The sequence below is a fragment of the Lactuca serriola genome, chromosome 5 (assembly GCF_051521515.1).
Source record: "Lactuca serriola cultivar US96UC23 chromosome 5, Lser_US96UC23_V15, whole genome shotgun sequence".
Taxonomy (NCBI): domain Eukaryota; kingdom Viridiplantae; phylum Streptophyta; class Magnoliopsida; order Asterales; family Asteraceae; genus Lactuca; species Lactuca serriola.
In genome coordinates, this window is record NC_136412.1 from 318,668,113 (window position 1) to 318,729,060 (window position 60,948).

The following is a 60,948-nucleotide window of genomic DNA, read 5'->3' on the forward strand; positions in this document are numbered from 1 at the left end:
TTTTATGTTGTAATGGGTCTGATGCATTTAGTTAAACTGACAAAATCAGAGTTTACAAAAAAAAAACGTCAACGAAAAGATGAAGAGGAATGCAGGGTAATACTAGAAACCACAACGAGGATAAAAAAAACAAACATCAATTAACCTTTGATTCTTTCTTAATCAAACATCAATTTTAATTTTACAAGAAAATTACAATATCTGAATCACCAAAAAAACCCTAGAGAAAACTTACATCGATCTTGATAACTTTTTGGACTAACAGGTGAATAAGAGTCTACTGCGAAGGTTGGGGTGTTTTGGTCTCTTGCAGTAGAATTACATCGATCGCCATTGGTCTCGGGGGTGTTTAGATTTGTTGAGAGCAGAATGACTTTCGATTTCCATCAGTTTTAGATCTCCGGTGAAGGATGGCGGAGCCACTGCAATCGCTATATGTGTCTGTGGGGTGTTTTTGGGAGCGGGAGAAGAAGAAGAAGAACGTATAAATAGCGGGAATCCTAAGCCAACCCTTTCAACTTCTAACGGTTAAATATTATAAAGTCTTTCCAAAATTATGATTAAGATTTCGCTTATAATGAAAGCAACGTATTAAATCTTAATACTACATACTTATTAATATGTTTAATTCTTATTTTGTTGAGAAGAACTTAAATGAAATAAAATGTTTATTTATAAATGGTTTTTGGTTGTTGTCATAGCTATTCCAGCATTTTATTTTATTTTGTTGGGGGCATTTTTTGAGTTTTTTCAAAAATATAAAAGGTTTTAAAGTAAAATTAAAAATAATTGAAGTATTTATACGTAAATTTGGCATTTGATCTAAACCCATTAGGTTAAAATATTTTATTGGATACAAATGAGTATTAAAATGTTAACTGTATACAAATATATATTTTGTTATTAAGTGAATAATTATTGAATTGTTTGATATTTTGTTTAGACAAATAGTAATTGATTGATGAGTTTCAAACTTCCAATGATGAACTATGGGCTAAATTAAATAAAAATAAAAATAAAATAATTTATTATATTTGTTATTTATATTATATAATATATTAATTTTTATTAACCTTATGAATAATATGCTTTAAGTGTTTCCAAACGTTTTCATTTTTGGTCTCTATCTTTTGTTAAATTGGTATCCCACCAAAATGTTTTACATTTTGGCAATTTTAGTCCTTGCACAAAGGTTTTTTATTTTGAAATATTTAGTCCCTACAAAAAATGTTTTACATTTTTATAGATTTAGTCCTCGTAACAAAGGTTTTACATTTTGACAGATTTAGTCCCTACAATTTACTCCATGAAAAGGTTTTACATTTAGGGCAGACTGAGTCCCTACAAATATTTAGTTTACAGAAAAAGGTTCATTTATCCTAGCTCTTAGGAACAGTAACTTTTTGATGTGCAACATTCCAAAATCACGATAAAAGTTTTAATTTTTAATTAAAGACAAATCATTGTTTTCAGTCAGACCAAGTAATAAAAAACCAAGATCAAGTACAATTGTTCTAAAATCAATGTATCAAAACATCTCTAAAACATATCACCAAAGGATGTGTACGATCACATATTTGCTTTCCGCATGATCATCTGAAGTGCCTAAAACATAAAACTTAAACTGTAAGTCAAAGCTTAGTGAGTTCCCCCAAAGTACCACCACACAAACATATAACAACATGCATACCGGGTCCACAACCATCGGGCTGGATTACCTCTGAGCCCACAACATGAGTCTAACTTGCCTTTCTGACCCACAACTCATGTCTGGATAGCTCTCGAGCCCACATCATAATTCTGGCTTGCCTTTCTGGCCCTCAGCTTATGTCTTGCTTACTCCAGAGCCCACAACATAAGTTTGCTTTGCTTTTCTGTCCTACAACTTATGTTTGGATTGCTCCCAGGTTTGTTGGCTTCCGCACATAGTAGTATTGCCTCAACCCAACCACATTATGTCGACATATAAAACAGATAAACATATAGCCAACAAACAAATATTCATACAGATCTAACAGATCACTACAACATAACAACATTATATACATCACAGTATGAAAAGATAGTAGAAAAGAACGATGCTCCAAAAGTCAACTCTACAAGTCACTTATATAACAAAAAGTGACCTAACTCAAACTACAAATCAATATTTAAGGGTTCTTCATTCCAGGTGAGTTTTCCCTCATTGTACTTGTGGGTCGAAGGCACCAGTGTCGACCTACTAGATTATGTATCATGGTATAGTGGATTGATGTTATGTTGAGTATGTGTTAGGCTGGTGGATCTGTATGATTACATATGTTCACTGAGTATGTGTTAGACTAGTAAATCTATATGATTACCAATATTCATTGAGTATATGTTAGGCTGGTAGATCTATATGATTATTTGTTTATTTGTTGTATGTTTCTCTGTTGCATATGTCGACATAGTGCGGTTGATTGAGGCAATAATGCTTAGTGCGGAGGCCAACAAACTCAAGAGCAAGCCAAACATAAGTTGTGGGCCGGAGAGGCGAGCCAGACTTATGTTGTGGACTCAGGAGCAACCCAAACATGAGTTGTAGGCTCAAGGGTAATCCAACCCGATGTTTGTGAACTCAAGGGTATTCCAGTCTGATAATTGATTAGACCCAACATGCATGATTGTATATGTTTTGTTGTATGTCAAGAAGTGAAGGACATTCATAACATCCAAGAAGTACGCGGCTTTTCCCGACACCTTTCCGGAAGGACAACCGAGACTACCAACACAGCGTCAAGTCAAATTCAGAATCGACTTAGTTCTAGTAGCCAAATCACCTTATTGTCTAGCTCCAACCGAGGTGCAAGAACATCCTAGCGAGCTTAACAAACTCCTCAGAAAGGGATTCTTTAGGACAAATTTCTCACTTAGAAGAACATCGGACTTATCTGTAAACAAGAAAGAGCATTCCAATGCTAAATTAAGCCTGATACATCGCACCAATATTATCCCTCCCAAAAGGAATAGAATATTTCGTGATGTAATGTGATGCATCTAACCAAGGGCTTGGTTGTGTTATTATGCAAGAGGAAAGATCACTACCTATACCTCAAGACAGTTTAAGACCCAAGAATTTGACTGTTCAACACATGACCTTGATTCAGGAGCAGCGTTGATTGCTCTGAAGATCTGGAGACACTACTTGTAGGGTACAAGGTGTAATACTCTCACCGAACACAGAAACACACAACACACATTCGACAAGAAAAGGATATCATACCAGTGAAGTCAAACGAAAGAAGCAAAGTCGTATCCCATTAGTGAAAGATTCACTGGAATGCCATGCGAAGATGAATGTTTTCTTAAGAACACGAGTAGCAAATAAAACTCCTGTCCATAGCACGATTGTTAATACTACTTAAAACTTGAATTTCGGGACGAAATTCCCTCTAACAGGGGGATGATGTGAGAACCCGACATTTTGAGACAATAAAGGGGTAACGCCAGTCAAATTTAAGCCAAAATTTAACTTTCCTAAAATCGTATTTGGGTTAAATAAAGTGGTAGGAATCGTATCAAGGTTTTCGTACATATAAAGAACACTAAAACCCGAGTTATAACGAAGAAGTTATGACCAATCTAAGATTCACGGCAAAAGCCGGCAACGCTGATAGACGTAAAACGCAAAGTTTCGATACAATAATTTTAGCCTTAGGTATCTAAACGAAAGTTGTAGATTACATTAAACCGTGGTCATGCATAAAAAGAACGCCCAAATCTGACATCGTATGAGGAAGTTATGATTTTTCGAAGTTTCTAACCTAGCAGTAGACAACTAAAAACTCGAAATAGAGATCGAGAGATCTTTAGCCGACACAACCTAAATGAAAGTTGGAGAGCCCGACAATAGGAGTATAACAATAAAAAGTTTGACGAAAACGGACGCCGGATAAAGAAGTTATGGGTTTTTAACGAAGTTATCGTGTCCCGACCTATTAATTAAAATATAATTAAAAATAAAGTCAAAATTAGCCGACGGAGCCTAAATGAAAGTTGTAGAGTATTTTCTCACCTTCGCGTGGATATAAAGAACGTCAAAAACGTAGCTTGTATGCGAAAGTTACGCATTTTAGAAGTTCTTGGCACGCACTTCAAAGCCTTATCCGAAGGAGTACGCCCTGCGTACCCTCGTACCCCCCGTGTACTCGGATACTAGGCTCCAAATCAGCCACATCGACCAGACACTTCGCCCGAGGATGCGGTAAGCAGTGACGCAAACGAACGCCCCGCGTACCTTCGGAGTACGCCTCGCGTACGAGGAACGCCCCACGTAAGTCCGAAGTACGCCCTGCGTACCGAGGACCTCCAGCTCCTATAAATAGATTGCGAGGGTGCCGGTTGTTGATACAAAAATCCCTCTTTTCTCTCACATTTTCGCCTCGTTTTTCATTCCGACAACATCCCGACTTCCCGGTTTCATATTCAAGCCCCGACGAAAGTCCGGAGCCCCGAGATTCCCGAGAATCTCGTTACTTTCCGGTCGAGGTGCCGCCCGGGAAAATCTCGTTTTCTTAAAATCACGCACTTTCTTCGGTGAGTTCATACCCCTATAATCTACATTTTTAAATGTGTTATCAATATTGTTTTATATACACTTTTAGGGGGGGGGGGGGGGGGGGGGGGGAATACAAGTAAACACACGATTATTATCGTGTGTAACTCAAAGTTTCACTAAATACTCATTTTTTATCAAGTAAAACATATGTGATTCATAACCATTATATGGAATCCTTCGTACGGAAAACATAACACGATATCACCTTATCTGTTGAAATTAAATAGGTTGTTATACGTATACGAATCAAACAGTTTATTTATACCTTGAGTACATGTGTTCATTTATGTCACCACAAAAAGTTACACATTACATAACAAGTGAGCATCACGCTAGGGTTTACTATACAAATGAAACGAACTTTTGGAAAAACTATAATAGTTTACGACAAACATTTTTACATGTTAAAAACTCTTTATCAAACTGTCTTACATACTTTATGTTTCCTTTCAAACACCGTTAGAATCGAATTTCAAACAAAGGTCTTCTTATACTTAAAATTGTTCTTATCAAACAAACTACTTTCAAACCGTTTTATAAACTGACATCAAGTCATCACTTTTTATTAATTTAACTTCTCTAAGGTTATATAAAACTTCTTTTATATTTTATTTGTCAAATGCACGCCTATACATGTGTGGTTATATATATATATATATATATATATATATATATATATATCATGTATACAGATATAGACATAAAAGTTTTCTATTCAGTTGGTTCAGTGCCTTTGGGTAGCAAAGGCATATTTCGATTTTACACACACATTACCAGCAACTATAATAGGTATAGTTAAGATATACTAATTACCATTCCAAGTACCAGGAATCATACAAGAATCAGTCTATTCATGAGTCTATACAAATACATTACATACTATGCGAAGAGATACAATTATATACAATTAAAAGGCATACAATCTTGAGGCATACAATTACAAAAGCATACAACTTCAAGACATACCCTTTCAAGGAATACAATTTCATGAGATAGTATACTAGATATTCATAAAATTTTATATACTACAAGTACCATAACAAGAAGGTATTTTCATGTAAAAACAAATGGACATTTTCATACGTAAATATGTTTTATACTAGGTTGTGAGACGCTTCACGTACTTTCGAGTATGCATTATTAAGTCTTGTATTATATACCAGAATCCCTTGTAGGGGGAGCGTGATACTTGTGTATAGATCTATACGGGATTGACAATCCCGCATCTAAACTGTTAGCTACAGTTAGGTCGGCAGGTCTGGGGTGACAAATGTCATAACATTCCAACGCCTGAAGAACGTTGTTACAGGCCGTCAGTGTCAATAGCATGGTTATAAAACTCACATGGAGTATTAAAAACACGTTGATTTACGGAGTTATTATATACCTTAGCAATTATAACTGTACACAATTCTACTGTTTTAGACATGAAAAACATCATGGTAGTACATTTTTGGGACTTTTAAACTACCACCCACTTATAAACAAATATTGGATTTCTGAAGCAAACATTCAAAACAGTCGCGTCTTGGTAGAAGGCTACATTTTATACTAGTAGAAAATATGGGATTTTCTAGAGTTTTCAAACGTTTACAGATATTTACAAACATGTTCATTGGTACAAACTTTCCTTCAAAAACATTTACAGGTCTTTCATTTCAGCTTTACAAATCAAAGTCACATAAATACTTATGAATTCACCAGCATTATTGCTGATACTCGCTTTCAAAATAACTTGTATTCCCAGGATACGGTTAGATAGGTACGACTACCAGGTTCTGTGAAGACGGAGCGATCAAGACTCGTCTTTTATTCTTGAATATTCATTTTTGTAGAATTGTACTATGAAAGAACTCAAATGTAATTTAAAATTATACTATTAATGCAATGGATGATGTTGTTGCTTGTTTACTACTTTGCATTGTTGTGATACATTACATGACGTCCTCCGCCCCAGAACGTTTCCGCCGTTCTCGGTTTTGGGGTGTGACAGATTGGTATCATAGCATTGTTTATAGTGAATTGAGTATATCAACCCATAAAAGATATACAAACTATAAATACAATAGGGATTAAAATACTCTGATAAAGAGTCTATACTTTTAAATAATAAAATATTTAAGTAATTATACATGTCTGCATTCATACTAAAATCAGTGTCACTAAGACAAAACAAAAGTATTATGATTGTTGGGCAGCACAAGTAGACTTAGAGACATATAGTCAAAACTGGGATGATATAGCCTGATCAACTATATTTTCCAAGGGTTGACTAGCATGTGCCTAAGTGTAGTTATGAGTTGCAACAAGTCTAAAAACTTACCCACAATACCATAATGGGAACAATAGAACGAAAACCTAAAATACTATAGGAGTATTTTGTGTATTCTATAAACTACTTATGTGTTAGATTCTTATACCCCAAATTATCGCTTATATAACATAGCTGGACCCCATACCCACGACAACTCGTACTTCCTGAACAAAGGAAATGCTGGATGGTTCAGAGAAGAACCAGAGAATGATCATCCAATCCCTTTTGAATGATCACCATACTGAAGACCTTTCGGATGATGATAACTCTGAACTCGAGAATGAGAACCTACCCCCAGTGGCTCCCAATTCAAATCCTAACCCTCGTCCAGCTCTTCACGGCTCGACACTTCCTTGCGTAGAATGCTTGGAAACATGGAGCGAAGAGCAAGATTCAACCTATGTCGTCTAAAGGAGACCGAAACTGCTACAACTTAAGCGAAGGAAGCTCAGCAGACAAAGTTCTACCAATCCTGATCCGTAGAGTTGCTTGAAACGAAATTCAGGGTAGGAAGACTCTCCAATATACCGAAGAGGTTAAATGCCAATACAAGAATGCACATCATCTACACCAATAATCCTGAAAACACTCGTGAGAGATCTGAGAGAAACCATGAGACCCTGCTGCAAGCACTAGCTAAAACACGAGCCAAAGTCATAGAGAAACGAGTGCGCCTGAGAGTGTACGAAAGACACCTTCTTAATAATGGAACGTTAATTGGCTAAACTGAGAGTTCACCAGAAGGATGACCTCCGCCAGAAAGAAAGGCTTTATTTCCCTACCTTGTTTAAAGGAACTATTTTTCTGTCTATGCCCGATGCAGCATTTTCTATGAAACTACCTTGTACTGTAAGTACTGTTAGTTAGGCCTTTATGCGGCCAAAACCATTTTACTCTGGATATGATGTAAGACTTTCTTCAAAGTCAAATTTTTCCTAAACTTATTACATCGTAAAGCATCGATGATATTGACAGTCGGCTAATTTCCGTGTCACCTTTAGTTCAAAAACCCTCATCATACCTTCGTTAATATGCTTTAGTCAAGTCATTGGACTATAGTAATTTAACTCCGGAAGCATTTCCATGTCCCTTCTAGTGGTTGGATCATGTTATCCACCAACCAACGATACCTCAGCTCGAACGACAAACGTCTTAAAAGACCATTCTACAAACATACTTCTACACTATACTATGATTGCATCATAGGGATGTAGATCAAACCATCATGAACATACTTCCAATCCGTACTAGGACTGCATCATAGGGATATAGGTCAAACTTGCGAGAACATACTTTTACTCTTTACTTAAAGCAATCGAAGTACATCTAGAGTCAACCAGAATCGCTCACAAAAATCCTTATCTTTCGTGTTATAGAATCATGTTGTCATCCGGAAATGATCAGCCGAGCAACGAAAACCCTATCCTCCATATTGATGCCGCTTCATTACAAGCTGCAGTAGCAGCTGCGGTGACAACTTTCCTTAGACACATCAACTCAGGCAACACAAGCAAGACCGACAAAGAAGTCGAGAGTTCCGATGGTAATACCAAACCGGGAAAGCAACAAATGGAAACAGTCATAAAACCGCAAAGCCGTAAGACCGAAAGGAAGAGGCGATATCGTCAAGCCCTAAAGGAGCGCAAGAGATCCCAAAGACTTGCCATGCCACAGCAACAAATGGCAACTCCTGCAGAACGCTTTAGAAAGCAGTTTCCAAGGTGGTGTAATGAGGAAGGCACTCGTGTCCACCTAACTCTGGCTAAGCACCTCACTCCTGCCACCAAGGCTAGTACTAGCCAGTCATGCCACCAATGCGGGGAGATAGGGCACCTCAAGAAGGATTGTCCTATAACAAAGAACTCTGGCGCAGACGGTAGGATTCTCAGGATCACAGCTGCAGGAGAACCTACTACGAACCCACATTAATGTAATTTAGGCGTTTCATTGTAACAGACTTATAAACCATCCAAAACTAGCACAATCAGAGTCTTATCCTTTGCGGGATCCCGTCGGTATAGGGATCTCGTACTGTGTATACTTGCCTTTTATAGTATACCTTATTCACGGCAATAGACTTGTAGTAGTCTAAGGTACTGAAACTCTGTTGATGGTTACACGGTTGTGTTTTGTCTGAAAACGTTTTATATTCAAATCTAATGTCTTTAAGTTTCTTTATGATTCCAACATTATCTTACGACTTGATTCAATTTGATCCTCACAAAAACAGCTTCATACGTACATCCCTTTCTTTGAAATCGCCTTTTCAGCGAAGTCGTCATTCCAGAACACCGAAGTACCCATGTATAGAATACCTCATAGTTCTTTTCTTTTCCAAAGAAATCCCTGAAGTACCACTGGTACAGTACGTCAAGTTCAAATCCAAAGGTCCATACGGTTGATCTTCGCTGATGAACGTATACATAGGGGTGATATATAATCAAGGTTCTACAGGTTTGGAATTGACAATTCCACTTTAACTTCTTTTTCCTCGATGGGATGAGAGCTTAAAAGAAGAATCATTTGTTCGACTACCTTCTCAACCTTAATTATATACGACTCGTATACCCGAGACTGTGATAGATGAACCAGGTATGAGTTCTACTATGAACTTCAGGATGAAGACTACCCAAGACTATGAGTGATCGTGCATCAGCGAGAATAAACTCAGAAATACCTACCCTTTTCCCTAATTCATGAGTAGTCATACTTTCTTTAGTATCTTCACAACAGCTACATCGAGCCAACATCAGGTGCTTTGATAAAGCAGTTCGTCCTAACCTCCCTAAACAACGAAGCTCTAGTTATTTATAGCCACGAACCAAGTACAAACCCTCTCATCATTTCCTGTATGAAAGCTCAAAAATGCTTATGAAAGGAATATCATGTATTCGTTGCGCACATCGCTGAGACGTGCCAAGAAGTGAAGGACATTCAGAACATCCAAGAAGTATGCGACTTTTCCCGACACCTTTCCGGAAGGACAACCGAGACTACCAACACAACGTCAAGTCAAATTCAGAATCGACTTAGTTCTAGTATCCAAATCACCTTATTGTCTAGCTCCAACTGAGGTGCAAGAACATCCTAGCGAGCTTAACAAACTCCTCAGAAAGGGATTCTTTAGGAAAAATTTCTCACTTAGAAGAACATCGGACTTATCGGTAAACAAGAAAGAGCATTCCAATGCTAAATTAAGCCTGATACATCGCACCAATATTATCCCTCCTAAAAAGGAATAGAATATTTCGTGATGTAATGTGATGCACCTAACCAAGGGCTTGGTTGTGTTATTATGCAAGAGGAAAGATCACTACCTATACCTCAAGACAGTTTAAGACCCAAGAATTTGACTGTTCAACACATGACCTTGATTCAGGAGCAGCGTTGATTGCTCTGAAGATCTGGAGACACTACTTGTAGGGTACAAGGTGTAATACTCTCACCGAACACGAAAACACACAACACACATTCGACAAGAAAAGGATATCATACCAGTGAAGTCAAACGAAAGAAGCAAAGTCGTATCCCATTAGTGAAAGATTCACTGGAATGCCAGGCGAAGACGAATGTTTGCTTAAGAACACGAGTAGCAAATAAAACTCCTGTCCGTAGCACGATTGTTAATACTACTTAAAACTCGAATTTCGGGACGAAATTCCCTCTAACAGGGGGATGATGTGACAACCTGACATTTTGAGACAATAAAGGGGTAACGCTAGTCAAATTTAAGCCAAAATTTAACTTTCCTAAAATCGTATTTGGGTTAAATAAAGTGGTAGGAATCGTATCAAGGTTTTCGTACATATAAAGAACACTAAAACCCGAGTTATAACGAAGAAGTTATGACCAATCTAAGATTCATGGCAAAAGCCGGCAACGCTGATAGACGTAGTATGAAAAGTTTCGATACAATAATTTTAGCCTTAGGTATCTAAACGAAAGTCGTAGATTACGTTAAACCATGGTCATGCATAAAAAGAACGCCCAAATCTGACTTCGTAAGAGGAAGTTATCATTTTTCGAAGTTTCTAACATAGCAGTAGACAACTAAAAACTCGAAATAGAGATCGAGCGATCTTTAGCCGAAACAACCTAAATGAAAGTTGGAGAGCCCAACAATAGGAGTATAACAATAAAAGTCTGACGAAAACGGACGCCGGATAAAGAAGTTATGGGTTTTTAACGAAGTTATCGTGTCCCGACCTATTAATTAAAATATAATTAAAAATAATGTCAAAATTAGCCGACGGAGCCTAAATGAAAGTTGTAGAGTATTTTCTCACCTTCGCGTGGATATAAAGAACGTCAAAAACGGAGCTCGTATGCGAAAGTTACGTATTTTAGAAGTTCTTGGCACGCACTTCAAAGCCTTATCCGAAGGAGTACGCCCTGCGTACCCTCGTACACCCCGCGTACTCGGATACTAGGCTCCGGATCAGCCACGTCGACCAGACACTTCGCCCGAGGATGCGGTAAGCAGTGACGCAAATGAACGCCCCGCGTACCTTCAGAGTACGCCTCGCATAGGAGGAACGCCCCGCGTAAGTCCGAAGTACGCCCTGCGTACCGAGGACCTCCAGCTCCTATAAATAGATTGCGAGGGTGCCGGCTGTTGATACAAAAATCCCTCTTTTCTCTCACTTTTTCGCCTCGTTTTTCGTGCAGACAACATCCCGACTTCCCGGTTTCATATTCAAGCCCCGACGAAAGTCCGAAGCCCCGAGATTCCCGAGAATCTCGTCACTTTCCGGTCGAGATGCCGCCCGGGAAAATCTCGTTTTCTTCAAATCACGCACTTTCTTCATTGAGTTCATACCCCTATAATCTACATTTTTAAATGTGTTATCAATATTGTTTTATATACACTTTTAAGGGGGGGAATACAAGTAAACACACGATTATTATCGTGTGTAACTCAAAGTTTCACTAAATACTCATTTTTATAAAGTAAAACATATGTGATTCATAACCATTATATGGAATCCTTCGTACGGAAAACATAACACGATATCATCTTATCTGTTGAAATTAAATAGGTTGTTATACGTATACAAATCAAACAGTTTATTTATACCTTGAGTACATGTGTTCATTTATGTCACCACAAAAAGTTACACATTACATAACAAGTGAGCATCACGCTAGGGTTTACTATACAAATGAAACGAACTTTTGGAAAAACTATAATAGTTTACGACAAACATTTTTACATGTTAAAAACTCTTTATCAAACTGTCTTACATACTTTATGTTTCCTTTCAAACACCGTTAGAATCGAATTTCAAACAAAGGTCTTCTTATACTTAAAATTGTTCTTATCAAACAAACTACTTTCAAACCGTTTTATAAACTGACATCAAGTCATCACTTTTTATTAATTTAACTTCTCTAAGGTTATATAAAACTTCTTTTATATTTTATTTGTCAAATGCACGCCTATACATGTGTGGTTATATATATATATATATATATATATATATATATATATATATATATATCATGTATACAGATATAGACATAAAAGTTTTCTATTCAGTTGGTTCAGTGCCTTTGGGTAGCAAAGGCATATTTCGATTTTACACACACATTACCAGCAACTATAATAGGTATAGTTAAGATATACTAATTACCATTCCAAGTACCAGGAATCATACAAGAATCAGTCTATTCATGAGTCTATACAAATACATTACATACTATGCGAAGAGATACAATTATATACAATTAAAAGGCATACAATCTTGAGGCATACAATTACAAAAGCATACAACTTCAAGACATACCCTTTCAAGGAATACAATTTCATGAGATAGTATACTAGATATTCATAAAATTTTATATACTACAAGTACCATAACAAGAAGGTATTTTCATGTAAAAACAAATGGACATTTTCATACGTAAATATGTTTTATACTAGGTTGTGAGACGCTTCATGTACTTTCGAGTATGCATTATTAAGTCTTGTATTATATACCATAATCCCTTGTAAGGGGAGCGTGATACTTGTGTATAGATCTATACGGGATTGACAATCCCGCACCTAAACTGTTAGCTACAGTTAGACCGGCAGGTCTGGGGTGACAAATGTCATAACATTCCAACGCCTGAAGAACGTTGTTACAGGCCGTCAGTGTCAATAGCATGGTTATAAAACTCACATGGAGTATTAAAAACACGTTGATTTACGGAGTTATTATATACCTTAGCAATTATAACTGTACACAATTCTACTGTTTTAGACATGCAAAACATCATGGTAGTACATTTTTGGGACTTTTAAACTACCACCTACTTATAAACAAATATTGGATTTCTGAAGCAAACATTCAAAACAGTCGCGTCTTGGTAGAAGGCTACATTTTATACTAGTAGAAAATATGGGATTTTCTAGAGTTTTCAAACGTTTACAGATATTTACACACATGTTCATTGGTACAAACTTTCCTTCAAAAACATTTACAGGTCTTTCATTTCAGCTTTACAAATCAAAGTCACATAAATACTTATGAATTCACCAGCATTATTGTTGATACTCGCTTTCAAAATAACTTGTATTCCCAGGATACGGTTAGACAGGTACGACTACCAGGTATTGTGAAGACGGAGCGATCAAGACTCGTCTTTTATTCTTGAATATTCATTATTGTAGAATTGTACTATGAAAGAACTCAAATGTAATTTAAAATTATACTATTAATGCAATGGATGATGTTGTTGCTTGTTTACTACTTTGCATTGTTGTGATACATTACATGACGTCCTCCGCCCCAGAACGTTTCCGCCGTTCTCGGTTTTGGGGTGTGACACTCACTAAGCTTTGGCTTACATTTTGATTGTTATGGTTTCAGGTACTTCAGAGGATCAGGGCAAGGTGAATGCTTGATCGTGCATATCCTTCAAATTTTATGATATTTGATTTTGGGATACTTTGATTTGTGATTTAACTATTGGAAACTATGTTTTGTAAACATTCGTGGTTTTTAGTTTGGTTTTGAAAAATGAAAATTTTATTGTGATTTTTGGGATGTTACATGTTGGTATTAGAGCCCTAGTTTGAGTGAATTGGATGAGCATTCGTGTGAATATATTTAGTGTTAGAAAATAAACTAGAAACTCACTAGTGTGTAACATGATCATAGGGCATCGGTAGTAGAGCATGTGAAATCTTAGTTCGAGTCATCTCGATTATCATCACGAATTGTAGTGACTATTCACAACCTTTTTTTAATGTTTCCATGTTTGGGGTGAAAATGCATGTTATTATTCATTTTTATTCGTTGTACTTTGTTTTAATTGTAACAAATTTGATTGTTGTATCTTTATGTATGTGTATGCTTGTAGCACCTGGTTCTTGGTACGTATTCTTGTATTTAATTATGTTAATGATTTAAAATTTTGGCCTTGGACTCGGCGAGTCAAAGGACTGACTTGCCAAGTAGAAGTGGGATGAGACGCGGAGTTTAAGTTGCGGACTCGGCGAGTAGCCGCTGTCTGGACAAAAACCCTAATCCAGGGGTTTGCACCCTATTTAAACGACCTTATGCAGCCTCCATCACTCCTTTATGCTCCCAAACACCCCTCACTGGAACCCTAGCCGTTTTTGAAGCAATCTAAGCCTTGTTGGTGGATTTTGGTGTTGTGATCTTAAGGAAGGAAGGAGATAAGCTTGAGGAAGCAAGTAGAGAGCAAGGGAACCTGAGTTTGTGCACCTTCTTAAGCTCATTGAAGGTAAAAAGTTGTGATCTTGTTCATTCATTTGTTAGATCCCTCTTTGGGGAGGTTTAGGGCTTTTATGAGCCATTTTTGGTGGCCAACCATGTTTGCAAACATGGTTGGGGGTTTAAGCTTCTGAATCACGTCATGAATGGAGTCACTAGGCAGATTTGGGTTGCTTTTGCACCCATGAAAGGTACCATGTGCCATATGAGCTTGTTTTATGTCCTTTTGAGTTCAAAGTCCCATGCAAGCATGTAAAGTTTCTAACTTTACGTGCTAGATCGATTGTAGCAGCTTGGATCTATCTTTTGATCAAAGGATGTTCATCAGAAAGTAAAGATTTAGGGAATGGACGTGACCAACTCAGCGAGTCCATTTTTGGACTCGGCGAGTCTAGGGGGTTCTGCCCCATTTTGTTGAGGTTCAAAAGGACCCAGTTGAGTGTGGAAAGTTTTAAGGGGGTCTCCGAAGAGTGACCCAAGGTTCTGGACTAAGACATTGATCTAGAATTTCATGGGACTCGGCGAGTGCATGAAGGTGCTCGGCGAGTCCAAGGCAATCTTCATAGAACGAGTTGTTCATCAACTCGGCGAGTCGAGGACAGAACGTGTTCATCGGATGAAGATTAACTCGACGAGTTGTTCATACAACTCGGCGAGTTGGATGAAGGACCATTGAGTATTCAGTTAGGAAGTGAACTTGTCGAGTCAATGCCTAACTTGATGAGTAGAGACGGGAGTAAGGACAATCGATTGGATATGGACTCGACGAGTTGGCAAACCAACTCGGCGAGTCGGGGCAACTGGAAGCTGACTTTGACTTTGACTTTGACTTGACTTTGGTTTGGAATCGGTCAGGGGTAAAATAGTCATTTTACCCTGGGAATAGTATCAATGTCTGATTAAGTGTTTTATGGGAATATAGTCGGGGGATCACCGGAGCAGCTGTCAGACATTTGCAGATCAGCTTTTCAGCAGCCAGCCTTTTGAGGCGAGTTACCTTCCAATAGGGGTGGGTCTAAGGCCACAATGTCGGCCCCCCAAGTAGGAGTATTTTAGAAGATGATTGTCTTTGTGATAATTATCTTGGTATGGATACGTGTTTGGTTATGAGATATATCTGTATGATATGTTACGTGCATGATAGGGATAGTTTTCCCTGACAGTGGTCCTTAGGACCGAAGGGTAGGTCAGTACTCGGATATGCCTGATTGAATGCTTATACCTTGTTGTTGTATGCTAGTAGTAGGGGGTGTAATAGACCCCAGTTACCGGTTGAAAGATACAGATGATGACTACCGGTTGAAAGATATCGATGACGATTACCGGTTGTAAGATACCGATGAGGACTACTGGTTGAAAGATACCTATGATGATCACCGGTTGAAAGATACCGATGTTATTGTATGGTATGTGGTATGATGTGGGGACTCACTAAGCTTTGTGCTTACGGTTTCAGTTTTTTGTTTAAGTTACCTCTTCGTATAAGGGGAAGGAGCCGGCGGCGTAGCATGACATCACACACACAACTGATTTTCCGCACGAAGTTTTCTAGGATTGTACTCTGATATGATATTTGTTTATGACATGGGTTTCGAACATGATACATTGTTTTATGGAATGTCGTGTTGGCACAGTATTTTCTAAAGAATGTTTTTATGAAATAAATAATTAAAATGAAATTTTTGGGCTTGAATTTTGGGTTGTTACAAGTTGGTATCAGAGCCCTGGTTTGAGGGATTCGGACACACCCTCGTGGGTGTCTGGACTCAAATCGAGGGACTAAAAGATTTTTACAAGGAAAATGGTTTTCTAAAATCTAAAATGGGAAGTTTTAAGAAAGACGAAGTGTGTGATGCGTGCGACCGGCCAGGCTCAAGTAAGTTTTCCCCAAGATACTCATACTTGTTATGTTATGTTGTATGGTTTTGATTCAGAAAACTGCATGCTAGAATAGGACTAAGGATCTAGGATGATGCCTTATGTGCCTGATATATGATTATGAGAATTGCATGCTAGTTAGGGCTAAAGATCTAGGAAGGATGCCTTATATGCATGTTGTATGAGCTGTATGCTAGGACTGTTTAGTCAGCAGTAGGATGGCCTGTGTAGGTTATGCCTGGTTTGGTTACTCAACGCACAAATGGTGATTGCTTGTGCTATGGGGGTTCTGGCCAACTTTGACTAACTAGTGAACGGATATGTAACAGTATCCACAAAATAGTTAGGGGGACGCGGTAAGGACTCCTAATGCAGCTGATGGCGGGGAGTATGTCGGAGAGTGCCCTAGGGAAACCTAGGATGTGATCAGTGTAAAGAGCATCGGTGAAAAGGGACTTGGTGAAGTCAAGGAAATCCTTGAGGAAAGTACGGATAGATGTGGAAGGTAGTAGGGGCCCGTACTACTGAAAGCAGAGGATCCGTACTCGATTCAAGGAAGGCCGAGATGGAACCTGGAAACTTGGAGAGCGTGTGAGACCTTTCGGGGGTATATGTGATCCTGACAATTGTGTTATTATTTTCAGAATGGTGGTCACACGTCATGGAGCAGGGGGATCATGATATGGTTCAGGATCGGGTTCGGGAGCGGGATCCGAGCATGTCGACGATGGGTTACGCAAGTTTATCGCGTCTGAGATTACGAGAGGTATCCTTGAGGCGACCCCGGTCATTTTCGGGTCGATCAAGGAAGGGATTATCGAGCTAATGGAGGATCGCCTCCGGGCATTCAGGAGTGATCCGGCGTCTAGCCATGTGGGTACACGCACACTGTCCTTTAAGGACTTCCGTGGGAGTGGTGCGCCGGATTTTCATGGAGTGAAGGACCCCATTGCTGCTAGGAGGTGGATCGTAGACATCGAGTCTGCTCAACTGACGAGCTTCTGCCTGGAAGGGTCGAAGGTCCGTTTCGCTGCAGGTTGTCTGAGGGATAGCGCCCGAGATTGGTGGGAATTGATTGGCGACACGTTGGGAGCCCCAACCATTGAGGCTATATCATGGTCAGATTTCGTGACCCGATTCAAGGCTGAGTTTGCACCAGCTGTGGAGCTTTAGCAGCTGGCCAAAGAGTTCTTGGATATGAGACAAACTACGGAAATTATGGCGGAGATCACTGCCAAGTTCCGGGAGAGGGCCTTGTTGGTACCCCAGTATGCGGGGGATGAGGATATGAGGAGGACCCGATACCATGACATGCTACAAGATGATATTCGGGAGCATGTTAGTTTCTCTGCTTGCCCTACCCTGTAGTACAAGATTTCCAGGGCTAGGGAGAGAGAGAGAGATTGATTTGGAGCACATACGGAAGAGGAAGGTCGTTGAGGGGCAGGCGATGGAGGCTTCGGGAAAGAAGACCAAGGGATCCGATGGTAGGCCGACAGCCCAGTCAGGGTGGAACCGCTGTGGGAAATACGGTTGGTCACATGTAGGAGTTTGTCGCACTGGGTCAGGCTCAGGCTGCTACAAGTGCAGCAAGGTGGGGCATTTTGGAAGAGATTGTATTGTCCCTGCTTCTGCGATTCAGACATCAGACCTGATTTGCTTCCATTGCAATCAGAGGGGCCATAAGAAGGCCAATTGTCCCAAGTTGACAGCAGCAGCACCACCCGCTGTGGCGCCAGCGTCAGCGACAGCACGGGTTGTGGATGGCCGGAAGGTCAAGTTGGAGGCTCCAGTGGTTCGGAGCCGAGCATTTCAGCTGACAGCTGAGGAGGCACACGCTGCACCCGACGTGGTGACGGGTATGATTCTTTTCCTCTGATTTATTTGTATGATGTTATGATATTGATATGTGCTCTGTGTATATGCGTTTAGGATCGTTCCATGTGAACGGTATCCCAGTTCTGGTGTTGTTTGATTCGGGTGCTACCCGATCATTTGTCTTTCTTGCACTTAGCAAGAAGTTTCCTGAGTCTTCGGGCATGTTGGACTGCCCTTTAGAGGTCGATATTGCAGACGACCGATCAGTGAGAGCATCGGAGGTCTACCAAGATTGTGTTTGGAGGCTGTTCGAGGAACCTTACCTGGTAGACTTGGTTCCCATACCGTTGCGGGGGAACAAGGTTATTATAGGCATGGATTCATTGAGCCCCAATAGGGCAGTGATAGATTGTGCACATCAGCTGGTACGGATAAGGACCCCAAGTGGGAGAGAGTTGGTAGTTCAGGGCGAGAGGCCACTGCAAGGACCAGCTGTATGTTCAGCAGCGAGAGCTAGGCACTACCTTCAGCAGGGTTGCGCAGGGTATGTCGCGTATGTTATGGACACCCGGGAGGCGGGTAAGGAGACAGTGAGTGATGTACCCGTGGTGCGGGAGTTTATGGATGTATTCCCCGAGGAGTTGCTTGGGATACCTCTGGAGAGACAGGTGGAGTTTAGGATCGACCTAGTCCCTGGCACGGCTCCGATAGCCAAGGCGCCGTATCGGTTGGCTCCTCTTGAGATGCAGGAGTTGTCCACATAGCTGCAGGAGCTGTTAGACAAGGGATTCATTAGGCCGAGCAGTTCACCTTGGGGAGCCCCGATTCTGTTTGTGAAGAAGAAGGACGGGTCGCATCGGATGTGTATAGACTATCGGGAGCTGAATAAGGTAACGGTGAAGAACCGTTACCCACTCCTGAGGATCGATGACCTCTTCGACCAAATTCAGGGAGCATCTTGGTTCTCCAAGATTGATTTGCGATCAGGGTATCATCAGATGAGGGTCAGAGAGGAGGATGTGCAGAAGACTACTTTTCGGACACGATATTGTCATTATGAGTTTGTGGTGATGCCTTTCGGGCTCACCAATGCTCCTGTCACGTTCATGGATCTCATGAATCGCGTGTGCCGGCCGATGTTGGATTAGTCCGTGATTGTTTTCATTGGCGACATCTTGGTTTATTCCAAGACGCGAGAGCATCATGAGGAGCACTTGCGTGAGGTTCTGAGTACTTTGAGGAGGGAGAGCTTATATGCTAAGTTCTCCAAGTGCGAGTTCTGGTTGCGCGAGGTGCAGTTTCTGGGGCACCTTGTCAACCAGGACGGGATATCAGTGGATCCGGACAAGGTAGAGGCCATGATGAGATGGGAGGTCCCGAGGTCTCCATCCGAGATTCGGAGCTTCCTGGGATTGGCGGGCTACTATCGGAGATTCATTCAGGACTTCTCCAAGATAGCCGTACCCCTGACCAGGCTGATGAGGAAAGCCGTGGTTTTTCGTTGGGGGACCGAGCAGCAGGCCGCGTTCGAGACGTTGAGACAGAGATTGTGCGAGGCGCCAATCTTAGCCCTGCCAGAGGGCATAGAGGATTTTGTTGTGTACTGCGATACTTCCATTTCGGGTTTGGGCACAGTGTTGATGCAGAGAGGGCACATTATTGCTTACGCTTTGAGGCAGCTGAAACCTCACGAGGCGAACTACCCGACACATGATTCGGAGTTGGGGGCTGTTGTGTTCGCCCTCAAGATTTGGCGTCATTACCTCTATAGGGTTCGTTGTACCATCTACACGGACCACAAGAGCCTGAGGTATCTCATGGACCAGCCGAATCTGAACATGAGGCAGCGTCGGTGGCTTGACGTGGTAAAGGATTATGACTGTGAGATCCTTTACCATCCGGGGAAAGCCAATGTGGTTGCTGACGCGCTTAGCCGCAAGGCAGCATCGATCCGAGATATTTTCCTAAGGATGACAGTGGTGACTCTGATGTTGGAGCGAATTCCGGATGCGCAGCAGGAGGCTATGAAGGAGGAACATCGGAAGAGTGAGCAAATTGTGGGGCAGGTTTCCTCCTTCGACTATGATAGTCGAGGGTCATTGAGTCTTCACCGTAGGGTGTGGGTCCCTTATCATGGAGGCGTGCGCCAGGTTCTGATGGAGGAGGCACACAAATCCCGGTTCTCCATTCATCCCAAGGCGGCAAAGATGTATAGGGATCTTCGTCTGGACTATTGGTGGCCCTGCATGAAGCGGGATGTGGCATGGTACGTGGAGCGGTGCTTGATCTGCACGAAGGTCAAGGCCGAGCATCAGAGACCGCATGACATAATGCAGCCATTGGATATTCCGCTATGGAAATGGGAAGACATCACGATGGATTTTATCACCAAGCTTCCCAGGACCGCGCGGGGAGTGGATTCGATCTGGGTCATCGTCGATCGGTTGACCAAGAGCGCCCACTTTATCCCGATTCAGGAGAGCATCTCAGCCGAGAAGTTGGCCAATATCTATATCAGGGAGGTGGTGGCGCGGTACGGAGTGCCAGTTTCGGTGATTTCAGATAGGGATGTGCGGTTCACATCCAGGTTTTGGAAGAAATTCCACGACGAGTTGGGTACTCGTCTACATTTCAGCACCGCCTTTCACCCGCAGACGGATGGCCAGAGCAAGCGGACCATCCAAACTCTGGAGGACATGCTACGGGCATGTGTTTTAGACTTCGGAGGTAGCTGGGATACCTACCTTCCGTTGGCGGAGTTCTCGTATAATAATAGCTATCATGCGAGTATCGACCGTCCTCCCTTCGAGATGTTGTATGGGAGGAGGTGCAGGACCCCGATATGCTTAGGCGAGGTGGGCCATAGGGTCATAGGTAGCACCGATGTAGTGCTCAAGACGACATAGAAGATTCAGCAGGTCCGGAGCAGGCTTCAGACTGCTCAGAGTCGACAGAAAAGCTATGTTGATAAGCGTCGATCAGACCTGGAGTTCTAGGTCGGGGATATGGTTCTCCTGAAGGTGTCGCCTTGGAAGGGTGTCATCTGATTCAGGAAGCGGGGCAAGTTGGGCCCCAGGTTTATTGGACCGTTTAGGGTTGATGCCCGGGTGGGCAAGGTGGCGTACCGGCTGGATCTTCCTGATGGGTTTTGGTCATAAGAACATCCTATGTGCTCATACAAACCCTAATGCTTGGATCTAGGTTTCTCTATTGTACATGCAATTTATCCAAGACTATAAACCCTAGATCTAGCATATGATAATCAATAAAACATATAATTAGGGTTTAGATCATACCTTGATTGTTATGTAGCAATAACAATCTCAAATCCTCCTTGTAATGACTTTAGAAAGCTTAGAGTCACAAATGTCACTCCTCTAATGGTTCACAAACACCAAGAGCAAGAGGATGAAAAAGAGAAGAGAGGGAGGCTGCCCAAAACGTGTGGAAACCCTTGAAGAAGTCTTGTCCACGTTTTTGAGGCATAAGGGCTCTATCTATAGTGAGGCTATTAGGGTTATCTAACAAGGAAACCCTAATTTGGATGCTTAAGCCCTAAGCAACCCATGGACTCCTTTCCTTAAGGGCCTTGGATGATTTCTAATGGGTTTCCCCATAGAATTCGTCCACTCCTTAATATAAGGCAATCCATAGCCCAAATTGCAATTATCTTATAATTACAATTCCAGTCCCTTAAGTTTAATTAATCTCTTTTAGTCACAAAAATAATTACTAATTAATTCTTGACTAATATTAATTAAACAATATGATTTCTCCTTTAATATATTATTCTCATAATATATTAATAAATCATATTTAATCCTTTCTCTCCATAATTCATCCTATCAAGTTGCTTTGGTGAAGGCAACCCAAAATGACCATGCACCATCGGGTCAAGTACATACCAAAATAGTTATGGACTTAGACACTAATCCAACAGTCTCCCACTTGGATAAGTCTAATAACTATTCTGCGTATGACTTCAGATCCTGATCTGCAATCGTAGCTTTCCAAAGCCACTGTCAACTTTCATCCTATCAGATACGCGTGTCCTTTAGATAAGGGATCATATATTCCTCCATTCTAGATATCATAAAAGACATGATTTCTAATCATTCTTTTTGTACTATTTCTCGATTTCCGATTTATGACTACTGACTAATTGAACAAATCAAATTAGCCCTAGCCCGGCCGAGCATTTACGTTGTCATCACTAAATCATCGAGGGGCCCAAAGATATCGCTTTTATCCTACTTTGGATAAAAAGAACGGATAAACTTTGATTCAATGCTCGCTTGCACTCACTCACCGAATCACACACAACAATATGTTTTATGACACCAAGTTACTGGTGCGTTTACATATTATCAATGTGCAACCGATTTGCAAGATACAACTCACACATCTCGGTTTCAAGAATATAAGATGTTATCGTCTCACCAATCACTCGTGATACAATTCATGGAGTGATCCAAGTGAGCGTGGTTTTAATCCAAAGCTCAAATCATATTCATAAGCACTCACGAACATTGCAGAAAACATTTGCTTATATCTAATACTATTTAGATAATCCACACACCAATTCATGACAGTCTTTATTCATACCTACTCCAACATATGAACGACTGTGGCCCGCTCGAATAATTTGACTGTTCTTAACCAATTAAATTATTCAGGAAGTCAAAACATGCAAAGTGAAACACAAGAATAATACTAATCCCATATGGCCTCAAACCTTTGAGCATAAATAAAACACCTTTTATTTATCACCATATCGATTACTCATTATTTGTTGTTTCTGGTAATCAACTTCTTACTTGAATTATTACAACACTTGTCCCATGCTCTTAGTATGCACACAATGTTTACCTATGGTTCTTACTTTGTGAAATAGATCAAATGAACACATTTCCAATCATACTCATTTCACAACTCCCAATCCTTTTCACAAGTGAAAGAATATCAAATTCTTGCCACTTATGGAATATGCTAGATTCTAACATTTTATGCAACGATCCTTTTGTAATTTCACTGCACTAAAGTCACAATGACTATTACCAATGAAATTACAAAGTCCTCAATCGGTGATTGTTACAAGACAATTCCTTAGATGTGATGTCTCTCACTCAAAGTACATTCCTTTGAACATCCTTTTGCATAAAAGTTTCTAATCCAGACATAGATTTTCAATATTCAATTCCCAATATGGACACGTTTCCATATTTTCCATATGACAACTCATTCTTAATAGAATCTTATCTATTCATAATAATGTCTATATGGTCCATTCAATACTATACTTCCAACTACTCACAAGCGACCAATCCTCGGCGAACTTTGGATTGTCCTTTGATAGTTGTTTAATTATCTTAGTCAAAACCGATTCTTGTCCTTCTTCCCTCTAAATGCGCTAGACATTTGGAAAATTTTAGAATGGTCAAATATTATAGCATTTGCAATCGATCCTATACCCGAAGCGTATGGGACCCGATGCATAACGTCTTACATAAAGATTTGATACTTTATCAATCTTCAGCCATAATATTTTACGTGCTACGTTCTCATAATTCGAAATATGAAGAGGAATGCCGTAATCATAATCGAAATTTAAGAACGCACTATGTATCCTTTGACTAAATACATTAAAATTTCTCAGTCTAAGCTTTAGATTTTGAAATGAAGTACAATATTCTCTCCCTTAATTATAGCAAAACAACTTTACATCCTTACTACTTTGCAAAGTATAACTCTTGTTTTCTATAATTAATATTGCTAACTTGCAATACTGGCCTTAATAATCATACAATCATAACATTTATGCTCCCACTATCATGATGATTATTATAAACATAACACTTATGCTCCCACTAGCTTTGACATGTATTCAGAAACCAACTTAACTTACAGAAAAACAATACCTATTGAATTTCTTAAGTTCATGTTTCTAATACTTAATGCTTTGATAATCCTTTATCAAGGCTTCTTAATCTCATACACCTTTATCCAAGATAGCTCATATGTGTCTTAAACAATTAAGACTAATTGCCAAATCTCACAATTCGAATCATGGAGAGGGATACCGTAACCATAATCAAATTTGAGAATGCAATTTTACAATTGCTATCTTCTTAAAATCTCTCTTAGTGAAAGCATTTTCTCACAGTCATTTTCATGAAGGAAAAAATCTTATGACACTTCAATTTTAATGGTGTATGTGTTCCTATCCATGTGAATTTGTCAAAACCAAGGTTTACGACAAATTCAAACTCATATGGACCGAACTTCCTTAATCTTGATTTCTTGCCTTATGGTAGCACAACTGCCCACCATGTCTTCCAAGTAGTTAAGCATCTCACCTTTGCCTTATAAGATTCTCTTGTCAATAAACATTTCTTGACAAACAAATATTCAAGAGTTAGTGTAGTTTTTATCAAAACACTTCATAAATTGGTCCTAGTTGGTCTTTGTCTTATCCAAGACATCACAACTTTCCACATTTGATGAATGTTATAAACCCTCTTAATACTTATCACTCAATGTCACAATCTTAATTCTAAGACTTGTTTTGGGACGTAGTATGATTGACTTCTTGATTTAACCATTTCTTCAATTCTTGATTCCTCTTTTTAGACATACAATTGTACTAAGACTTACTTAGAGGATCAATTGAGATATGGTTCTTAATCATTAAGACCTATCATAAAGCATAAAAGGTACTCTCCCTTCTTCTTAGAATGGAGAAACTTTTATCTTTCTGCTTACTTGATTCTTCTTATTCGTTCTGCTTTTGATTTAAACATTTTCAATCAATTCAGAATTACACTTAATCTTATAAGTATAATCATATTTAGTAAACCTTTAGTAAATCATGACGAATATCTTGGTTACTCTTATGGTGGACTTGATCAATACGCAACTTTGTGTACTTGATCTCCTAGTCCTTCACTTGACACTTTGTCAATGAATTAGTCTAATTTCCAAATATGAAATTTCTCATTCATCGTGCAACCAAGTTTCATGATTCCAAGTTTCTGTCCAATTGAAACTTGGGCGATGAGAAATTCTCCTTATTTGGTAAATTTTCGACATTTCCATAATTAAGAATCAAATCCATTATTGCTAATAATAGAAACATTCAAACATCAATTTTTTCATACACGCCATTGCAAGGATAAATAAATAATATAAAGTCAAAATTTATTTTATTGTGGAAAAAATTTGTCCATACAATGCAATTCATTAAAAAACTATGCTAATACATATTTCTTAGCAATCTAATTCTAACTCTAAGTAGTAGCTCAAGAATCTAATCTTCAAGTAATGCGATTGAAGTCCATTTCTTCACGATTAGATTCTGCTCACTTCTTCCCTTAAGCTTCCTCTCCTTTCTTCGATCCTACAAAACATCAATTGTAATCTTATCACATTATGTATTAAGAATCTAGAATAGGAGCTTAAAAGAGTAAGTCAACGGTTTTTACCTAAGGCAGAGCCATACGTTTTGACTCTCCCATCTCTTAGATCTCTTAGGTAAATAGGGCAGCTTCGTCTCCAATGCCCCTTCTCTTGGCAATAAAAGCAAATTGACTCTTTTGGAACAGGACATGGAACAACTTTAGACATTGCCTTTATCTTATGATCAAACTTTTCGATCATAGCATGTCTTTTGTTTCCATTGTCTATATCCATAGAGGTCTTGAAGGCAGATTCACCAATCAACTTTGCTTTTCTATTGCGCCAAACCATTGCTGATTCAGCAGAAATAAGCATATAGGTGAGATCTATAAGGGTCACGTCGCATTTCATCATACGAACTCACTATACGAGTTAGGAAGTGACTGAAGAACCCAATCAACAACCATCTCCTCACAGACAACGGATCCCAACATTCTTAACCTATCAATGTGTGACTTTATCCCTAGGACGTGTGCACACACCGACTTTCCTTCTTCATGTTTACTTGCCAAAAGGGCTTGAGTGAGCTTGAACTTTTCAAGCTTTCGAACTTGTGGGTTAGGGAGAATAATTGGAGGAGGTGAAGGAAGTGAAGCATGGTTTCTTGTTCCTCAATCGAATCGTGGAATATCATCTTCGTGTGGAAAGCTTGTTCCACTAGATTTGGGAAGACCATAGTTGTCGTACTTTGACATCTACAAAACGGGAGAAAACAAATTCAAGTTAGTTGATTGATTGAGTCCTTAGTAAATCACCCAAAATGAGATACTAAGGCTAGGACCCAACACAATATGCTACAACCTAGAAAAGGGATGTCGTAATCTAGTTGCATAATATTTGAAGGTAACTGAATGATGATTCACCAATTTCCACCACGAAAAACGAAAAAGAAATTTAAGTTTTAAATTTATGAAAACTCCTAGATCCTTTGAGATTCATTGAACATTTCAATGGCATGTTTAAATCTCGATATGCCCCTCTTGTTTGTGACTGGGATGCCGAGGATCACAAAGCGGGTGTGAATAACCATGCAAACTTACATGGTGCCCTCACATGTTATAGTCACCTATTCGTTGTGCCGATAAACCACACACGCTCCACCGAACTATGACAAACATTGAGTCGCCCTTTGCTACCTTTGCTTAGAACCATTTAGTGTGTCGGTAAACCACACACACTCCACTAACGTCTTCGCAAGGGCACAAAGTGTAATTTCATGGAATTGCATCAATTCACTTTTGCCTAAATAACTAAGATTGGGAATTTGTAAAACATTTAGTTACTTTTGTACTTCATTATACTTATAATGGAAGGTTTTGTCCTATCCTACCCGTTCGGCTAACGACCCTCCACTAGTCAAGAGTGTGGTGGGTAAGAGTGGATACCCATTCAATCGCCATTTTATAGGCAATTTCCTTAAACACCCCTTATAGACCAGCTTCGTGAATGAGGCCTACTAACGGTAAGACTGACTTTTACTCATACATATATATATATATAATGTTAGACTTTTAATGTTATATATAGTATAGGGTGTATTTTACACTTTTAAAATACTAGGTGGTCAAATTTAACGATTATACTTTTAATTCAATTAAATATAAACCAAAACTTTTATGGATTTATTAAACCTCTTTTAATTATACACCTTAATTAATTAACAAAACCATAAGGGTGTGATATGAACTTTTCAAAACACTAATAGGGTTTTAGAATTTAACATTCCTATATTAAACTTTTAATCAAAATTTACATTCCTAAACTTGAGGACAAGTTTTGAAACATTTCAAAAACTTAGGGTTTAGAATTTAAATATACATCAAAATTAAACTTTTAATCAAAATTTAAATTCCAAAACTTGAGGGCAAGTTTTGAAATCTTTTCAAAACATTAGGGTTTCAACTATTTAAATTTCAAAACTAAACTTTTGAGTTCTAATTTAAACTATAAAACCTAAAGGGATTAGTTTGAAACTTTTCCAAACTTTGTCAAGAATATTCTAGATCACATAATTCAAATAAGGTAATTAACTATAATTGGTGGTTATCTAATTAGATATAGTTCAAATTCTTGCAAGATAATGATCAAACAATTTCCATAACTTAACATATATCAAATAAGGTAACAATTATCTAATTAGATGACCAAAATCTTTTATTTTGACAAGGATAATCATAAGGGATTAACAAAATTCGAATTTTATTAAGTTTAAACAATTATGGCAATTATCCTAAGATAAATAGGTAAAAATCCCGAAAATCCGCCTGTCTGGCAGCTAAACTCGCTGAGTCCCCTTATGGACTCGCCGAGTAGGGGCCTACTCGCCGAGTCCACAATGGGACTCGCCGAGTACATCAGGCAGGAGGCTAAAAACGATTTTTTCAAGCATGAACAAATTAACAAGGCATCAATACAATAGAAACCAATCAAGGCTCTGATACGCCTGATGGGTTTTGGTCATAAGAACATCGTATGTGCTCATACAAACCCTAATGCTTGGATCTAGGTTTCATTATTGTACATGTAATTTATCCAAGACTATAAACCCTAGATCTAGCATATGATAATCAATATAAAATATAATTAGGGTTTAGATCATACCTTGATTGTTTTGTAGCAATAACAATCTCAAATCCTCCTTGTAATGACTTTAGAAAGCTTAGAGTCACAAATGTCACTCCTCTAATGGTTCACCAACACCAAGAGCAAGAGGATGATGAAGAGAAGAGAAGGAGGCTGCCCAAAACGTATGGAAACCCTAGAAGAAGTCTTGTCCACGTTTTTGAGGCATAAGGGCTCTATATATAGTGAGGCTATTAGGGTTATCTAACAAGGAAACCCTAATTTGGATGCTTAAGCCCTAAGCAACCCATGGACTCCTTTCCTTAAGGGCCTTGGATGATTTCTAATGGGTTTCCCCATAGAATTCGTCCACTCCTTAATATAAGGCAATCCATAGCCCAAATTGCAATTATCTTATAATTACAATTCCAGTCCCTTAAGTTTAATTAATCTCTTTTAGTCACAAAACTAATTACTAATTAATTCTTGACTAATGTTAATTAAACAATATGATTTCTCTTTTAATATATTATTCTCATAATATATTAATAAATCATATTTAATCCTTTCTCTCCATAATTCATCCTATCAAGTTGCTTTGGTGAAGGCAACCCAAAAGGACCATGCACCATCGGGTCAAGTACATACCAAAATAGTTATGGACTTAGACACTAATCCAACACTTCCAGCCAAACTCAGTCAGATCCACAACACTTTCGACGTCTCTCAGCTGCAGAAGTGCCTGGTGGACGACTCCGCGGTGATACCCTTGGAGGACATTCAAGTTGATGACAGCCTGAATTACATCGAGCGACCTGTAGCGATCCTTGACCGAAAGTCGAAGGATCTGAGGAACAAAAGAGTGGAACTCGTGAAGGTGAAATGGCAACACCGGAAGGGGTCGGAGTGGACTTGGAAGCCGGTGGACGAGATGCTGGAGCATTACCCCGAGCTGTTTCAGGAGCGAGCAGCAGACTTCGAGGACGAAGTCTAAAATAAGTGGGGAAGATTTGTAGCACCTGGTTCTTGGTACGTATTCTTGTATTTAATTTTGTTAATGATTTACAATTTTGGCCTTGGACTCGGCGAGTCGAAGGAGTGACTCGCTGAGTAGAAGCGGGATGAGACGCGGAGTTTAAGTTGCGGACTCGGCGAGTCGGGTCCCAGACTCGACGAGTAGCCGCTGTTTGGACAAAAACCCTAATCCAGGGGTTTGCACCCTATTTAAACGACCTTATGCAGCCTCCATCACTCCTTTATGCTCCCAAACACCCCTCACTGGAACCCTAGCCGTTTTTGAAGCAATCTAAGCCTTGTTGGTGGATTTTGGTGTTGTGATCTTAAGGAAGGAAGGAGAGAAGCTTAAGGAAGCAAGTAGAGAGCAAGGGAACCTGAGTTTGTGCACCTTCTTCAACTCATTGAAGGTAACAAGTTGTGATCTTGCCCATTCATTTGTTAGACCCCTCTTTGGGGAGGTTTAGGGCTTTTATGAGCCATTTTTGGTGGCCAACCATGTTTGCAAACATGGTTAGGGGTTTAACCTTCTGAATCACGTCATGAAAGGAGTCACTAGGCAGATTTGCGTTGCTTTTGCACCCATGAAAGGTCCCATGTGCCATATGAGCTTGTTTTATGTCCTTTTGAGCTCAAAGTCCCATGCAAGCACGTAAAGTTTGTAACTTTACGTGCTAGATCGATTGTAGCAGCTTGGATCTATCTTTTGATCAAAGGATGTTCATCAGAAAGCAAAGATTTAGGGAATGGACGTAACCAACTCGGTGAGTCCATTCTTGGACTCGGCGAGTCTAGGTGGTTTTGCCCCATTTTGTTGAGGGTCGAAAGGACCCAGTTGAGTGTGGAAAGTTTTAAAGGGGTCTTCGAGGAGTGACCCAAGGTTCTGGACTAGGCCATTGATCTGGAAGTTCATGGGACTCAGCGAGTGCATGAAGGTGCTCGACGAGTCCAAGGCAATCTTCATAGAACGAGTTGTTCATCAACTCGGCGAGTCGAGGACAGAACGTGTTCATCGGATGAAGATTAACTCGACGAGGTGTTCATACAACTCGGCGAGTTGGATGAATGACCATTGAGTATTCAGTTAGGAAGTAGACTCGTCGAGTCAATGCCTAACTCGACGAGTAGAGACGGGAGTAAGGACAATCGTCTGGATATGGACTCGACGAGTTGGCAAGCCAACTCGACGAGTCGGGTCAACTGGAAGTTGACTTTGACTTAACTTTGGTTTGGAATCGGTCAGGGGTAAAATAGTCATTTTACCATGGGAATAGTATCAATATCTGATTAAGTGTTTTATGGGAATATAGCCGGGGGATCACTGGAGCAGCTGTCAGACATTTGCATATCAGCTTTTCAGCAGCCAGCCTTTTGAGGTGAGTTACCTTCCAATAGGGGTGGGTTTAAGGCCACAATGTCGGCCCACCGAGTAGGAGTATTTTAGAAGATGATTGTCTTTGTGATAATTATCTTGGTATGAATAAATGTTTGGTTATGAGATATATTTGTATGATATGTTACGTGCATGATAGGGATAGTTTTCCCTGACAGTGGTCCTTAGGACCGAAGGGTAGGTAAGTACTCGGATATGCCTGATTGTATGCTTATACCTTGTTGTTGTATGCTAGTAGTAGGGGGTTGAATAGACCCAAGTTACCGGTTGAAAGATACTGATGATGACTACCGGTTGAAAGATACCGATGATGATTACCGGTTGTAAGATACCGATGAGGACTACCGGTTGAAAGATACCAATGATGATCACCGGTTGAAAGATATCGATGGTATTGTATGGTATGTGGTATGATGGGGGAACTCACTAAGCTTTGTGCTTACGGTTTCAGTTTTTGGTTTCAGGTACCTCTTCGTCTAAGGGGAAGGAGCCGGCGGCGTAGCATGACATCACACACACATCTGATTTTTCGCACGAAGTTTTCTGGGATTGTACTCTGATATGGTATTTGTTTATGACATGGGTTTCGAACATGATACATTGTTTTATGGAATGTCGTGTTGGCACAGTATTTTCTAAAGAATGTTTTGTGAAATAAATAATTAAAATGAAATTTTTGGGCTTGAATTTTGGGTTGTTACAATGCTAATGTGATACATGAGGTCTTATCGCGATCAAGTATCTAGAACATTCCAAAACTCATTAACTCTTTAAGTCGATGATCATTATGGATAACACTATTATGAATTGACAACTCCTCACTCACCCCTATTTTGGAGTGTATATTACCATGTTCTATCTATGTTAGCAATAAACATAGATCTTGATAAGGCGTATTCAATCATAGACTTGGTTGTGAACTCATTGTTTTAACACTATGCATATACAAACTTAAATACTCATTTTAGCAACGAACTTCTATTTTTGGAAACTTTTATCAATAATCGGATTTTTGACTTAAAATTTTTTTATTTTGTAAACTTGTGAACTCACCAACTATTTCAATAGTTGATCTCTTATTTTACATGTTTTTTCAGGAATCATCTAGTAAGTGACACCTAGAGACACATCAAGTGTAGAAGCATTACGCATGTGTTATTTTTCAAATGCATTGTAACTTTTTTAAAAGTTGTTTAAATTTATTTTAAATTATAATGTTTTTAGTACTATGGTTGGTGTTGTCTTTTACCTTATGCTATTAGTCCCTTTTATACTCTTGTACCTTATTTTTCCATTTTGGCAGGGTGTGACATATTAAATCTATTTTCGGTTTTTTGGTTCTCGGTTCAGGCCAGGTCCAAAACTTGTTCGCAACCGGGGTATTCGGCCTGGTTCCTAGTTCTCCATTTCCCACTAAATCAGTTTCCAATTTTTATGTTCTCGAGTATCGATTGTTGTTTTACAGTAATCAAAGTTTTTTTTCTCTAAAACTACTAATTCTTTGTTCTATTTTTCGTAAAAAAACAAACAACAAATGAAAAAAAAAGATACAAGTAAAATTGTTTTCGTATTCTAGTTCTTTTTGTACAAAAAAAATTTGTTTTGAGAAAAAAAAAACGAGGCATGCGTGGGTATTTCAAGAATTTGCGTGCTATTGGTTGTTGGTTTCACAATATACAGTAGCTTTAAGCAGTTCTTTAATACCACTCCAACATATAGTAAGTTTGGAGTTTATATTAAATTAGCAAGAAAATGAAGTTATCGTTTTTCATTATATATCTTACGAGAAATTAAATATCCTTCTATTTTTTGTTTCTATATATCCTTTTACCCAATGAAATAATGACATGTGTAATGATATTTTAGGATACTAATATAAGATATGTTATCATTTAAAGGCGTAGGGAATTAATAGGATCAAAAGGTAGAAATGTCATATCTTACATAACACCAAAATGGTGTGTTATACACCAAAATTCTGTTAATTGGCATATGGCGTAAATTTTGGAACGCATATAATTAATTGCATATATTAATCCGTGATTAATGTAGGTTGATGACTGAAATCATAATTAATTTTCAGTTATGAATAGAAATATATGCAAAAAAGTCCCCTGAACTTTCTGGTCATTCGGTTATATATTCGTATCCACATGATCTACTCTAGCATAAAAAGTTCAAGTCTTACAAAGATTATAAGCATTTGTATTCATATACCTACTTTCTTTTCATTTTCCCATCCATGTGAGATGAACAAAAATCCATTAAACTTATTTATTATTTCTTTTAACGCCTTCACTTCAACGATTAATTTCTCACTAATTCTACATCTTTGAATGTATGATATACCAAAACCAAGATATCATGATGATGAAGTACACAGAATTTAACCACTTATTCATATTAACAACTTTTAGGGTAATTTAAGGTTCAAAATTTAATGTTCAAAAATAAAATACAAACAGAAAAATCATTTTTATAAATTGGTTAGATTGATTTTCTAACCTTTTCCATACTATTTGGATCATTAAAACTTTGGGCCGTATTTCACATTTGACGTTCTTAAAATTGTTTGAAAAATCATTTTAAAAATGTTTATTTAAAGAGCACTTTTTAACACAATTCCTAAAAGCAAAGATGGAAATGTGGTAGTTGGTTCAATAATTGTGTGTACCATATAGGCAACATTGGGGGAAAACACCGGCAATAGTAAAAAAAATGGGGGTATTTTCAAAATTTAGACATGAAAATGAACATTTCTAGGTATAGACATGCATTCTGCAGAGGTAGCTCCGCGGAGCTATGCGGAATCTACTATATCTCCGCAAAATGACAAAATCGTAAATAAATTAATGTATTTAAAAAAAAAAAAAAAAAAAAACTCAAGCTCCATTCCGCGGAGCTCCGCGGAAGTAGTTCCTAAGAATGGATCTTCAGTTTTTTTTTTTTTTTTTTTCAAATCAATTCTATGGGGTTTATATTCACTCCCCCAACGAATTATTTTCAAGAAAAGATTATGATAGTATGAATTTTTCTTGACAATGTTTAGAATGAATGTGAGGTGGAAAAAAATTGGTCTATTAATTAGAAATCATTACATAAAAAGAACAGTGGAGGAGATTTTTTTCCCTGAAGATCTATTCCTCGGAGCTCCGCGGAATGGATCTTGAGTTTTTTTTTTTTTTTTAATACCTTAATTTATTTACGATTTTGTCATTCCACGCAACTACAATAGATTCCGCATAGCTCCGCGGAATGCATTTTTATACCCGAAAATGTCCATTTTCATGTTTAAATTTTAAAGATACTCCCTATGTTTTGACTATTGCCGGTATTTTCCTCAACACAGGACGAGAGAGACAAGACAGGTAGATGGAGGATTGTTGCTGTCATTTTGTATTTATTGAATTTTAATTAGGAAACAAAATACAGCATCCACAAACTTGTTACAATTACTTAACATATATTTTTCAAAATACCTTTGTTAAATAATTTTATAGTTATATATAGACCATGTTTTTGGTTTAGAAAAATAAAACTTTATGTATTAAGATTAAAAATCAGTAATAGAAATATAATTTTATTACTTTTTATGTTAAATATACGATCATTAAATATTTAAAATAGATCTTTCTGTTCACCTAATTTATAATTTTTGACTTTGGTTCTATTTCAATCTTTCGAAACAAATTAAAGCAACATGCATTCATCGTTTTCGCTAAATAGTTAATAATATATACTTCACCCCAAAAGCAAGCTTAATTCGGTTCCTAGCTTCATATGTGAACAAAGGGGTCTTCAACATTCTCAATCACTAAAGTTGGTATTTATATGCATCATGCATAAGATCATCAACATTGCTTATGTACGATCCCATATATAATTAACTACTAGCTAGTTATACTAAACCACGAAATCCAACAATGGCCAAGCACGACGATATCAATGCTAGCAGCATCGAGAACCAAGATGAGGCATGGGTTATCGACTTGATTGAAAAAGCCATGCCACCACCTTCGTCATCCACACGAATCCACAGAGTCCCGGAGATTGTGTTGAGAGAGATGGGCGATTACGAGAAATACTATGTTCCAAAGGCTGTTTCCATCGGTCCATACCATTATGGAAACCCGAAGCTCCAGTCTATCGAGAAACTCAAGCCTGTTTTCACCAAGGAGCTCCTCTCACGTTCTGAGCATAACGAGCGCCTTAGCAGCTTGTACAAATATCTTGGGGCAGCGAATATGGTGAAAGAGTTAAGAGGTTTCTATGAAGAGAAGTCAACAGACCATCTCTCCGATAAGGAATTCACTATGATGATATTGCTGGACGGTTGTTTTATTTTGTATTATATTATATTTATCTACGGGGAGAGAGCTGAAAATTGTATCTACTTGAGAAGCCACCAGATCGTGTTAATCCACCGAGACTTGTTCTTGCTGGAAAACCAGATTCCCTTCAAAATTCTAAACATGGTGATGGATTTGATAAAACTTGATATGCGTGACAAGTTTCGATCGTTCTTTGCTGACAACATTTTGTCACGGGGGAGGCAGATAAGTGAGTGGTTCTGTTTCGGAAGCAGTTCAACCCAAACTTATCAAAATTCTGGACGAGAATCACATGGAAGCTACGAATTCGTAGGTGATCATCTACTTCATCGTCTGCATACTAGGCTTACAGAACCAAGTCCCAATAATATTGAATCCCACAGGAATTCCTATAAAAATACTTTTCATAACGTTAGAGATCTTGAATATGTCGGGATCCGCTTCAGGCCGAGTAGCGTTATGTCTTTGGCTCATGTGGAGTTCGTTGGACGATGGTGGCTGGCAAAAATACTAAAACTCCCTCCAATAATCGTGAATGACTCCACTAAGCCCATGTTGTTAAACTTAATAGCCTATGAAATGTGTTCAGATGACACACACGTATGGGTTACGTCGTACATATGTCTCCTCAATTCTCTCATCGATCACCCTGAGGACGTTCAGGCTCTTCGGAAAGCTGGGGTCATTGATAACTCCCTTGGGAGTGATCAAGAAGTTGCGACACTCTTCAACGAAATAGGCACCGGTTTGGTGCCAAACAATGCAACATATTCGAAAGCTAAATACCAAATCCAAAGGTATTATGAAAACTTGGCGAACACAAGGTTTTATGAACTCAGGCACGAGTACATTATTAACCCAATGGCATTCATAACTGTGTTAGCTCTTTTTCTTACTGTTGTTCAAACTTTCTTCGCTATCTGGAGTATCAAAGGCAAGTGATCAGATGATCTATGCATGTTTTTGAAGATGGAACATCGATTATTAGATCCAGCGATGATGGCTTTTCTTACTGCATTTACATTGTTTATCTGTTTTGTTTTGGTCGTGCATGTTGTGTTGTGCTTTTGAAAGAGATATTAATTGCGTATGTGTTGTGTGTTTCCACTTGTATTCGGTAACAATAACTTTTTCTAAATATATGATGATCTATGAGTAATATAATCATTAGCTAATGATGTCATCAAACTAATCCGATGTCTATTATTGAAATATATATTTACATTAATATGTATGCATAATTATTTCTTGTTGCAAGATTTGGTTTCCTTGTATGTCTTTTTTTACATGGATAAATCAGGGAAAGAAAATAATTTTTTTTTGCATAAACAACAAAATATCATATTTGCACAATCTAATATCTAAATATTGTATATATCCTTAATAGGCTTCTAAAATATCATATTGAATCTTATTTTTAATTTTATCATCATTTATTATAATTTAAAATTATTATAATTATAAGATAATTTGAAATACCAATAATACCCCTCTTCTCTTTTCCTTCACACGTATCATTCAAACAAGCACATGTGATCCATTTCTTCTCCATATTTGTGAGTTTCATATCTGGAAAGATACCAGCATTTAATATCAATTTAACTTTTCCAATTCAGTTTCTTGAAACATTCACTTTCAATTCCCATTTCCTACGTTCCTTCCACCTACCAAGAAGAAACTCAAACAATACATAATCTGCTGTGAAAACAGCCTTTTCATTTTCGTCGCCTGTTTCCACATGAATTCGTGCATAGATGGTGTCTGGTTTCCCTCAGAATTGTCAATTCCAAAGTTCCCATTTGTACCAAAAGAAGGGAAACTGGGATTTTCAAATTTTGTGATTGAGAGAATGGCATCTAGAGAGAGTACATAGAAGAGAGAAGGAGTAGTGAAGTTTCATTTGATACTCGAAGAAAGGGGGAGAGGAAAACGTGAAAGGGATGGGTAATGGGTTGAATTCATGCGCATGAAAGGAGAGGACCGGTGGTTTTTTTTGCTATACTAAAGATAGGATAGGTACAGCTCACTTACAGCGGGTTTCTCGAAAACTGGGCTTCGCTAGAGCAGCGTTCTCGAGCCGAAAGGCTCTTTTCTCGGGACTCTAGGAGCCTCGGGGCTTCCTTCGGGTGCTAGGGGGTTTACCTAGACTTTAGGGGGCTTAAGGGGAGCTAGAGAGAGAGTTTAGAGAGAGAAAGTGGAAGAGGAAACGTGTGAGAATGAATGGAACCCAGCACATCTATTTATAGTGTGAAATCCTGATGGAATCGCCGAGTAGGAGGACCTACTTGCCGAGTTGGTGCCACGTGTCATCATCTGATGGCTTTCCTTGGAAAGAAAGCAATGGTTGTGATCGCGCTACGTCACCCAATATCGCGTATCAACCTTCAAACGTAGAAACTTACAAGAACTTACATTAGAAAGCAATGGTTGACCAAGTCTACACACTTCCTGCCTATCAAGGAAACAGACAAGATGGAGAAACTTACATTAGAGAGATTATACGACTGCACGGTGTTCCCTTATCCATTATCTCGGACAGAGATAGTAGATTCACTTCGAGGTTTTGGCAGTCGTTACAAAGTTCCTTAGGAACTAGGCTGGACATGAGTACAGCCTACCATCAACAGACCGACGGGCAAAGTGAGAGAACTATCCAAACCTTGGAAGATATGTTGCGAGCCTGTGTGATCGACTTTGGGAAAGCATGGGATACTCATTTACCCCTGGTCGAATTTTCCTACAACAACAGTTATCACACGAGCATAAATGCTGCTTCATTCGAGGCCATCTATGGCCGAAAGTGCAGATCCCCTCTGTGCTGGGCTGAGGTGGGTGATACCCAGTTAGCCAAAGGAAGATTTCCTAACAACACTCTCACAGGTCCAGAGATCATACGGGAAACGACAGAGAAGATCGTTCAGATTCGTGAACGATTGAAAGCCTCTAGAGACCGACAGAAAAGTTACGCTGATAAGCGAAGGAAACCGTTGGAATTCCAGGTGGGCGGTCGCGTTCTATTGAAGGTCTCACCCTGGAAGGGCTTGATACGCTTCGGAAAGTGTGAAAAGCTAAATCCAATGTACATAGGGCCTTTCGAGATCCTAACAAGAATCGGACCTGTAGCTTACAAACTTAAGTTACCACACGAACTCAGTAACGTACATTCTACCTTCCACGTCTCAAACTTGAAAAAGTATCTGTCCGAAGAGACTCTTGTTATCCCACTCGACGAGATCGAGATCAACGAGATCCTCAACTTCGTGGAAGAACCAGTAGAGATCATGGACCGAGAGGTCAAGAAAACGAAGCAAAGTCGTATCCTGATAGTAAAGGTTCGCTGGAACGCCAAGCGAGGACCTGAATTCACTTGGGAGCGAGAGGATCATATGAGACTGAAATATCCTCGTCTTTTTACTTAGTTATTTGTAACTACTTATTTGCTTAAAATCTAATTTCAGGACGAAATTCCTTCTAAGGAGGGGATGATGTGACAACCCGAAATTTCTATTCTGTACAACATTTCCATTCAATAGAAGTCAGAACAGTTTCTGGAAACTTTCAAGCTTTTTGGAATAAGTTTGAGTACGTTAGGATTAGCAACTTTAGGAGAAATCATGAGATAGGATGCCCTAGGGTTTATTGTGCAACATTGAAGTTCCAAAAACTTCAGGAGCTTGGAGTTTACGGCCCAAATGGTATTTGGACCGTAAACCCTAGTGGTATATATATGGCACATAGCCATTTTTCACACTTTTTCACCCTTTCAAAGTTAGAACTCAAATCCTCTCAAGTAGCATCCGACTTTTCCTCCTAGATCTTCAACTAGTAAGTGTTTCTAACCCTTTTAAGTTAGTATATAACTTAATCTAGTGTTTTAACACACTTCCATCCATAAAAATGTTCCAAAAAGTTAGATCTTCAAGTTTCACCAAGAACACACACTAGTGTTCTTGGCGTTTTGGTACCAATTCAAGCCTCTATCTTGTAAGTACTTCTATCCTAGAGTATATTAAGGCTTGATACACTGCTTTACATCAAGAAAACACCCAAGAAAGTGAAGATCAAAGGTGTTTACGGTCCAAGATGTTCTTGGACCGTAAACCCTAAAAAGTGTGCCAAAGTGGCCCTAGTCCCTTTTCAAGCTTTGGAAACTAGTTTAGACCCTTTCCTAGATGTGTTTAGGACTTGAAAACGTCAAAAGACCTTAGATCATATGTTTTTACGACTGTAAACACATGGAATAGTGGTCCATGGGCCGTAAACTACACATAGGAGTGATTTGATGCCACAAACACTTCCATAGACTAATGCTTCAAGTAGAATTGCTTCTAAGGACTTATAAGTGTAACAGCCCGAAATCCAGGTAAGATTTATGACCCTTCTATTTTGGAGAGTTGGAAAATTAATCCCTTAAAGTTGTATGTTGGATCGGTGAGTACGTTGGGCGTAGTGAGGTGTACGTTGCGCGTACTCACGCGCTTAAATTGAACGCGGACTCACCCGGGTACGTTGGGCGTACCCAGGGGTTACACTGGGCGTAGTGAGCCCAGATGCAAACCCTAATTTCTGGCTTGTGCACTATAAAAGGAACATGTAGTCCTTTTCCCTAGCCACCATATCCCCTTGAGTGAGTCCTTAGAGAGCTGAGATCTATGCTTTAGCTTGTGTGTGTGTTTTTGAGCTTAAAGTTATCTTTTCAAGGTGAAGAAGGAGAAGAAGGAGCCATTGTTGGAGCTAGAAGTTGAAGGACAAGTGTAGATCCGAGTTCTATAGTGGTTGGAGATCCCTTCTGAGGTAAAAAGCTCAAAGCTTTCCTTGTTCTTCATAAGTTTTGCTTTTTGGACCATTTTAGGGTTTTTGGTTCAAAGTTGGAGACTTTGTGTGCAAAGAGTCTCCATGAGCTTAGATCTGACCTTTTCTAGTGTATTTTGTGTTGAGGATTCATAAAAATCCAGTCTTGGACATGGATCTTGTGTCATGCATGAGTTATAGTCTCATTATGGAAAGAGGAAAGGTGTTTTGAGAACAAAGTGACCTTTACAGCCATGCAAAGGCTTAAAGGTTTCAACTTTATTGATTAAGTCATATTAGAGGAGTCAGATCTGAATTTTAAATGCAAGTCTTAACCGATTAAGACCTGAATGAGATGGATCAGGAAGCTGGGTATTACGTTGGGGGTAATCCCAGTACGCGCGGCGTAAGGGGCCACGTACCCCGATTCTGTGAAGGCTCCGGGTACGCCCAGCGTAACCCGGAGGGTTGACTTTTGTTGACTTTTAGGGTTTGGCCAACTTTAGTGTATTGAGCCAAGTAAGGGGTAAAATGGTCTTTTACCTTTCCTAAGAGTGATTAGAGGGAAATGTCTAGCCTTGGGAAATATGTTGATGACGGGTGTTTATTTCATATGATTAGGTGGAGGCTAGGTCTTACTTCACTGAGTCCGAGATTTCCGAGTTACCAAGTTACATGAGGTGAGTCTTCTCACTATACGTTACCTAGAGTGGTATTATGTGTTGACCAGAGGGTCTTATGTGTTATGTATGAGATTATGTGCTATGTGATATATGTATGTTGTATGATTTTATAGACCGGACCGGAGGGTCCAACGATACAGACCGGGCCGGAGGGTCCAACGAGCTATGTGTCACACCCCAAAACCAACAATGGCGGAATACGTTTCGGGGTGGAGGACGTCATGTACAGTATCATCACAATTGCATAATAGTAATAACAAGAAACATACAACCATTTCATTTCATGGTGAATTTAATTACAAGTGTGTTCTGTAAAGTTTCAGTAGACACCAAAAGTAATACAAAAATAAGAGATGGATCTTGTATGCTCCATCTTCTCCAAAATGCTGCACCTGTACCTGTCTATCTTTGACGTGAGGACATAAGTTATTTTGAAAATGGGTATCAGCATAAAGCTAGTGAGTTCATAAGAATTTAGTGTCAATTTTTTTGTATAAAATGTATTAGAACATATAGAGTGAAAAACTGCAATTTACATTTATAAGTAGTAGAAAACTCTAGAAAATCCTATATTTTCCAGAAATACAGTGTAAGTGAAAACTCTAAGTTGAATGTAAGTTTTATCATTGAAAACAGTTTGTTGTAAAAATGAGGGACTAAATCTTCCAGTATCTGATGTAGGTAAAAGAAAAGTTATGCCTGTTGACAGTAATAGTGGTGCGAACTTCCATTAGTAATAGATACTTATTTTACTTCGGGATATTAACTGAGACTTTAGTCTTAGTATTTTAATGTAGATGTAGTGTATTCCTTTTCATGTGACCAATAGTGTGAGTAATAGAGGAATCCCATGACCTTCCCGATCATGCATAGTGTAGTGAAGTAGTGCCATCCCTGGGCCTGCTCGGCTTGGACTGAAGTTAACAGTCGGGATCTAATAGTGTCTGCTCCGTATAGATCTATACTGGTAGCGTCGCCTTCCTTCCGGAAAGCTCTGGTCACAATATGTAGCGCGTAGAGTATCTTGTAGAGAGTTAGTGTGTTATCTTCCGGATTAGTGTTTTCTCTTGTAATATAGTGTAGTAGTCTTTTATGTAATTCAAAGTGTGTTCTCTTATTAGTGTATCATTTTGTAATAGTATGAACTATAGTATGTACAATCGTAGCGGTAATAAGTAGTAGTGACCTTAACTATACCTATTATAGTTAACTTAGTGTGTATGGTTCTTGGCAGATAAGTAATATAGGCAATGAATGAGATAAAAATGCTCGTATCTAACACTGATATACATGATATATAACTAAGAAATCAACGGCAGTCGGACGGATAACAAATACCCTAAGCCCACATCAAACAAGAACAGGAAATAAGGCGAGCTATCGGTCCTAAGCCCTTCAAGTCTTACTTATATAAATATATTAGTGTAGATACATTTTATAAGAAAAGCAATTTAATAAAAATCTTGACTAAAGAAAACATTTAGAAAATAGTTTATTTTTCCAAAGTAGTTTTGAAAGCGTAAAGTTCTTTTATAAAGCATAGTGATAAATCACATGTGATTTGAACTACGGATAGTAAATCAAATGTGATTGATTTCCATAAAAATGTATATTTGACTTGTATCCCCCCCCCCCCCTAAAACATAAGAAAACATTAGAAAAGTTCATTAAGGGGTATGAACTCACCTGAAACCGAGTAAATCAGGTAAATCGGGTGAGAGTGTCGGTTGAGCGTTTTGTACTAAATAAGGACTTGTACACCTTTTAAGACCCTATTAACATGTGGAATATGTGTTTTACAAAGAATTAATCATTTCATGCCTTTTATGAAAACATTTAGACATTCTAGCATTGATTCGGGGTCTTAGGGCTTAGAAGTGGTTCTCGGGAATTGTACAAGGCCAAGAAGGGTTTACGGGGGAGTCCAAGAGTTTACTCCCTTGGAGTTTACGGCCCAAAGGCCACTCCTTGGGAGTTTACGGCCATAAGACCCTAGGCTTGGCCGTGAACTCTTGTTCTCCTCCCAAAAATGGATGTTAAGGCCTTAAATCAATCCCCTATATTTCTAGTGAATGTCTAGGGCCAATTTGGGGGTTTAAAACCTTCATTTGGTTATGTTTAGGGGAGTTTACAGTCCTAGCTTATGCTTGGGCCGTAAAATCCATTTTGTCCCTCAAAATGTGTTGTTAAATGGCCCTAAGCACTTCCTAAAATCATAACTAAATTCTAGCATGCCTAAGAAGGGTTTTTGGGGCACTTTAACATGGAAAATGGGTGTTTACGGCCTAAGAACAAGCTTGGGCCGTAAATCCTCTTTTAGGCTCTAAAAACTTATGTTTTGATGTCCAAACTCATCTAGGTAATTTCCTTAATTAGTATACAAGCTTAAAGGAAGGAAAAATGGGGCTTTGGCCATGATTTGGGGTGTTTACGGCCTAAGGAGCTTCTTAGGCTGTAAACTCCTTGTGTACCCTTCAATCATATGATTTTCTAGTTATAAACACTTTGATGTATGTTTAGAACAAGTTGGGAAAGAAAACCTTACGTTTGGAAGCCGGAAATCGCGGTTTTGGAGTCGAAAACGGGTCTAGAGAGAGAGAGAGTAGTGAGAGAGTGTATGTTTGGGGTGGTAAAAGGGTGTAGAGTGGCATCCAATTTCCTTAAATATGCCTCGGTAATTGCACCCGGTACCCGACTACCCGATGCTCATGTTTAACGGGGTTAAAACTTTTTACCCGGGTGAAGTGGTTGAAAAGTAATATAACTTTATTTTGTTAAACGGGGTTAACACTTACAAGTTATATTTACTTATACTAAAATGATAATGTCAAGAAATGTAAATAATTAGACATTTATTTATTGACGACTCCAAATATTACGGAAATTTATATATATAACAACGAATTCCGTTAGTGAAAACGGGATTATGTAACGGAAATAAATTTGGGTTGTCACACTATGACCGAACCAAAGGGTCCAACGAGTTACGGGACTGGAGGGTCCCGCTGAGACACATCGACCAGATGGTCATGTTATAGCCTCGAGTGGCAAATGTGTTGTATGAGGTATTTTGGGGAACTCACTAAGCATTTATGCTTACAGTTGTTGTGTTATGTGTTTCAGGTACTAGCGAGGACTGTGGGAAGGCGCCGGCGTGACCCGTACACACTAGAGAAGGGATTTGATTTTGTGATCTTGGGATATGTTATGTTTCGATAACTATTGTTGAATACTTTTGAGTATATTTTTATATAAATTTGGTTGTTGAAAAATGAAAATTTTGTTTTGAAGATTACGTTGTTACAAGTTGGTATCAGAGCCTTGGTTTGAGGGACTCGGATGCACCTTTGGGCGTATCTGAAACCAAACTGAGGATTTGAGAAATTTTCAACGATAAAAACTAAATTTTCTAAAAGAGCAAGGAGTTTTCAGACAACCAGAGCAGAGCAGTGTGTACGGTCAGCCAGCGCCCGGACGGTGAATCCCCAAAATACCCTTACATTATGTGTTATGAGATATGCTATGTCATGTTATGCATGCTAGAGTTGGCTAGGTATTCGTATTAGGACTAGAGTGGCTTGATTTGTGATGCCTTAGCCTAGGAAATTTATGTTGCTGAGATGCCTTGAGAGCGAGTAGGTAGCAATTATGAGCTCATGAGAGGTCTATTGGAGGGTAGCCAATGCATAGCGAGAGTAGAGTACTTGTGATCCGGGATCCAAGGAGGAGGACTTGGGGTGAATGTTGATGTGGTGTGGTCAGTAGTATAGGGCCCGTACTACTGAAGACACCGGATCAGTGAGCAGTCCAAGTAAGAATCCTTTAGATATTGGAGGACGAGTAGGGTTGCGTTACCGAGTGTGAGTATGCTCGATCGAGTCTATGATGTTTATATGTTGTATTTCAGATGCATCATGGTTGGGACACGACACAGACCTAAGAGCAGTGGTGTCAGCGACGAGGAGATCCGTCGATTGATTCATGAGGAGGTGGCTGATGCCCTCCGGGCTGAGATTCCAAAGATGTTCGGGGACATCAAGACCACATTGATTGAGACCTTTGACGAGCGGTATGCAGCAGTGACTGAGGCTGCGGCTGCTGCAGCTATTGCTGTTGTTGCTGCTGCCAGACCTCAGGGAGGTGACTCGTTGTTGTTTCGGGAGTTCAGCAACACGAAGCCACCAGAGTTCGATGGGACGCAGGACCCGATTGCTGCGATGAGATGGATCTCTGACATCGAGGGATGTTTCTATACGTGTTCTTGTCCAGAGCACTTGAGGGTACGGTTCGCTCTGAACCAGCTCCGCTTGGGAGCGAAGGATTGGTGGAAGTTTGTGACGGTGAGCTTCACTCTGGCAGAGACTTCTGAAGTGACCTAGGAGAGATTCACCGCCATGTTCAAAGACGAGTATGTTCCCCCGGTGGAGAGGGAACGGTTGATTCAGGAGCTCTTGACCCTCAAGCAGGGTACTGATTCTGTAACAGTTATTAACAGGAAGTGTCATGAGAGGGCTATGTTTTGCCCTAAGCGGGTGTCTTTTGAGCAGGCTCACATGAGCCGGTATCTGAGTGTTCTGAGGAGAGATATTCGGGAGTTCATGGCGAACTCGACTTACCGGACATTTGCTGAGCTCCAGGAAAATGCCCGGAAGAGGGAGATTGAGTTGGAGACTCAGGCTAGGGAGGAGGCCGAGTCACAGAGGATGGATCGGCGGCCGGCTCAGTCTCAGCCGACAGCCAAGAAGGCCAGACCCGCTGATTCGAGATCTGGGAGCGCGAAGGGCTGCACTTGTGGGAAGTGCGACAAGAGTCACGAGGGGTCGTGCCGGGAAGGAGTATGCTACAAGTGCGGGAAGGAGGGGCATATCGCGAGGGATTGCCCCAAGGGATTTCGGTTTGCTTCCATTGCAACCAGATCGTCCATCGAAAGGCCGAGTGCCCTCAGCTACTTTAGGGATCTGCGCCTGCTGCTAAGGCTACCGAGGTTTGGCCAGTGAAGGCCGAGGCACCAAAGGCTCGTGGGAGAGCTTTCCAGTTGACTGCGGAGGAGGTCCACGTAGCGCCCGATGTTGTGGCTGGTATGTATTCTGTATTTATCTTTAATTTGAGTTAAGATATTGTGCTTATATGATGATATGCGTAGGTACTTTTCTTGTGAGTTTTGTGCCTGCTTTGGTATTATTTGACTCGAGTGCAAGTCGGTCATTTGTTTCCTTGGCATTTAGTCCGCATATTAGTATCCGTCGAGAAGCGTTGAGTCGACCTCTGCGAGTTTCCATAGCTGACGAGCGAGCGGTGTTAGCTACGGATGTGATTCGAGGATGTATACTTGAGATCTTCGGTGTGGAGTTCCTGGTAGATCTGGTCCCGATTGCGATGGGGGACGTGTGTGTTATAGTGTGCATGGATTGGTTAAGCCGATTTGGAGCTATCATAGACTGCAAGCGTTAGTTGGTGACGATACGAGACCCTAGTGGGGGAGTACTTACGGTGTACGGCGAGGGAACCCAATGAGGGTCAGCATTTTGTTCAGCTGCTAGGGCGAGGTAGAGTTTGCAGCAAGGTTGCAGCGGATTCATAGCCTATGTGATGGACATGCGAGTGGCCGCTGGGAGGCCAAGTTCGATTGATGAGGTTCCGATAGTGTGCGAGTTTCCGGATGTTTTTCCCGAGGAATTGTCGGGTGTGCCTCGCGAGAGGCAAGTGGAGTTCCGTATCGATTTGGTTCCGGGAGCAGCACCTATCGCCAAGGCGCCTTATCGCCTCGCGCTGCCTGAGATGCAGGAGTTATCCTCGCAGCTTCAGGAGCTATTGGGGAAGGGGTTTATTAGACCGAGTAGCTTACCTTGGGGAGCGCCGATCCTTTTTGTCAAGAAGAAGGATGGTTCACACCGGATGTGTATTGATTACCGGGAGTTGAACAAGATGACGGTCAAGAACCGTTATCCGTTACCCAGGATCGATGATCTGTTCGATCAGTTACAGGGAGCGTCTTGGTTCTCCAAGATAGACTTGAGATTGGGATATCACCAGATGAGGGTTCGGGATGAAGATATCCAGAAGACAGCATTTAGGACTCGTTACGGGCATTACGAGTTCGTGGTGATGCCTTTCGGGCTCACCAATGCACCAGCAGTGTTCATGGACCTCATGAACAGGGTGTGTAGGCCGATGTTGGATCGTTCGGTGATCGTATTCATTGACGATATCTTAGTGTATTCAAGATCCAGAGAGCAGCATGAGGAGCATTTGAGGGAGATTCTCGGAGTTCTGAGATCGGAGAGGCTTTACGCCAAATTCTCTAAGTGTGATTTTTGGTTACGAGAGGTCTAGTTCTTAGGGCGCCTTGTTAACCAGAAGGGGATATTGGTCGATCCGGCAAAGATCGAGGCGATGATGAGTTGGGAGGTGTCGAGGTCACCTACCGAGATCAGGAGTTTCCTTGGGTTGGCTGGTTATTAAAGGAGATTTATCAGGGATTTCTCTAAGATCGTCGTGCCACTCACCAAGTTAACCCGGAAGGGGGTTACTTTTTCTTGGGGTCTGGAGCAGCAGACCTCATTTGAGACACTTCGCCAGAGATTGTGCGAAGCTCCGGTGCTCGCACTCCCGGAAGGGATGGAGGATTTTGTAGTGTACTGTGATACATCGATATCAGGGTTGGGAGCGGTGCTTATGCAAAGGGGGCATGTGATAGCATATGCATCGAGGCAGCTGAAACCTCATGAGTCGAGGTATCCCACCCACGATCTGGAGTTGGGGGCAGTGGTGTTCGCCCTCAAGATTTGGCGTCACTATCTGTCCGGGGTTCGGTGTACTATATACACGGACCACAAGAGCTTGAAGTATTTGATGGATCAGCCCAACCTGAATATGCACCAGGGGAGATGGCTGGATGTGGTGAAGGATTACGACTGTGAGATCCTGTACCACCCGGGCAAGGCTAATGTTGTAGCCGATGCCCTGAGTCGTAGGGCGGAGGGCGCCCCAATACGAGATGTTTGCATGAGATTGACAGTGATGACTCCGGTATGGGACACCATTCGAGGGGCCCGGCGAAGGTCGTGAGACCGGAGAACCGCAAGAGGGAGCGAGTGATCGGGCAGGTATCGGAGTTTGTTACCGATAGTCGAGGACTTATGACCTTCCAGGGTCGGGTTTGGGTACCGTTTGTGGGCGGAACGCGTACCGTGTTTGATATTTCCATATTTATAATTAATTTTAGGCTATATTTAAGTACATTTTTATTAAAAAGTTGGTAATTTGTTTAGAATAATGGTACTTATGAGCTTAAATGTTATTTACAGCCAAAAAGAAGACATTTTGAAGAAAAGGGACTAAAAGCATTAAAGAAAGAAACTTTGGGAATTAAAAGAGTAAAAGTGAAGAAAATCTGGAAAAAAGATTATTCACGACGTAGGACTTAAAGAATTCACGACGTGAATCGTTGGTTCTAGAAGATATGTACGCGGGTGAAGGAGTCCTTGACGGGCACGGTTATCTACAACTTACGACGTGAATTTCTTATTATTCACGACGTGGATTTATGGATATCAGCAACTATATAAATCCTTGACCATTACGAATAGAGGCAACTTTTGGCTGAAGGAAGGAGTTCCAGAAGACGATTTGGAGCGAAAGAAAGGTTCTGGAAAAAGGTTTTCAACACCAAAAAGTGTAAAGGTCAATATTTTAGTTAATTAAGAGCATGTTTTCTATTACTTCAAATTGTGTTGGTTTGTTAGTTGCTATGATGAGCAGCTGAATCTAGCTACTCTTGTTTAGCTAGATGAAGCTTCCAACTTATGAATAGCTCAATTTTTATGGATTAAGTTTAGTTGGTAAAAATTGCTTGTGTTTGATTTGTATAACCTAGCATTCTTATGTTTGTTTCTCTAATTTCTTGATTGCATGTTCTGTGTAGCTTAGTGACCATTAACTGCATGAATTTGGTTACCTAATGATTTAGTGAACATTAAATTGTTAGAGCTAGGATTGACCAATCTTAGTTAGTAATTAAAGTAAATAAGCTTAGCTGTGTTAGAGAACATGTATTGTGACTACAATTGCGTTTATATAACAAATCTTACATAGCATATTTACATTCATTATTAGTTTTGTGTTTAATTGTGTGTGAACATACATAGTTTGACATGAATTTGTTAATTATTGGTAAAGTTAGAACTAAATTACTAATACAATTAAAACCAACTTAATAATCCGTAATCATTAGCTAGCCATAAGGAAGAAGTGGATTCAAACTAAAACAAGGGAATATTTTTACTTATTGAATTTGATTTAAGTTCATCTGATCTTGTAAAATCAGATAAAAACCCTTTTAAACTTGTTAATAATTAGGTTAATTTAATATAAGTAAATTAATTAGTAACACCGTTCCCTTTGATCGACACCCGACTTACCCAAGCTATACTGTAATCTAACTAGGTACACTGCCTATAAGTGCATAGTTAGTTTAAGTTTGTTAGTTTATAAATATTAAAATTAGTGGGTACTTTTGTGCACATCAAGTTTTTGGTGCCGTTGCCGAGGAACGGCACGTTTATTAGTTTATTTAGTTGCATTAGATTAATCGACCCCTTTTTGTGGAATAAAATCTGCAAAAAGGTTAATTGTTTATTTATTTGTGTTTATTAGCTTAGCTTAGTTGATTAGCATTAAAATATATATATATATATATATATATATATATATATATATATATATATATATATATATATATAGTCATAGAGTCCACGACGTGGCCAGATACGTGCCACGACATGCTTTCTGAAAATATTTTAGTATTTAGTTTTTAGTTTATTTTTCTATTTCAGTGTTACATTTTTTTTATTGTGTTAAAGTTACAGGAGTTCATGACCAGAAGCTCAAACACACCCTTGGTGCCACCACTTGAAGATCCCGAGTCTGTAATTCACAAGAAAAAGACGCCCTTACAAGAATTGAAGTCAGCTTTTTCAAGGAAGTCGGGAAAGAAGACAGGAGAGTCAAGTTCATCGGCGAGGCACAAGATCAATATTGAGCACTTGGATCAAACACCCGTCCAAACCGAGTCCGAATACGATACCGAGCCGGAATTTGAAGAACACACGAGCGAACCCGAGAATGAGCCAAGGAACGAGATGGCAACAATTGAAGAGATGTCCATGGGAGCATACAAGAAGCGGATCCGAGAAGATGTGGGTACCGGTTTAGTCCAACCTGCAATACCTGCCACTACCACATTCGAGTTGAAGGGGCATATATTGACTGCACTGAAGGACATCCCATTTTTCGAGAAAGATCATGAGGATGCTTTTAAGCATCTAGATGAAGTCAACGACATTGCGGATTACTTCAGTGTCCCAAATGTCAACAGAAACACAGTCTTGCTTAGGATGCTTCCCATCACTTTCAAAGGAGCTGCTAAGGAGTGGTTAAAAGCACTTCCACTGGGTACAATTACCACTTGGGCTCAAATGCGTGAGCAATTCCTGGACCAGTTTTGCCCGCCATCCAAGATAGAAAACTCAAGAAGGCAATAGCCAACTTTGAGCAACAGTCGGGGGAGTCATTATACGAAGCATGGGAGCGGTACAAAGGCTTGCTCAGAAATTGCCCTCAGCATGATCTAAATGTGCAACAAGAGATGTCAATCTTCTATGATGGGGTCAACGTTATGACAAGACAACTCCTTGATTCTCAAGGACCTTTAACAAAGAAAAATCCAAAGGAGGTCAAGGAGCTAATTGACGAATTCGCGAAGCACTATCGCGAATACCACAACCCTAGGCAAGATGGAATCAAAGGCGGTGGAGGGGCCCAAACTGAAGAAATAGCAGCTGTGATGGCTATGCTAAATAATTTGGATCGAAGAATAACACAAATGGACCAGTCAATACATGCCATGAGAGTGGGTTGCGAGAGATGTAGTGGCCCACACTTGACCAAGGACTGCAATATAGATGAGTTTGGGAACAGAAAAGCTCAAGTATGCTACTCGAGTGGGGATAAGTTTGATGAAGATTTGAGGAAACCGAAGAAGGAGTGGCTGCCATATGAAGAATATAAGAAGCAAAAAGAAGAGAAGTATAGGCAGATAGGTCGAGGCTTTTATCAAAAAGAGCAGCCACCAGCCGAGAAGAAGCCCGATTTAGAGACTATGTTGATGAAGTTTATGGAAGCTTCGGAAAAGAGACACGATGCCACTGATTCTGCTATCATGGAACAACAAACTTTAATTAAGAATCAGCAAGCCTCCATCCACCACCTTGAAGTTCAAGTTGGTCAACTAGCCACTCTAGTTCATGAGAAGTTATCCCCGAAAAATACCGAAACGAAGACCCAATCTCATGTAATGGCCATAGACACTGAAGAAGAAGCCATCTCTGAGTTCCTGGAGGCATTGGAAGAAGAATCACAGCAGCCCGATCCAAAGATGAAGAAGACCAAGCTCGAAAATCATGAAACTGCTGAGTTCCAGAATTCACAACGTGAACATTATATATTCACGACGTGGGCCCGTCATGAATAGAAAAATTATGTAATTGGTTCGGTTTATCAGCCGCCTTTGCCTTTTCCTTCCCAAGCTACCCTTAGTCCACTGGAAAGAGAGCATAGAGAGTTTGTCAAGCATGTGAAGTGGATTCCAATTAATACTCCCTTTGTCGAGTCCTTATCCAAAACTCCCGAACATCAAAAATTACTGCAAGATTTGATAGACACTCGCAAGCAATTAAAGAAGCAATCTAAGGTGGTTCTAAGTGAACAAAGCTCAAAAGCTGTGTTCGGAGAGACACCAGAGAAGATGGGGGATCCTGGACGCCTCACTCTTTCGTGTGAGTTTGGTAATAAATTGAAGGTTAATGCTTTAGCCGATTCTGGGGCTAGCATTAATTTGATGCCTTTTTCATTTTATAAAAAATTGGAAATTCAGAAGATGAAGGCTACAAAAATGATGATTCACATGGCGAACCGTTCAGTGACACAACCCCGGGGCATAGTGGAGGATATTTTGGTAAAAGTTGGAAAATTTGTTTTTCCAATAGATTTTATAGTAATGAATATGAAGGAAGATCCCGATGTTCCAATTATCCTTGGCCGTCCATTACTTAACACTGCTAGAGCTCTTGTTGATATCCGTGAGTCTAAGCTCACCTTGAGAGTTGGAGATGAAAAAGAAGTTTTTGGGATACAAGATGACTTCCAAGAGGATCATGTTCAAGAAGAGGTGTTCATAATAAACAAAGACAATGAACTAGAAGAACTGGAAAAGCTTATGGAATAAGAGATCAAGGCAGTTCATCAAGTCAAAAGAACAAAACCGAGGGCATCTGTTCCATATTTGATTGAAGTCATAGCTTACAAGATTCCGCCTTCTTGGGTGAGCAAAGAGGAGGAGGAGATGACAAGTGATGAAGAGGAGGTCACTTCAAGAGTGACAAAGCCGATGGTGAAAGAGGAGGAGGATGCGATGAGGTACAAGGAAGAAACTAAGGGCACAAAACGCAAGCTTGAAGAAGAGGTGAAAGTTAAAAAATAAAATTCAAAAAAGGCATACAAAAGGCGAGTTCAAGCTTACAAGAGGCGATTCAAGGAACAAAAGATCCTAGTGGTGGATTCTTCGGAGGACTCAACGTAGGAGGCACTGAGTCCAGCTCAAGACTCCAAGAAAAAAAGAAGCGCTTCTCGGGAGGCAACCCGAGTTCGGTTTGCAAAAAAAAATTTCTTTTTATTTTTGCATTTTAGTTTTAAAAAACTTTAGATCAAGTCATCCAACTCTATTAGAACATAATGTAGGGACCTTAAAACGGAAGTAGTAATAATTGAGAACTTAGTTCAAAGTCAAAAATTGATTTTTCTCTTCCAGACTTAATTCACGACGTGAATAGTTAACAGTTCATGATGTGAATTGTGAATGAACCGGACACATAATCCATGATATGGCTTAGCCCATTAGACTAGTAAGCCTAAGATCAGTCCGTGAGTACATGGCCCAAACTTAAGACCAGATACTATTCACGACGTGAATCTTATAGAATTCACGACCTAAATTTTCAAAAGTACGGGACCACTGAATAAACCCCTAGAAACCAGTTAACCCTTCAATTGTTTATTCTTCACGAAGTGGAAGCAGAAATTGGTCCCCCCCCTTGGTCCCCATTGCTGCGATTTTAGCCGACAATTCTACTAATCACCCTTGTGCTTACGTAATACTTCCAACAAAGGTAATAATTATTGGTTATTAAGTTTAATTTTTGCCCTAATAGATGAACTTAGGTTAGGGTTTGTTAATTGAGTGAAATGACGAAATTAATTCTTTAAAGTTAGTAATAACCTTTGAATGTTCATGCTAAGTGTTTGGAAGTAGTATAGGAGTAAAACCTATGGATATTTTGACTGGATTTTTTCCTGATTGTTACGATTCTGCCTTCTAGGATTGCGAATTCACGACGTGAATCTTACAGGATTCACGACGTGAATTCTGGGGCTGAACAGAATTCATTTTCCTCTATGTTTAATTTGTGGATATTTGTTTTGGCTGTTTTTTTCCTTGTTTGTGTAGGAATGGCTCCAAGAAGAGAGGTTCCAGCTGGGGTTGCGGGTTTGCACCCGTTTTACAATGTTCCCGCAACAACGCCCCGTGATGTTTTGACCCGTTGGAACAACAGATTGGGGTGGCTTTACAACAGGGAAATTGCAGTTGCTCTAACAGTCAATTGGACTAGATTGAGGGAAGTAGGGCTTGTAGACCGGGTGGGGCCGTTTTTGACAAAGATATTCATTGGAGATGGGTATTCGTTTACCTGTTCTGGTTGGCAGAATCTGTTCTGGGTGCAAGAACGGGTTTACAAGGAGTTTTGTGTCGAGTTTTTTGCAATGGTGACATTTCAGGAAACGGTTCAAGATCCACATTGGCCACAGGCGTTGGTATTTAGATTGGGGGCGAGTACCGAGAGTGCAGCCTGGTTGAGTTTGCTTGGAGAGTAGGACTGTATGATCGACAGGAGGCTATGACTCCCAAGTTTGGCATGTTTTTGAGTGGGGCTGCTAGAGGATATGCGAAGGGTGTCACGAGGTATTCTTTTTGGCATAACATTGCCTCTGGGATGTTTAATTCCGAAGTATCTCCCGAGAGCAGTATTCGGTCCCCAATCCATCGTTTACTCCACCGGTTCATCACCTTTTCCATCAACCATAAGAGGCATGGTGACAAAGTGACTAACCAGAACTTATTTTTCTTATGGTGCATCTTACAGCCTGGTGTCTGTTGCAACATCCCTTATTTTCTAGCCCGTTTTCTGGCTGGGTCTGCCGCGAGTTCACGCCCTGGGAGCCCCATTTGTGGGGGGGGGGGGGGGGTTTGTTACTCGTTTGGCCCGTTCTTATCATTTGGTTGCTCCCAATATTACTAGATCCATGATGTGTGTGGACGAGCATGACTTTGGTATGGGATATTTGGAAAATATGCGGGTGGTCAGAAATATTGGGTCGCATTGGGGCATAGTACCATCAGATGGTGAGGATGATCAGCCGGCCGACCAACCTGCGCCAGAGTCGAGACCGAGGCGCAGGAACGTCAGAGGAAGGGGAGACCGCGGACAGCCGATACACCCACCTGCTTCCATGGTTGGTGCAGCTTTTGGGAGTGATATGGCTGGTTACTTTGACCAGTTATTTTTGAGTGTGAATTGGATAGGCGACACGATGGAGAATGTTGTACGGCATCTTGGGGGTGGAGCAGCCGCCTCATTTAGGGTATCATTACCCGATTTGCCCACGATGGTCGGAGTATGGTGGCCGCGGAGGTGATGGTGCTGGAACCAGTGGAGCGCATGATGATGAGGAGGATGATTGATCGTTATTTATTTTTATTTTGTTTGATTTGTTTTTAGTTTGTTTCTATGGGATTGTAAGAACTACTTTGAATATTATGTTACTTTTATTCTCCGTTGTTGGTTGTTTCTCAAAAATTGCTAGGAGCGCCTTGAGAGGATAGCCAGTTATGAATGCGTACGTTTTTAGCCGGGAGTGTTTAACGCCGAGAGTCGAGACCCATATTTTCAAAATAAGTGTGGGGTGAGTCAAGAGAGTGGAGAGTCAGCGAAAGAGTCATAACCTGATGAATTTAGAAGAATCTTAATACATTAAGACATTAGAAGAAGAATGGGCAATGTTTTTCTGATTGCCCGGTTTTCACGACGTGAACTATTATTATTCACGTCGTGAGTCAGTTATTAGGAGGTTCTCAGAATACGCTTAGTTTCGATCTCACGTCGTGAATTGTTTCACACTCACATCGTGAATATGAGATTTTTACAATTTCAAGGCCCTTGACATTTTCGTCTTTTATGGGTTGATGCTATTCTTCTTGTCAATATATTCAAGATTATTTTGGCTCATTTTTATCACCATACAATGTGGCGTATGCTTTCCCACATTGGTCATTCTACTTTTGGAAACTTACACCACATTTGAAGACGATTGAAGGCTCGATTTCCTGTTTTGCCGGTATACTCCTTATTTCGCGAATTCAAGATCTGAGTTTCTATTTTTGGAGGTCCATATTCAGGATGCACGTTTTCCACACTTTTGGAGATGCTCACGCCACTATCCCACGGGAGTCTGTTTCTTTTTCTCCGTTTTCTTTAATTTTGATTTATTTTTATGCATACAATGAGGGCATTGTATGAAATAAGTGTGGGCTAGGGGTAGAAATAGTAAATTGCTAGATAATCATAGAATTTGATAGTAAAAATTGAAAATTTGGAAATTGAAATTTTTAATAATTGAATCTAGTAATAATAATTTGAATTTTAATTGCTAGTGTTATGTGGGATGATCCGATGAAAGTTCAAATGTTTAGTTGAGCCAATACACGTTATAGTGCATTTGTGGCCTCCCTTATTTTAGTGAAATCATGGAACAAAAACATAACCCCGCTTGGTTTGAGGGATGCAATATGTTTAGCAGCCTAAACCTGAAATGTATCTAGGAAAATTATTATCATTAACCAATAAAGGTTGAGGTTGAGCGCCTCTACTTAAGCATGTAGGTTTTGAGTGAAAAAAGTGAGGTACATGTAAAAAAAAGAGAGAATTACGAAAAAAGTTTGAAGAATTTTGGAGCAAATAAAGTGAAGATCAAAAGATCAAAATTCCAAGAAATGCAAAAAGTCGAAGATACCAAAAATCAAACAACAAAGGTGGTGAATTCAAAGAAATCAAAGATCAAATTATCAAGGAAGTGAAGAATTCCAAAAGAGCTCCATAGTGGTATCGTAGATTGTAATTCTAGATTATGTATGCTTAGGTTGCTCAACTAAAAATACCTTGAGGATAAGGAGGTTTTCTGCGGATGGATTTGGAGGGTTGCATAAAATGAGCATTGTTCGGAAAAAGTGGGCGAGTGTTTATGAAGATTGTGAGTATTTAAAGTATGGGGGTACTTTAGGAAAATTTTAGACACAAATGCATGCGTTGAGGTCTTGGCATAATGGCTGAGCCGGAGTCGGATTGTTCTATGTGATATTAGTAATCAAGGGTTAAGTTTAAATTGCTTGAGGGCAAGCAAAGTCTAAGTGTGGGGTATTTTGATATTGCCATATTTATACTTAATTTTAGGCTATATTTAAGTACATTTTTATTAAAAAGTTGGTAATTTGTTTAGAATAATGGTACTTATGAGCTTAAATGTTATTTACAGCCAAAAAGAAGACATTTTGAAGAAAAGGGACTAAAAGCGTTAAAGAAAGAAACTTTGGGAATTAAAAGAGTAAAAGTGAAGAAAATCTGGAAAAAGATTATTCACGACGTGAGACTTAAAGAATTCACGACGTGAATCGTTAGTTCTAGAAGATATGTACGCGGGTGAAGGAGTCCTTGACGGGCACGGTTATCTACAACTCACGACGTGAATTTCTTATTATTCACGACGTGAATTTATGGATATCAGCAACTATATAAATCCTTGACCATTACGAATAGAGGAAACTTTTGGCTGAAGGAAGGAGTTCCAGAAGACGATTTGGAGCGAAAGAAAGGTTCTGGAAAAAGGTTTTCAACACCAAAAAGAGTAAAGGTCTATATTTTAGTTAATTAAGAACATGTTTTCTATTACTTCAAATTGTGTTGGTTTGTTAGTTGCTATGATGAGCAGCTGAATCTAGCTACTCTTGTTTAGCTAGATGAAGCTTCCAACTTATGAATAGCTCAATTTTTATGGATTAAGTTTAGTTGGTAAAAATTGCTTGTGTTTGATTTGTATAACCTAGCATGCTTATGTTTGTTTCTCTAATTGCTTGATTGCATGTTCTGTGTAGCTTAGTGACCATTAACTGCATGAATTTGGTTACCTAATGATTTAGTGAACATTAAATTGTTAGAGCTAGGATTGACCAATCTTAGTTAGTAATTAAAGTAAATAAGCTTAGATGTGCTAGAGAACGTGTATTTTGACTACAATTGCATTTATATAACAAATCTTACATAGCATATTTACATTCATAATTAGTCCTGTGTTTAATTGTGTGTGAACATACATAGTTTGACATGAATTAGTTAATTATTGGTAAAGTTAGAACTAAATTACTAATACAATTAAAACCAACTTAATAATCCGTAATCATTAGCTAGCCATAAGGAAGAAGTGGATTCAAACTAAAACAAGAGAATAATTTTACTTATTGAATTTGATTTAAGTTCATCTGATCTTGTAAAATCAGATAAAAACCCTTTTAAACTTGTTAATAATTAGGTTAATTTAATACAAGTAAATTAATTAGTAACATCGTTCCCTGTGATCGACACCCGACTTACCCAAGCTATACTGTAATCTGACTAGGTACACTGCCTATAAGTGCATAGTTAGTATAAGTTTGTTAGGTTATAAATATTAAAATTAGTGGGTACTTTTGTGCACATCAGTCTTGATGGAGGAGGCGCATAGATTGAAGTTCTCGATCCACCCCGGGGCCACTAAGATGTTTTTGGACCTGAAGAAGGAGTATTGGTGGCCCTGTATGAAGAGGGATGTTGCATGGTTCGTAGAGAGGTGCTTAACCTATCGCAAGGTTAAGGCCAAGAACCAACGTCCGCATGGTAAGTTGTAGCCGTTGGAGATTCCCGAGTAGAAGTGGGAACAGATCACCATGGATTTTATCACCAAATTGCCAAGGACTGCCAGGGGTGTCGATGCAATTTCGGTGATTGTGGACAGGTTGATGAAGAGCGCTCACTTCCTTGCCATCAGTAAGAGGTCTTCTGCAGAGAGGCTGACAGAGTTGTACGTTAGGGAGGTGGTATCGCGGCATGGAGTACCGATCTCGATCGTCTCAGATCGAGATGTGCGTTTCACTTCTAGATTCTGGAAGAAATTTCATGAGGAATTGGGTACGAGGCTGCATTTTGATACCGCATACCACCCACAGACCAACGGGCAGAGCGAGCGGACGATTCAGACGCTCGAGGACATGCTTCGGGCATGTGGAGTTGGGACACGTATTTGCCCTTGGCTGAGTTTTCTTATAACATAAGCCATCACTTGAGCATTGGTATGCCACCTTTTGAGCTGTTGTATGGAAGGAGGTTTTGTACCCCCATTTGCTGGGGAGAGGTAGGGCAACGTGTGATGGGTAGTACGGAGATAGTGCTTCAGACGACAGAGTAGATACGACAGGTCAGACAGAGGTTATTGACCGCTCAGAGTCGCCAGAAGAGTTACTCGAATAGGCGACGATCCGAACTTGAGTTCCAGGTCAGTCATTTCATGCTCATGAAGGTATCTCCTTGGAAAGGAGTGATCCGATTCAGGAAGAGGGGCAAGCTGGGACCCCGGTATATTGGGCCGTTTAGAGTGATTGCGAGGGTGGGCAAAGTAGTGTATCGCTTAGAGCTACCTGCAAAGTTGGACCAGATTCATGATACCTTCCACGTGTCGCAACTGAGAAAGTGTATTGCCGATGAGTCAATAGTGGTACCATTAGAGGATATCCAGGTGGATGCAAGTCTGAATTATACTGAGAAGACGATCGCAATCTTGGATCGGAGGATCAAGGTTCTGAGGAACAAGGAAGTGCCCCTGGTTCAGGTCCAGTGGCAACATCGGATAGGGTCCGAGTTGACCTGGGATCCAGCGTCGGAGATGCGGGAGCAGCATCCGTAGTTGTTCGCGACATGAGACTTCGAGGGCGAAGTCTGGTTCTAGTGGGGGAGAATTGTAACAGCCCGAAATCCAAGTAAGCTTTATGACCCTTCTATTTTAGAGAGTTGGCAAATTAGTCCCTTAAAGTTGTATGTTGGATTGGTGAGTATGCTGGGCGTACTGAGGTGTACGTCGTGTGTACTCACACGCTTAAATTGAACGCGGACTCACCCGGGTACGCTGGGCGTACCCAGGGGTTATGCTGGGCGTAGTGAGCCCGGATGCAAACCCTAATTTCTGGCTTGTGCACTATAAAAGGAACATGTAATCCTGTGCCCTAGCCACCATATCCCCTTGAGTGAGTCCTTAGAGAGCTGAGATCCGTGCTTTAGCTTGTGTGTGTGTGTTTTTGAGCTTGAAGTTATCTTTTCAAGGTGCAGAAGGAGAAGAAGGAGCCATTGTTGGAGCTAGAAGTTGAAGAACAAGTGTATATCCGAGTTCTACAGTGGTTAGAGATCCCTTCTGAGGTAAAAAGCTCAAAGCTTTCCTTGTTCTTCATAAGTTTTGATTTTTGGACAATTTTTAGGGTTTTTGATTCAAAGTTGGAGACTTTGTGTGCAAAGAGTCTCCATAAGCTTAGATCTGACCTTTTCTAGTGTATTTTGTGTTGAGGATTCATAAAAATCCAGTCTTGGACATGGATCTTGTGTCATGCATGAGTTATAGTCTCATTATGGAAAGAGGAAAGGTGTTTTGAGAACAAAGTGACCTTTACAGCCATGCAAAGGCTTAAAGGTTTCAACTTTATGGATTAAGTCATATTAGCGGAGTCAGATCTAAATTTTGGATGCAAGTCTTAACCGATTAAGACCTGGATGAGATGGATAAGGAAGTTGGGTATTACGTTGGGCGTAATCCCAGTACGCGCAGCGTAAGGGGCCGCGTACCCCAATTCTGTGAAGGCTCCGGGTACGCCCAATGTAAACATTTGGTATGTGCAGCGTAAACCGGTGGGTTGACTTTTGTTGACTTTTAGGGTTTGGTCAACTTTAGTGTATTGAGCCAAGTAAGGGGTAAAATGGTCTTTTACCTTTCCTGAGAGTGATTAGAGGGAATGGTCTAGCCTTGGGAAATATGTTGATGACGATTGTTTATCTCATTTGATTAGGCGGAGGCTAGGTCTTACTTCACTGAGTCCGAGATTTCCGAGTTACCGAGTTACACGAGGTGAGTCTTCTCACTATACGTTACCTAGAGTGGTATTATGTGTTGACCAGAGGGTCTTATGTGTTATGTATGAAATGATGTGCTATGTGATATATGTATGTTGTATGATTTTATAGACCGGACCGGAGGGTCCAACGATACAGACCAGGCCGGAGGGTCCAACGAGCTATGACCGGACCAGAGAGTCCAACGAGCTACGGGACTAGAGGGTCCCGCTGAGACACATCAACCAGAGGATCGTGCTATAGCCTCGAGTGGCGTATGTGTTGTATGCGGTATTTTGGGGAACTCACTAAGCATTTATGCTTATAGTTGTTGTGTTATGTGTTTCAGGTACTAGCAAGGACCGTGGGAAGGTGTCGGCGTGACCCGTACACACTAGAGAAGGGATTTGATTTTGTGATCTTGGGATATGTTATCTTTCGATAACTATTGTTGAATACTTTTGAGAATATTTTTATATAAATATGGTTGTTGAAAAATGAAAATTTTGTTTTGAAAATTACGTTGTTACAATAAGGCTTCAAAACTCAAAATGGTCAAAGAAGCATGAGTTTACGGCCGTAAACTCATGGGTTTACGACCGTAAACTCAATGAGTTATGGTCACGAAACCGTAAACTCCCATAGAGGGTCCTCTTGAACCCTAAACTCAATAGCCAAGTCCTACAACCCTTAAATGCAATCCTTAGGGCTTATAGCACTTGGAAAAAGTGTTTTACATGTCATAGGATGTCTAATATTTGTTATTTAGTTGTTTAAAGACTAATGGGTTACACATATGTGATATTATATGTTAACTAGGATCATAGAGTGTGCACAAGTCTTCACTTGACACTTAGCATCCTATACAGTCAGTTCAGCCAGACCACTTGCTATAGGTGAGTTCATACCCCCTTAATCAATATTTTAAATGTTTTTAAATGCCTTTATGGGGGGATACAAGTTGATTCATGCTAGTTATTATATCAATCGCATGTGATTAATAAGTAGCATACAAATGGATTTACTACTCTTTTAGCTGTTTTACCAAACAGGTTAC

At 39.9% G+C, this 60,948-nt stretch overlaps 1 protein-coding gene and 1 non-coding gene across 2 annotated transcripts; one reads left to right on the forward strand and one right to left on the reverse strand.

Moving 5' to 3' along the window:
* The first annotated feature begins 34,611 nt into the window (after positions 1-34,611).
* LOC145051894 (UPF0481 protein At3g47200-like) lies at positions 34,612-36,181 on the forward strand. Its single transcript, XM_078999728.1, has one exon. The coding sequence runs from the start codon at positions 34,661-34,663 to the stop codon at positions 36,008-36,010; it is 1,350 nt and encodes a 449-aa protein (XP_078855854.1). The 5' UTR covers positions 34,612-34,660; the 3' UTR covers positions 36,011-36,181.
* Positions 36,182-50,065: 13,884 nt separating this feature from the next.
* LOC145055877 (small nucleolar RNA R71) lies at positions 50,066-50,172 on the reverse strand. The gene has a single exon (XR_013685425.1). It is a non-coding gene; the product is annotated as a small nucleolar RNA R71 (small nucleolar RNA).
* Between the last annotated feature and the right edge of the window lie 10,776 nt (positions 50,173-60,948).

Excerpts from the sequence above, each read along its gene's own strand:
- LOC145051894 (XM_078999728.1), top strand. The coding sequence starts at position 34,661 with ATGGCCAAGCACGACGATATCAATGCTAGCAGCATCGAGAACCAAGAT.